General features: G+C 36.1%; 2 protein-coding genes across 2 annotated transcripts; both read left to right on the forward strand.

Annotated features, from left to right (window-relative positions):
• The first annotated feature begins 9,554 nt into the window (after positions 1–9,554).
• Positions 9,555–21,249, forward strand: LOC149848957 (adagio protein 1-like). The gene is made up of 2 exons (XM_089998269.1): positions 9,555–9,824; positions 19,302–21,249. The coding sequence occupies exons 1-2, from the start codon at positions 9,604–9,606 to the stop codon at positions 20,896–20,898; spliced, it is 1,818 nt and encodes a 605-aa protein (XP_089854395.1). The 5' UTR covers positions 9,555–9,603; the 3' UTR covers positions 20,899–21,249.
• A 9,138-nt stretch (positions 21,250–30,387) lies between these two features.
• Positions 30,388–33,065, forward strand: LOC149848958 (uncharacterized). Its single transcript, XM_090012938.1, has one exon. It carries the CDS (start codon positions 31,232–31,234, stop codon positions 32,939–32,941), a length of 1,710 nt encoding a protein of 569 aa, XP_089869064.1. The 5' UTR covers positions 30,388–31,231; the 3' UTR covers positions 32,942–33,065.
• Positions 33,066–72,089: the final 39,024 nt, after the last annotated feature.

Below are 72,089 nucleotides of genomic sequence, written 5' to 3' on the forward strand. Positions count from 1 at the left end.
TTATGTTTTTATTTTTTCTAAAAATTCCAAAAAAATCATATTACGTGCTCATAGCTGTCTCAAATAACCTACAAAAAAATAGGAATCATTTCAGTTCATTTCCTTCATTCAAAATTCAAAATGCCAAGTTGGGTTTTATGACCCGGAAAACGTTTAGAAAATTGAGTTTTAAATTGTAAAATCGAGATCTCTCTCATGGAAGATCCGATTACCGATCCAAAAAATGCTTTGAAGTCAGAATTGAGTCTATTATTTAATCTGATTTTATCAGATTTTTATAATGTTTTTTGATGTCTAACAAAAATCTGAGAGTTTGGGATACATGTCAGAGCTTAATTTGAGTCTCTGAGATTCTGGATCGACTTAAGTCGACTGGTTATCTCCAAATATAGCTCAAAACTCATATCTGTAAAAAATGAACTTTATGTTCTAAATGTCCCCTGTTTGATTATGAAATTTTGCAATTTTTAGGATAGTCTTCATGCCAGTTTTGTATTTTTTATTTCAGACTCTTGTTTTGGTATTTACATCTGATCTTCTGGTTTATGTGTGTAATGTCATATTTTTGTTTCTCAGCCAGTTGATCAAATGCCAAATCCATACAAATGAAAGTTTTTTATATGCATTTCAATACTTCCCCATTTAATTTTCAGAAATTTTGGTGGTCAATGATCAGTTTTTATCCATTTTCACATCAGCAACTGTTGATTTTAGTCCTGTCAGAACCAAATCTCTGCTACCGAACTCACCGTAGGTCAAATCCCGATGCTGTAAAATCCAAAGATGTTAATTTTCATGTCCTTTAGCAGCCTGCAAAATATCAGACATTTCTATGGTGAATTATTGCATTATTGCGTTGAATGCTATGTTTGGTTCGTACCCGTAGGCAAAATTTGCTTATTTTAAGATTTTCTTTAAAATTTTGCATTTAGGTCATATCATTCCATGCATTTTATCATTTTATACTGTTCCTAAGGGTAGAGGGGTGCTCTCTACTGAATTTGGCATGATTTGAAAACTGTTTGATGATCAGTTTAGCCATATCATCAAATCGGGTTCCTGCGGGACCCTGATCCCGACAAAAACAAGCGAAATTTGTTATTTTGGCCAAATTTTAAATGTCAATTCTGAATTTTACAGTCCCATCGTATTTAACAGCATATCATCATGTCTTATCATGCATTTCATCATCATTTTATTCCATTTGCATTTCAAAATCCCCAAATTTTGTCAAAACTCCTTCAAAAACCCTGATTTTAAAGGTATAACTTCAATATTAGGGGTATTTTGGTCATTTTAACAACAATTCCGAATTTCAAACTATTTATTACCTAATTTTCATGCATTTGCATCATTCAAATATCAAGAAAGTATGAAAATCGAGTTTATATCCAACTAAGTCCAATAATCTTAGGATATTATTAGAAAATCTTGGAAAAATCCACATATTTGAGCTAACCCCATTTCCAGTTTGGCAGGGACATTCAAAGGGAGGAGCCAAAATCTGCAATTTTCTTTCTTTCATTTTATTTAGTGATGTAATAATGTAAATTTTGGAATAAGAGATTTACTTTTCTGCTTAGATTAGGATGCATATCATATAGTTTGAATTTCTGCAATATCCTGATTATGTGATTCATGCATTTTATTTCAAAATCACTATGGATGTACACAAATGGCACGTGCACCAACTCTTAGGGAGTTGATGAACTCGGTGGAGTCTATATTTACGGCCCTAGTCAGAATATGGACGAGACCCAGATGCAACATCTTTCTACTAGTCACACCGAGCCTACACTCTTAGGTTATTTTCCAAAATTCACTGCATATCTTCGATTTTACAAAATATTTTAGAATTAACTAAGTAAATTACAAGCATATTTACGGCCATAGTCGAAATATGTGGTAATATTACCTTAGTTTAATTTTAAAATTGCATATTTTCCTTAAAAGATGTTTTCATAAAAAGACATTCATTCATTCAGGATAGTTTGCATCATGAAATTACATGCATTTATTATACTTTTTCTCAAAATTTCATTCTAAGGAAATCGATAACTCAAGAGACTCTGAAAATTTTCAAAGTTGGATTTTCTCAAGTTAAGTTTTCTATGATTTTCCTGGAAAACACTCCTTTCTTAGAATTCATTTTAAATTCTTCAAAGAAAATTTTCTAGCATCTTCAAAAACTCAAAAATCGATTTATAAATATTTCAAGGCTAAGATTATCAGAATTTCAATTTTCTGAGTTTTGATTTTCCTTCTCCAAAGAGTTTTCCTATGAATTTTCAATCACTTTCCAAAGAAAACTTTCAAAGCTGGAGTTTTCTTGATAAACATTTTCCCTTCAAGTGTTTGTCTTTTCTCAAGAATTCTTTCTATTTTCCCAAGATTCTCATTCCATTCATGATTTTCCCAAAATCTCTAGAAACTTTCTTAAGATTTTCCAATCCTTTTACCAGAGTTTTCCTAAGAGATTGATTTCCATCTTTTGTCTTAGAAATATTTTCCAACTCCAAAGGATTTTCTAAGCAAACATCATGTTTTCCAACTTATATTTTACAAAGTTGCATAGCACATGCCTGAATTCTCTGTGCATTTAGGATATAACACGATTTTGTTAATTTAGCTAAGTCAAGCACACATTTGATCCTTGGTTCGATTACCCCTGGTAAAGGCGCCAAGAACGGTCGAACCTCGTACCGACAGGTCGAGTCCCATTCCACGAAATATTTCCCGCAATTTCAAAATGGAGGCGAGTATTTCAAAAAAAATTTCAAATTCTGGTCAAGTTTGACTCGCGAAAACGTTTTCCCCTCTCTCCCGCAGGGAAGAGAAAATTTTTTGCGACGTTAACACTACCACAGTATATGCCATCACATTCCACTTCATTTTTAGCATGTTCACTGTGCTGTCAGCAACACCCTACACTTCCACCATGCATTCTCACAACCCCAGCATGCTTACAATTTCCTTCATTTGCTGCCCATCATTAGCAGCATCTAGAATGATGCTTCCCACCAGACTTTCACATCACCATTACATATTTTCACCAGCTCCATAACAATACCCAGCTGTATGTTCAACACATAATAGTAGGGCCACCCCATAGATACCATTTTCAGCATGTGCATTCACATACCCCCACTATTATCAATCCTAAAAACTATGTATATCCTAACTTGTGTATTACCATAATGTCCCTTCTTTGAGATAGTATATGGCACCTTAGAGTTCATCTTTCTAGGATGTGATATATGCATTTAGCAACCATTCCCATCCCTAGCTTAGGAAGCCGTATATCTCAACATTCATTCCCTGTTACCCAATGTATATTCGAATATAGACCTCCTTATATGGTTGTTTGGGTTTTCATAGGATATCTTTCATTTCCTCATGTGTCTGTCAGAGTTTGCTTTATACTAACCCTGTTTTGCAGAAAATATGCAGAAAATGCTATTCCTTTTCTTGGTTTGAAAATTGTAATATCAAATCCAACTCAATGGTGTAATAGCTAGACCATAATGAGAATTTTTCATTCCTTGCACTAGATTAGAATGTATGAGCATACATATCTTAGAAATTGCTTATTTTTATATCATTTTTCTCTTTCTTTACAAAATTTCACCAATGGGAACACGAATGACACATGCACCATTCTAATAAAAGGTGATTAAATTCTAAGTTGATGATTTGCATCAATGGCCATAGTCAAGGTGTTAACAAAACTTATAATTTTCATCTTTTATGGAATAAAATTAGATCCACACTGGATACAACAACAACAACTACGCCTTCATCCCAAAACAATTGGGGTCGGCAATATGAACCAACAAAGAAAATCATTCTGTGTCTTCCACATGAATCCTTCTCTTTCAATCATTTCTATCGAGTGCCATGTCCTCGGTGAGGTTCAAAGCATTCATATCATTTCCTATCATCTCCATCCAAGTCTTCCTAGGCCTACCCCGACCTCTTTTAACTAATATATTTCCCATTTCTCCATCATTCTAACTGGAGCATCATTAGGCCTTCACCAAATATGTCCAAACCACCGTAAACGATTCTCTCATCTTATATTCAATGGGTGCAACACTTACCTTCTTACGTATCTCTTCGTTCTGAATCTTAACTTTTATTGTATTTCCACACATCCATCTAAGCATACGCATCTCAACTACACTCATTTTTTGAATATGATGTCTCTTGGCAGCCCAACATTCTGTACCATATAGTAAAGCGAGCCTAATAGTCATCCTATAAAATTTTTCCTTCAACCACAATGGCATTCTACGATCGCACAACATTCCAGTTGCACTTTTTCATTTCATCCACCCAACCTTTATCCTATGATTTACATCTCCATCAATTTCTCCATACTTTTGAATGATAGATCCCAAATATTTGAAACTGTCATCCATCAGTATTTCTTGCTCACCAAGCTTCACTACACTTCCATCACTACTTTGTTGCTTACTAAACCGACATTTCATATATTTTGTCTTACTCTTACTCAACTTAAAACCTCTTGCTTCCAATGTCTGTCTCCATAATTCTAACTTAGCATTAACCCCAACTCTAGACTCATCAATCAAAACAATATCATCAGCAAACAACATACACCATGGCACATTTTCTTGAATTGATCTCATAAGCTCATCCATCACTATAGCAAATAGGAAAGGGCTTAAAGCAGATCCTTGATGTAACCCAACCGTTATAGGAAAATTGGTTGTCACCCCTCCACAAGTGCAGACATTGGTTACTACTCCTTCATACATATCTTTAATTATACTAATGTACTTGAGAGAAACACCTTTCTTCATCATTGTCCACCAGAGAACATCCCTAGATACTCTATCGTATGCCTTCTCCAAATCAATAAAAACCATATGCAAATCTTTGTTCCTCTCTCTATTTCTCTCAATAAGTTGTCTAAGAAGATGTATAGCTTCCATAGTTGATCTTCCAGGCATAAAACCAAATTGATTCTCCGATATCATGACAACCTTCTTCAACCTAGACTCAATCACCCTCTCCCAAAGTTTCACAGTATGACTCATGTATTTTATACCACGATAGTTTGTGTAATCTTGTATATCACCCTTGTTCTTATATAGAGGCACCAAAGTACTCTTCCTCCACTTATTAGGCATCAAGTAATTAATTAAAATAATGCAACATCACAAGTAAAAGATATTTGTTAGAAGAGTGGTAAGTTATACAAAACTTTGTAGGTCAAGTAAGTTTCAAGCACTGAATGTTGTTCCTTCCCTCCCATGATTTTATGGGAAAACCTTTGTATTAGACTGTAGCGTAGAGGACTAAGATATTCATGAGAAAATTTGATGCATCAAGATTAAATGTTTTGAAGATCTCTCTCAAATTATCGTCCCTCACCCTGTCATTGATAAAAGGTGTCTGGCCAGGTCAAAGCCACCCTTGTTTATGAAAATACTTCTGCGCCATGACCCTGATCTAGTTTTTAAGTCCGTGTTGTACCAGCAGGGCTAAGAAGTGATAACTTGAAGATGTATGTACATTAGTTAGGCATTGCATTCATCATTTAAGAAAGACCATTTAATTAAAGATAAAAATTTGAGCATGCATTCAATGGTTTCTGCATATAGTAAGTTCATACATTTTATATGTTCATGCATTGTATTTGATTTGAGTTAAAAATGAATAATGCATATTTGTTTAAATTTGTTAGTTTCTATACTTAATGCTTAAATTAAAATGCATGATTAGTTACCTATATTTAATTTACTATGAAAAATTAGATAAAGTTTCTGTTTTATATTTCTGTTTTACAAGTTTAGTATAATCTATCCTACTAAGACAAATTGTGTCTGACCCCTCTGATTTTAAACTTTTTTAGGAAGTGAGTAGGTACTTATGAGCGAAGGCAGGAGGTTGCGACGAGGATCGAGCCTATATTTTCTTTGCCTTCACAAGAATTTTGGACTCTGATTTTATTTTAATTCAATTCAAGGATAATTATAATTAATTTTGAATATTGTGAACATTTGATTTTATTGTATGCATGGTTAATTAGTTGTTAAATTTTAAATTCTACAATTGTATGTTTGCAAGGGTTCATGTGAAGTAGCATGCCAAACTTTAGATCCGATGTATTTTTTCGATGTTATTTGTTAAATAGTTAAAAGTATTTAAAAAAAATGACCGCTTTTTGGGTTATAAAAATTGAGGTGTTATATGGTATGCCCAAAATCTTTGCAGAGTAAGAATCAATTTTGTGCAAGACCACTGGGAGTTTCTCTCGATTACAGACCGTTTCAGTGGAACCTCGGTGTGAGGTTGTAGATTATTCAGTTTAATGAGGCTAATAAAATACATGACATAATATACCCTTCATTGGATTGGTTGAATCGAAGTTAGGAACCCGAGAGTGTACCTTCGAGCATGAAGAAAAGTAGAACATAAGAAATCAAAATTAAATTATTTAAATATTTTAATTTATGCATAAATTATTATTTCATTGGCATGATGCATTGTAGCTTGTTTAATTCTGTAATATAAATGCAAGTATGATTAGTTGTATAAATATGATTTATGCTTAATTTTGATATTGTGATGTTACATGATTTATATGTTATCTGAAAAATGTGTCAATGTTCATTTCTGTGATTGAAATATTTGTATACACGGGTTTTGGTGATTACCTACTGAGATAGTAGACATATGCCTCTACTTATAATATTTCAGGTATTGAGTAGGCTGGAGGGTGACAATAGTAAGCTCGGGGTGGTGTCAAGAGGGTCATAATTTTTTAAGGCTTTTGAGAGGACTTGATACCCTATAAACTCTGATAAGGTTGAGACTAATATTTAATTTATTTTAAATACAAACAATGGTTTGATTTAGTTATTCTACTCTTACTTATGTGTGTGTTGTATCTATAACTCGCCCAAGGCTTGAACTGTATTTAAAAGAGTTTCTACTGTATTTCTTGAAAATCGTGTAAAGGAGTTAAAAAAAAATCTGCGTAAAATTTTTGTTTCAAAAATTGGGACATTACACTAAGGAGGTTGTACTTTCAAAACCATGATTTGGGAACGTGCTCTTGTAGGTTTTTTTTTTGTGCACCCACTTAAGTTGGATGCTGTACTTAGGGATGAGAGTGAGTTGGGGGGAAACGGGGCCCCACCCTGCTTGGACAGGGGATGAAGGACATGAAACAAGGATGAAGGTTAAAATCAAAACCCATGCCGGGATGGAGGTGGGGATGGACTTACACTTTCCCCTACCCTATCCCTTTCCTCGATTCCCGCCTTGCCCCTCCCCACCCCATCCCGATCCTTCTTTAGAGATGGCAGTGGACTGAGGGAAAGCAGGGCCCCACCCTGCCTCGCCTCGCCCTTTTGGACTAGGGATGGAGGACATGAAACGGGAATGAAGATGAAGACAGTGATGAAGGTTAAAATCAAAACCCATGTGGGGATGAAGAGTAGGATTTTGAGACAGGGCAGGGGTGGAGACCTTGTCCCCCGCCCCGGTCCACTGCCATCCCTAGCTGTACTATAAAGCACAGTGCAAAATCATTCCTTTTTTTTCAAATAAAATAGTTATTCTTGTTATTAATATTAATATTATTATTATTATTTGAAAAAAAATGCAACATCATAAACCCATCCCACTTTTCTGAATAAGCTGATCATATTTCTTAAATTTGCTTAGTTTATTATAAAAGAGCGAATACACCTTATATTAGAAAAACCCCCATATTTTTATCTTATGACAACTTTGTCACCTCAAGTTAGGTGGTGGGTCAGCAATCTCCATTAGAGCTGCATTTGAGCCCAGCCTGAGCTGTTCAAGATTGAATCAAGCTGAAGGGGTTCGTGTAGGCTCAGGTTGCCTTGAGTTATTGCCTTATGACTGAAAAAGTAAATACTATTAGAACAGCTTTGAAATGAAGGGTTGTTGAAATTTGACCTACATCACTTTGCAAGAACATATATATATATATATATATAGATAGATATTATATGCATAAGCATCTGAATCCAACCATATAGGCTCTAGCTTATTTGTATTATGAGAAAAATGCAATACCAAATTTATATACAATTAGCTAATAACAATATTATATGTAATCAGGTTTGATTGTTTATCAGATTCTGATTCGGTTCAGATTTATGTTTGCATTGAATCCAAATCCAAATGTAACCATTAATGGGCTTCTACTTGCTTTACCAAATCCGTCTACTTAGATTCAGATTGTGTTGATTACTAGGACTAAACTCAATCGGTTATCATCTCTCTATACAAATATATACATTTGAAAATTTTAGATAAGCCCAAATGAAACATATCAGACTTTGATGAACCTAAGATCAAGCTCTATTGGGTTAAAAATTTGGGGTTCAATCAATGGATCAAACTCGACTTAAGCTCTGTTTGGGAGGGGCGATGAAGTTTGTGAATTTGGCGCAGACATTGTTGAAATCAAACGATTTTGTACACCATTGCCCCTCCCAACTCCACTCCGATCTCAGTTGATCCATGCAAAATCGGGAAACCAAAGATGAGAAGGGTGATGGAAGTGGAGATGAAAATGGAGATGAGGATGACAACATCCTATCTATATCTCTGTGAGGATGTAGTTGAAAATGACCCATCTTCACTCTCAACACCAGCCTCGTCTCTCAAAATGGGGTTCCCAAACATGTTTTTTATGAAAATTTCACGAAAACATCTCAAGAAATTACCTAAAAGTTAAAAACGGCAATTTATTTTCGTCAAAAATATAAATATCATGTTTTAAACAAGATATTTATGTTTTTTATTGGCTATTTATCGCAAAAAACATGTTTTTTATTTTTAAATTTTTTTATAAAAATATATTTTTTATTACAGAGATTTTGCCAAAAAAATGCAAGATTAAAAAAGAAGAAGAAATTCTCACGAGTTTTGGCTGTGTATATTTTGCCGTTTTTAACTGTTGTCATTACGTTCAATGCTACAAAACCTTAAATTGATAGAGCAGATAAAGTGATCTGTCAAATTACTTTTCAAAAGTGATTTGACATCCTCACCGTCCACAATGTACACAGGCCATGAGGTCCATGTGGGATGAAGCAATGGGACGGTGAAGATGTCAAATCACTTTAAAGTGATCTGTGTCTTAAACTGATGAGGGTCTTTGAACTTTTTTACTCCTTTAGCTTGAGCTTACTACAGTGACACGTTCAAACGTACCAACATGACGAGACACTTATAAATTTTTTATTTAATATTATGAACTAAAATTTAAAATATTTAATAAAAATTACATTAAAAATAAAGTTTCATTAATTTGAAATTTAAAAATCAGTGGTCGAATTCACGAATTCGTGTCAATGCCGTCGTGTGGTGGTACCCCATCGCTCCAACCCATGGTCGTCCAAAAAACAAACAAACGAAAAAGCCAAAGCCAGGGGCCCGATCTTTTTTTGGTCCCAAAAAGCGACCCGGAAAATTAGCGACAAAGTCGGTGGAAGGCATAAACAGAAAATTAGCATCCGTGGATGTTGGGGTTGATTCTGGGGTTGAAGGGAGGAGTCCTTTTGGGGGTTTTTGGGAGAAGGAGAAGGAGGTATGGAGTGGGACAGCGATTCGGAGATGAGCGCCGATGAGGAAGGGTTCCTGATGAACGACGGAGGGCCGCTCCCGATCTCGTTCGGGAGCATGGTCCAGTCGGCGCCGTGCGGGTTCGTGGTTACCGACGCTTTGGAGCCCGACCATCCCATCATTTACGTGAATTCTGTGTTCGAGCTCGTTACTGGGTACAAGGCGGACGAGGTTATCGGCAGGAACTGGTGATTCCCTCATCTTGGTGCCTACTTTTTCTACTTGGTGATATTTTAATTTGCACTTTTTGACCCTTTCTTCTTAAACTGATTATGAAACGTCTGATTAAGTTGGGTATTGCTTGTAATTACAGCTCTTTTCTGTCAGGATCTGTTGAGGCCTATATATTCTTTGAAGACGTTTATTCGCTACGAGATCGACACTTTCATCGATTTTGGTGTTGTCTCACGTATCAATCATGCCATTAACTTAGGGAGACCACATCTACTTCCCCTTTTTTCAGATTGGAATAACTTATCATAGAATTCCTTAGATCATCTAGTAAGGATCATCAGATTCAGAGTTTTTTTTTTTTTTTTATTCTTTAGAATTGAATCCTGAAAGAAATTACTTGCCCTTCTTTTGTATACTACAGGCTATCTGTCCTCTGCTCTTTCGCAATAGCTAAATTTGTTAGGTGTGCTATTTAAGTCACTGCAAAATTGTGTCTTGTTTACTGCTTTATAATTATGGAAAGTATTAGCTTAATTAAAGAGAACATAATAAAATCATAGCCACACTTAAAAGCCGAGTACTCTACCGTTGAGTTACCAACCCAGATAAGGAAAAATATGAAGTGTAGATACGATCGGAATAAAAATCAAGATAGCATCAACTACCACTTTTCCAGATAACATAACCTAGCAAAGAACTCCTTGGATCATCTTGTAAGGACCATCGGATTCAGGATTAATTCTTTTTTTCTTTGGAATTGAATTCTAAAAGAAATTACTTGGCTTTCTTTTGTATATGCACATGTTATCTCTACTCTTTCAGAATCGTTAAATTGGTTAGTTGTAGTATTTAAGTCAATACAAAATTCTATCCTGATGCTGTTTATAACTATGGAAATTATTAGCTTAACTAAAGAGAGCCTGTCAATTAGAAAACTTACAATTAAGTTGTTAATGTTGGATTGTTTCAGCTTTATCAAAATAAAAACAAATAAGTGGTGGAGTGAGGGAGTAGAATGGGAGTGCTATTTGTACCTACATATGTGTATTATATATATAATATGTGATGATGACTTCATGGATTTACATCCACATGAATAATGCTTTGCTGTAAAAGAAGAACTGTAGAGCAGCGCCTATATGATGTCTTTTCAGTGCACTAAAAAATACTTGGACTGGAGTCCTTGTCATAAAGAAAGAATGGTTCATGCAACTTGGTTTGATCCTCGAACAAGAAAACTTACTCCACAAGTTACCTTCTAACTTGTGGCATCATGATTTTAAACAGACGGATCTTGATCTAGCTTGTTTTATATCTTGTGTGTGTTCATATTTGAATGGAACCTCAATGTCATGGAGTCCAACAAAGGGAGGAAGATGAATGGAAAAACTCTCTTTGAATCTCCAATAACCGCTAAAGTTCACCAACATTGATCTAGTACTCTTATTTGAACCTTAGCTTGAGTTTGTAGAACCACCATTAAAGTTCCTGATCTTTTTTATCGAATTTTAAGTAAATTAATGGTGACACTTTTACTAAGAGTAGGATGTGTCTATAACCTAGAGTTGCCAGTCAAGGAAGCGGGAGCGAGAAGCGATTCATGAAGCGGGAAGTGAGACACTTCTAAAATTTTAGGAAGCGGGAAGCGCGGGACGACTTAGAAGCGAGTCGGGAATCGTCTCGGAAGCGAGAAGGAAAGTGAACCGGAAGCAAACCAGGATTCAAAGGGAGGATGAAGAAGGAAGCGACCTAGGATTCGAGTGGGAAGCGAATGGGAATTGAAAGGGAAGTGAAAATATATTTATACTTTTCCTAATTTACTAAAATATAAGGTTTATGTTATCATTGACAAAATAAAACATGAATATCTAAAAACTGAATCATATATATAAAGTGCAAGCATTTAACAAATACATCTGTTGCAAGCATTTAAACTCCGCCTGTGTATAACTGTTTAGTTATACACTGCCGGTCCCAAGCCCGGATAAAGGAGGAGGGTTGCGGTAGGCCTGTGACAGCCAGCATAAAAACTTAGTCATACTCTATGAAAATGAACCAATATGAGAATTTTGTTGGGGCGTTCCTTACTGAGCGACGCGCTGTACTCTCTAGGCCCGGAGGCAGTGATAAATGGGCAAGGGTTGCTAGGTCGTCGCCCAGAAGCGACGCGTCACACCGGCGCCCGGGTGTGGTGTCAAATAGGCAAGGGTTTCCTCACTTTGTTGGACGGGTGGGGGTAAAGAAGTTAGTCCAAGACCATAAAATTAGGTTAGCCACTTGGAACATAAGGTCTTTAACTGGTAAGTTGGTAGAGTTAGTAGATGTTATGTGTAGGAGAAAGATTGATATTTTATGTCTACAAGAGACCAAATGGGTAGGTGAGAAAGCAAAAGTGATAAAACCTTGGGGATATAAGATTTGGTATACAGGAATAAATAGGAATAGGAATGGAGTAGGGATTGTTATGAGTCGTCAGTTTATAGATAATGTAGTTGAGGTTCGTAGGAAGGGTGATAGAATTTTACTTATTAAATTAGTATTAGGTACGGATATTATTAATATTATTAGTGTTTACGCACCTCAAGTAGGTTTAGATGATTCCATTAAGCATCAATTTTGGGAAGATTTAGATGGAGTAGTACAAGGGATATCTTAAGGAGAAAAGCTTTTCATCGGCGGTGACCTTAATGGACATGTAGGCATTAGTAGGGATGGATTTGAGAGTATCCATGGAGGCTATGGTATAGGAGAAAGAAATGAAAAGTGGAGAAAGGATTTTAGATTTTTGTTTGTCCTATGATATGATCTTAGCAAACACTTGGTTTAGGAAGAGGGAGTCTCACCTAGTAATATTTAAAAGTGGGGTTAATACGAGTCAGATAGATTTTTTCCTACTTAGAAAGAGAGATAGGGGTTGTTGCATCGATTGTAAGGTTATACCGGGAGAAAGTGTAGCTACACAACATAGAGTCTTAATTTTAGATCTTAGAATTAGACAATGCCGCAAAAGGGATAGACATAGGATAGATCCTAGAATTAAGTGGTGGGCACTGAAAGGAGCTAAACAAGGAATGTTTGTAGAGTAGGTAGTTAAGGAAGTTGATTGTTGTCTCGAGAAGGATTCAGAATCAATGTGGAATAAGATAGCGGGTGGCATGAGAAAAGTGGCTAAGGAGGTATTGGGTGAGTCTAAAGGCGGTGCACCACTAGGTAAGGATACATCATGGTGGAACGAGGATGTCAAATTAGCTATTAAGGTTAAAAGAGAGTGTTATAAAAATCTAAGAGTCGGGATAATGAGAATTTGGAGAAGTATATGATAGCAAAGAAGGAAGCTAAAAAAGTAGTTCGAAACGCGAGGGCTAAGGTATATAAGGAGGTTTATGACAAGTTGGATACCAAAGAAGGCGAGAAGGATATTTATAGGCTTGCAAAGATGAGAGATAGGAAATCGAGGGATTTGGGTATGGTTAGATGTATCAAAGATGAAACGCAAAGGGTTTTAGTCAAAGATGAGGAGATTAAGGAGAGATGGAAAGATTATTTTGATAAGCTATTTAATGATAGTCATGCTCAAGATCTTGGAGACTTCTCCATTCCTTTTCATGAGATCAATCGTGACTTCATGCGCAAGATTCAAAAGAAAGAAATTGCAGAGGCTTTGAAGAAAATGAAATCAAGAAGGGCAGTTGGCCCAGATGGTATACCTATCGAGGCTTGGAAATGCTTGGGAGAGAAAGGTTTAGAATGGTTGACAAATCTTTTTAACTTGATTTGGCGAACAAATAAGATGCCTAATGAGTGGAGGAAGAGTACTTTGGTGCCTTTATATAAGAATAAGGGTGATATACAAGATTGCACAAACTATCGTGGTATAAAACTCATGAGTCATACTATGAAACTTTGGGAGAGGGTGATTGAGTCTAGGTTGAGGAAGGTTGTCATGATATCGGAGAATCAATTTGGTTTTATGCCTGAAAGATCAACTATGGAAGCTATACATCTTCTTAGACAACTTATTGAAAGATATAGAGAGAGGAACAAAGATTTGCATATGGTTTTTATTGATTTAGAGAAGGCATATGATAGAGTACCTAGGGACGTTCTCTGGTGGACAATGATGAAGAAAGGTGTTTCTCTCAAGTACATTAGTATAATTAAAGATATGTATGAAGGAGTAGTAACCAATGTCCGTACTTGTGGAGGGGTGACAACCAATGTTCCGATAACGGTTGGGTTACATCAAGGATCTGCTTTAAGCCCTTTCCTATTTGCGATAGTGATGGATGAGCTTACGAGATCAATTCAAGAAAATGTACCGTGGTGTATGTTGTTTGCTGATGATATTGTTTTGATTGATGAGTCTAGAGCTGGGGTTAATGCTAAGTTAGAATTATGGAGACAGACATTGGAAGCTAGAGGTTTTAAGTTGAGTAAGAGTAAGACTGAATATATGGAATGTCGGTTTAGTAAGCAACGAAGTAGTGATGGGAGTGTAGTGAAGCTTGGTGAGCAAGAAATACCGGTGAATGATTATTTCAAATATTTGGGATCCATCATTCAAAAGTATGAAGAAATTGATGGAGATGTAAATCATAGGATAAAGGTTGGGTGGATGAAATGGAAAAGTGCAACTGGAGTGTTGTGCGATCGTAGAATGCCATTGCGGTTGAAGGGAAAGTTTTATAGGACGACTATTAGACCCGCTTTACTATATGGTACGGAATGTTGGGCTGCCAAGAGACATCATATTCAAAAAATGAGTGTAGCTGAGATGCGGATGCTTAGATGGATGTGTGGAAATACAATGAAAGATAAGATTCGGAACGAGGAGATACGTAAGAAGGTAGGTGTTGCACCCATTGAAAATAAGATGCGAGAGAATCGTTTACGGTGGTTTGGACATATTCGGCGAAGGCCTAATGATGCTCCAGTTAGAAGGTTGGAGAAATGAGAAAATATATTAGTTAAAAGAGGTCGGGGTAGGCCTAGGAAGACTTGGATGGAGATGATAGGAAAGGATATGATTGCTTTGAACCTCACCGAGGACATGGCATTGGATAGAAATGATTGGAGGAAAAGGATTCATGTGGAAGACCCAAAATGAATTTCTTTTTTGGTTCATATCGCTGACCCCAATTGTTTTGGGATGAAAGCATAGTTGTTGTTGTTGTTGTATCTGTTGCAAGCATTTAATAAATAATATATGAAGCAAAATTTAGAATTCCTATTCATGTTGCAACTATTTAAAAAATGCATCATGTTACAAGCATTTAATAAATAATATATCAAAAAGATACATAATTCATATTTCAGTTGCAACTATTTAACAAATGCATCTTGTTGCAACTTGCAAGCATTTAATAAATATTACATCAAGAAAAAACATAATTCACATTTCTGTTGCAACCATTTAGCAAATGTATGCAAACATTTAATAAATAATGCATTAAGAAATCTAATAAATTTGATTAAGAAGCGTACCTTTTTCAAGAAAAGAATCAAATGACTTGTTATTTGATGTTATGATCTCTGCAAGATAGAAAATGAGAAATCAATAAACTAAAAGATTACATGGAGACATGGTTTTACTTTTCACTTTCAATAGCTATAGCGTTTATGCTAGCTTCACTAGTGCTTGCTACCTGGAAAAGCTTCATCTCTTTAAGCATATTTTTATGTATCCATCACCAATACATTTTATTGACACTGAGTTCTCACACAATAAAGACTTTAAAGTTTTTTTTTTGTGGAATTTGGTAATGTATTACTCAATGAATTGCTTAGTGTTTTAAAAAATATTGCCACTTCATCCAACATTTTTTTTCTTCTCTTTCAAGTCAATGAATGAAACCACTTCTTTATCAAAGTTTTAGAGGAGAATTCCACCATGTCAAAGCATGATGAGAGAGCTTCAAACAAGGGCAAAAAAAACAGAGGAAAAATGAATACCCAAATCATGACCATCATCCTCTGAGATCACATTAAGAATAGAGGATGATGATCTACCCCACTCGTAATTTTCTTCTTTTAATTTTAGTGCCTTTTCACGTTTTTAACCAACAAATAGCCTAGTGAATCATGACTTTACAAATAAAGAAAATAAAAAAGTAGTACATAGAATGTGACCCGAGTGAGAGTTTGAGAGACAGAGAGCCCGAGAGAAGAGAGATGGAGAGACAAAGAATGAGAGTCAGAGAGAGTGAGATAGCAAGAGACCCAAATGCATGCGCTCATTACCTTTAAAAAGAACCAATCTGATCAAAATCATAAAAAATCTCAAATTTGAACAAGAAACTATTTATACCTCAGAAAATATTCAAAACCATAAAATATCTATGAAAGCCTTATCTCAATCGGACCAAAGCTGATGGGATGTGAAGTGGGAGTGAGAGACAGAGAGAGTGAGAGAGTATAAGAGACAGAGAGATGGGGAGAGCAAGAGTGAGAGTGAGTGAGAGATGGAGAGTGAGTGAGTGAGAGAGAGCGAGAGAAAAGAGAGAGCGAGTGAGAGTTCGAGAGACACAAAGAGCGAGAGAAGAGAGATAGAGACAGAGAGTGATAGTGAGAGATAGAGATAGTGAGGAGAGACAGAGCGAGCGAGAGAGAGGAATAGGGAGAGTTAGAGAGAGACACAAAGAGATAGAGCGCGAGAGAGGATGTAGTGATGTACATACTTGAAGACACCCATCGCCAGAGGTTAGAGGTCGGTGGAGGTCGTCGGAGGTTGGTGGAGGTCGCTAGAGGTCGGTGGAGCACTTGCGAACACCGAGAACTCGAGAGAGTTGCAAAAGTGAGTGTGAAACAGAAACCCTATCGATTTGTGTTTTTTTTTTCCCAAACTTTCAAAAATAACCATTTTGCCCTTTCTAAAAAAATGTTTTCTTTTTTTTGGTAAAAACAACTGAAGAAAAGGGTAAAACTGTCCACCGACCTTAAAATAAAGGTAACCCGTTCTTTTAATGGGAAGCGTGCTTCCCATTAAAGGGAAGCAAGTTTCCTATTAAAGGGAAGCACACTTCCCATTAACGAGGAAGCGCTCTTCCCCAAGCCTATGGGCACTTTTGGTAACCCTGTTATAACTAAGGTTGTAAGCATCGTATCATTACCCGTATCGGTCGGGCCCAAATTAAGATACGTATCGTATCGTAAAAAATCATAATTTTTAATAAAAATTTTCAAAATTTTCAGAAAATAATGAAAAATCAGAAAAAACTAGAAAAAATTCTAAAAAATCATAACACATGAAACAATGATGAATTGCACAACCATAAAATCACATATGAAGCATTTATGTCTATGAGCTGTATCAAACATCATCAAACATCGACTATCTTACAAGAACAATGCAAAATATTAAATATCTTGCAATTAAGAACATGCCACAAGACTCATACTTTCATATTAAATAAACAAAATTATTATGGCAATAGTTGCACTTGATTTTCATTCATTACTTGAGTGCTCCATTGCCATGCCAGATCATCTAATCCTATCTTTGTTGGAGTGTGGAGCCTGATTTTTACTTTAGCAAACCACAAAAGTCATCTTCCTTGCACAAAGATTGGCCCCCAAATTACTCTCACGAGTCCTAGAATGTGTGGATACCTCTCTAATGATTTCTACACAAATGAGGGAGTCATTCCTCAAAAAGGTCTTTAAAACCCAAAAATTGAAAAATTATAATTTGACTCTTTTTTAAATGTGCTGACCTTGTATCGTACGTTACAGGCCTGGATTGTACGATACAACTATAATACGCACTCGTATCGCGATACGAGTACATACCATATTGATATTCCTTGTAGTAAGGATACATACAACATTGCTTTTGATCTATGTCACATGGGTGCGGGGATGCGGCACTTCCAAAAAAACCCGGGTGCGGGGTGCTGCAAAAAAAAAAAAAAACTAAATATATATATATATATAGGACTTATAACCAGTTTTTTTTTTGCTGGTGTGTTTGTTTGAAGACTTGTTACCCACGTTCTGCTTGTTGTGTACTTTGGCGTAACGGGACAAAATTGATGAACCGGAAGGATTGGCAATCTGATCGACCCAACCTGCTGCGTTCTGCTGACTGTTATGATTCAATCATGTCTGAAACTCCCCGGTCTTCACGAAAAAAAATATAAGCGAAAGGTTTGATGTGGTTTGTTGGAGAGAGAGTCTTCACGAGGCCTACGACGCCACTGCTACGCCACTGCCTAGGGTTCTTCAAATTTAATTTTATATACAGTTGCACACAGATCTCCAGTCTGGACTCTGGATGACAGTTAAAAGAAATTTATTGGATTTGACATGTGGAAAAGAGAGGTCTACACCAGGCTACGACTAGAGCACCCATCTCGTCAGGAGAAAAGTGAATACTAATAGCCACCAAGGCTACCACCACCATTATCATTTATTATGGAGAGAGAAAATCCTTGATGAAGAGAGATCTGGATGGTTGAAGGATAAAGACTTCAAAAGGCTCTTGAATTTTGGTTTTAATTTTTGAGGAAGATGGATCATCATTTCCAAGTTAACAGTATGTTTTCCAACGCTGCGAATTCATTGTTTGGAGGCAGGAATAGCATGGGATGCCAACAAAGCTCGTCTGCCCCCTTTATAAAACAAGAGCAGCAGCAGCAAGCAGGCATCGGCTGTTTCGTCCTTTCATTCTCTCATCACTACCTGCAGGGATCCAGCAAGGGGTGGGGAGAGGTGAAGAATCTGGAAGTCCTCGTCAGGGAATAGGCAACTCTGAAGAGACCGAAGCTATCAAGGCCAAAATCAAAATCAAAATCCAGCAAGGGGTGGGTCCCGCTGCGCGGTCAGCTGTCAGCTGTCAGCTGTCAGCAGAAATTTTTTTTTAAATTCCGCAGCCCATTTCACAGGGCAAAATTTAAAAAAAAAAATCAAAAAATTGGACCAAAATGACCCTGGGTGTGGTCAACGCACTCAGGGTCAGGTTGACTGCACCCAGTGCCGCACCCGCATCGCGTCGACGTGGGTGCGGCACCTGTCTGGCCGAATCCCTGTGACAGCTTTTGATTATAAATCTGGTATCTAGGTTGCTTTCATTGACACAATCAAATGTATTGGACATTGTCAATTTGGATCCATGAATTCTACGGAATTTTTTGGAGTCTATTGTTGTTTCTAGCTCTCTCTCTCTCTCTCCAATGATGTTGTTATTGGTCATGACAAGACCAGTTCTCTAATTCATGTTGCATGTTACAAACTAAAGTGGATTTCTTTTGTGTATCCACTGAAAAAAATTCAATTCTTAGTTCACCTCTTTTGATGATCTGGACTATCTGCCCTTTTTGAGCAGCAGATGTTAACATGTCAAGCAAAAACATGCACTTTTTTAGGCTAAAGAGCATCAATCCTTTTTTTTTTTATGATTGTCTTAGTTTTACATTGCTTTTAATATGTTATTCAATGGTTAAATTTTCGTTCAATGAGGCAAGACTTGATTTAGCTCCAAGTTCTGGTGTCAGTCGGTTCTTGCAATACAGAGGGCCATTTGCTCAGAGGAGGCATCCACTGGTGGACTCCACAATTATTTCGGAAATCCAGAGATGCCTTCAGGAGGGCATTCCTTTCCAAGGGGATCTGCTGAATTTCAGGAAGGATGGCTCACCCCTGATGAACAGATTGCGTTTGCAACCGATATATGGGGACGATGATGTGATAACTCATGTATTAGCCATACAATTCTTTACTGAAGCTAACATTGATTTGGGTCCTTTGCCTGGTTCGGTGGCAAGGGCTTGTGGAAGAACATCAGATTGTAACACATCCGATCCTTCTCATAGATCTGTTTCTGTAGGACATGGGACTATTTGCCGTGAGCTTTGCGGCATTCTGCAGCTGAGTGATGAGGTGATATCCCACAAGATCCTAGCAAGGCTGTCTCCAAGAGATATTGCTTCTGTTGGTTCAGTTTGCAAGCGCTTTTATCAGTTGACAAAGACTGAGGACCTCTGGAGAATGGTTTGTCAGAATGCATGGGGCAGTGAGACAACACGCTTAATAGAAACAGTTCCTGGGGAAAAAAGTTTGGGGTGGGTCCGCCTTGCAAGAGAGCTAACTACGCTTGAGGCAGCCACATGGAGGAAGTTAACAGTTGGTGGTGCAGTTGAGCCTTCCCGTTGCAACTTCAGTGCATGTGCAGTTGGCAACCGGCTTGTTCTCTTTGGGGGTGAAGGGGTGAATATGCAGCCTATGAATGACACATTTGTGTTGGACTTGAACTCGAGCAATCCCGAGTGGCTACATGTGAAAGTAAGCTCTCCACCACCTGGTCGCTGGGGTCACACAATCTCTTGCTTGAATGGGTCTTGGTTGGTCATTTTTGGAGGCTGTGGACGACAGGGCTTGCTCAATGATGTATTTATCTTGGATTTGGATGCTCAGCATCCTGCTTGGCGGGAAGTGTCAGGTTCTGGCCCTCCCCTTCCTCGATCATGGCACAGTTCTTGCACTCTTGATGGCACCAAACTTGTAGTCTCTGGTGGTTGTGCTGATTCAGGGGTCCTACTTAGTGATACCTTTCTCTTGGATCTGACCATGGAAAAACCCATCTGGAGGGAGATACCAGCAACGTGGGCCCCACCCTCTAGGTTAGGTCACAGTCTTTCTGTATACGATGGTCGGAAGATTTTGATGTTTGGTGGATTGGCAAAGAGCGGGCCACTTCGTTTGCGTTCAAGTGATGTATACACCATGGATCTTAGCGAAGAGGAACCATGTTGGAAGTGTATAACGGGGAGTTTGCTGCCTGGTTCTGGAAATCCTGCTGGTGTTTCTCCACCACCTAGGCTTGATCATGTATCTGTGAGCCTTCCTGGTGGGAGGATTCTTATCTTTGGAGGATCTGTGGCCGGTCTTCATTCTGCTTCTCAGCTTTACCTCTTGGATCCAACAGAAGAGAATCCTACATGGAGGATACTAAACGTGCCTGGCAGGCCGCCGAGGTTTGCGTGGGGTCATAGCACCTGTGTGGTTGGAGGAACTAGAGCTATAGTTCTTGGTGGACATACAGGAGAAGAATGGATGCTGAGCGAATTGCACGAATTGTTGCTAACCAGCTAATAGAAAAACAGGGATTACGTGATGCTATCTCTATTTAATGTGGTTTTTTTGAGTAGATAAGTAGGTTTATGATGGATCCTGTGACATTTGTGATCTGTAACGTGACATGTATTGGCGGTGGTCATGGACTTTCAATGCAGTAGCATGTTACTGTTTTCGTCGCGATATTTTTCCCCGTCTTCCCTTCCTTGCGGAAGAGAAAGAGGGAGAAACGATTTCGCGCTTCAAACTTGACCGGATTTTGGAAAAATTGTTTTGAAATACTCGCCTCCGTTTTGAAAATTGCGGGAAAATCCATGGGATGGGGCTCGACCTGTCGGTACGAGGTTCGACCGTTCCTGCCGCCTTTAACAGGGGTAATCGAACCAAGGACCAAAACTATGCTTGACTTAGTTAAATTATCGAAGTTATGTTCTATCCTAAATGCACAGAGAATTCAGGCATGTGCTATGAGGTTTTGGGAAAATGCAGCTTGGGAAAACATGATGTATGCTTGGAAAATATTTGGAGTTGAAAAGATTCTCTCAGGAAAAAGATGAAAGTCAATTTCTCAGGAAACTCGGATGAAAAGGGTTTGAAATCTGGAGAAAACTTATGAAATTTTGGGAAAATCATGAATAGATGAAAATCCTGGGAAAATAGAAGTGATTCTTGAGAAAAAGGTGAACATTTGAAAAGGGAAACACTTCTCAGGAAAACTCGGACTTTGAAAATTTTCTTAGGAAAATGGTGGAAAATTTATAGGAAAACTCATTGGAGAAGGAAATTCAAAACTTGGGAAATTGAGATCCTGGGAATTTTACCCTTGAAATACTTGGAAATCGATTTTGATCTTTGAGAAAGATTGGAAAACTCTTTTGAATCTCTTAAGAAAATATCATTTTCCAGGGAAAAACGAAGGAAACTTGGATTTTGGAAATCCAACTTCAGAAATTTTAGAAGTCTCTTGAGAAACTGGTTTCCATGGAAAACTATGAAAACTTGACTTGGGAAAACTGATTTTGGAAAATACTCAGAGTTTCTTGAGAAATCGATTTCTTGAGAACGAAGTTTTCTTAAGAAAATCATGGGAAAACCAATAATTTCATGATGCAAATGATATGAATGTATGAATGCACTTTGAAAGATTTTCTAAGAAATTTGTTGGAAAATGTGCATTAAGTCCAAATAAATCCTTCACATATTCTGACTGTGGCCATGAATATGTTCAGAGTTTAATTGATTTAATGCACAATACTTTGAAAATATTGGAAATATGATGTGCATTTTAAGATAGCCTAAGAGTGTAGGCTCAATGTGACTAGTAGAAAGATGATAGATCTGGGTCTCGTCCATATTCCGACTAGGGCCGTAAATATGGATCCCACCGAGTCCATCAACTCCCTAAGAGTTGGTGCACGTGCCATTCGTGAACATCCATAGTGCTTTTGAAATAAAATGCATGAATCATAGAAACATGATATTGCATAAAATCAAACTATATGATATGCATCCTAGTCTAAGCAGGAAATTAAATCACTTATTCCAAAATTTACATTATTACATCACTAAATAAAGAAAATAAAAGAAATTTGCAGACTTCAGCTCCTTCTTTGGAATGTCCCTGCCAAGCTTGAAATAAAGTTAGCTCAAATATGTGGGTTTTTCCAAGATTTTCCAATAATATTATGAAATTATTGGATTTAATTGGATATAAACCCTATGATCATGCTTCCTTGATATTTGAAATGATGTAAATGCAGGGAATTCAGTGGAAAACAGTTTGAAATTCGGAATTGGGGTCAAAATAACCAAAATACCCCTAAAATTAAAGTTACACCTTTAAAATCAGGGTTTTTTGAAGGAAAACTTAGTAAAATTGGGATTTCGAAATTCAAATTGAATTCAATGATGATGAAATGCAGTATGACATGCTGCTAAACACATTAGGACTGTAAAATCAGAATTTGGCATTTTGCAATTTACTCAAAATAACGAATTTCGCTTGTTTTTCGCTTGGATCTGGGTCCTGCGGGACCCTGTTTTGGTATTATGGATGATCCGAACCTAAAATGGATTTCAAATTGCACCAAATTCGGTATGAAGCATCTACTTACTCTGATAAACATCCTAGAATGCTAAAAATCACGAAATGATATGATTTAAATGCTACAATTCAAGGAAAGTCCTAAAATGATGGATTTTGCCTATGGATCCGAACCAAATACAATGTTTAATATGATAACGCAAGATTTACACCATGGAAATTTCTGATATTTTGCAGACTGCTAAAAGACCTGAAATGAAACATTTTTGGTTTTTATAGCCTCGGGATTTGAGCCATGGTGAGTTTAATAACAGAGATTTAGTTCGGACAGAGGTAAAAATCACACTAATCTGATGAAAAATGCTAAAGAAATACAAAACGGACATGGAAATTTATGAAATTAATCAGAGTTATGCACGACATCTACATAAACAACTTTCATGTTTATGAATTCGGCATTTGATCAACGGAAACACAGATAAAAATATAACTATTCCTGCCTAAACTAACAGAACAGACAAATGTAGCAAAACAGGGGGCTGACAAGAAAAATCCGAAGTAGGGGTCAACACTGTTCTAAAAATTACAGGCTTTCAGATTCAAACAGAGGACATCTCGGACACCACTTTCATTTTTTACAGTTTCGGATTTGGAGCTACACACAAAGAGAAACCATAGCCCTAAGTCGATCCAAGATCTCAGAGGCTCAAATTAGGCTCTGACACGTGTCCCGAACTCTCGGATTTTTGTCAGAAATAAAAAAAATCATAAAAATATGATAAAATCATATTAAAAACTAGACATTCTCCCGAGTTCAAAACATCTTTCGGATCGAAAATCGGATCTTCCATGAGGGATATCTCGATTTTACAAGTCGGAAAATGATTTTCAAAACGTATCCCGGGTAACAAAACCCGACTTGCGATTTTGAATGTTTACCGCAGTAAACAAATTCAAATACCTCCGAATTTTTGGCAAAATTTCAGGGACACCTAAGGGCGCATTCCGTGATTTTTTTGGGATTTTTAATAAAAAATAAATGCATGAAATTACGTGTGGACTGACTGACAAAAACAGAGAACTACTGAAAATGAGCAGAATTGAAATAAATCCTAAATTAATCCTAATTAATTCATGAAATGTGCTAAATAAACGAAATAAAATGCAAATTAAATCTAGATAAATGCATGAATGATAAAAATCATCAAGGAAGCATAATTGAATATTTTTATGTATGTCATTTTATGAGAATAGCTCAATCCATCTCTCGGATGAGCTCTTTCTTCAAACGACTCCCGAATCGAATTATGAAATCAAATCAAGAGGAAAAGAGGTGCACCTTGCTTCGTTAGGCAGCGTAGGAGCTTGCGAAAGGGGCGGCTATCACGAGCTTCATTCGTCCTTCGCTCCGGGCTTCGGATGGTTCACCAAAATCGAGCTCTGTTGGAATCGAATTCGCCACAGCACGAGCTTTACTCGACCTTCTTCAATGCGCCAAAGAGGGCACGATTTCCAAGGCTCCAAATCAGATGTTAGAAAGGCTAGGTCGGATTTTCCAAGTTCACAAGAGTTAAAAAAAAATGATCTCCCTTTAGGCTGGGCGTGAACCCTTGTTTTTATAACTTTTCTGAAAATTTTTGAAATTCAAACAGGTTCAATCTGAGCCCTCCATGTGGCGCCATCTCAGGGGGTGTCATCTGAGGGGTTTGAAATTCGAATTTGTCTTTTGCAGGGAGCCCTCAGGTGGCGCCACCTCAAAAGGTGTTTTAATTTTTGAGAAAAATAAAAAAAATGGAAATTTTGTGGGTGAGACACCTCAGCAGGGGGAATTTGGAATTTTTCAAAAGTTTGCTTGATTCTCTCTGCAGGGAACTCCCAGAAGACGCCACCTCAGAGGGTGCTCTCTTGGAGTTTGAATTTCAAATTCACTTTTTGTAGGGAGTCTTCAGGTGGCGCCACCTCATGGTGGGCTACCTTTATTAAAAATAAAATAAAAAATAAAAATGGAGCCAAGTGGAGTCCTGGAATGGTGCCACCTCAAAAGGTGTTTGACACATGTCAGAAGGTCAGAGCAGTGGGCTCAGAAGGCGTCACCTCAGAGGAATTTGAATTCTACCTTTTCTGGAGAAAGGAGATCTGGACATGTGGCGGACAAGTGTCAGATGTCTGGAGAGGCTTTCTCAAATGGCGCCACCTCAGGGGGAAGTTTGAAATTCAAATGGAGGTTGGCCCTGGAGGAATGGAGGATGGACATGTGGCGCCACCTCAGGGTGGCTCCTACAATGCCATGTGGCAAGAGGGAGGAAAAAGAGGGAAGGGACATGTGGCGCTCTCATAGGCCATCTGGGAAATCAGAGCTCTGGATTTTCGCCACCTAGTGCCCTGTTTGAATTTTAAATGGTTTACTTTTTCTGAAGAAGGCCAGGAGTGACATGTGTCTCCTACTTTTCTGAAAGAGGTAGGGAGAAGACATGTGTCCTCTACTTTTTCTGAAAGAAGCAGAGAATGACACGTGGTAGAGGGGAGAGAAGGTGGGCCAAGCCATGTGGCGCCATCTCAGACAGGATGAAAAAGGTAGGAGTTCTTGATTTTCGCCACCTATGGGAATTTTTGAATATTTGAATTCTAGCTTTTCTGAAGAAAGCAGAAAATGACACATGGCACTTGCTTTTTCTGAGGAAATGAGAGCTTGCCATGTGTCCTCTGCAGGAGACACTCCAGATGGCGCCACCTCAGAGGAGACAAGCCTACTTTTTCTGTAGGAATTTATGAGTGACACATGTCTCCTACTTTTTTGAGAAAAGTAGGGAGAGACATGTGTCAGGCTACTTTTCTAGAAGGAGGGAGAGGTTGACACGTGTCCCCTGCAGGAGACACACTTCAAGTGGCGCCACCTCAGAGGAGACAAGCTCCACTTTTTCTAGACAGGACAACCTATGACACTTGGCATCTCTTGGTAGTCATGGAATGACACATGGCGCAGGATGGATAGGGTGACACATGGCAGATAAAATGGGATGACATGTGGCGGCTTCTTAAGGTAGCCCCGCACTGACACTTGGCATGGAAATGGGAGGAGAGAGAAAAGACAAGTGGCACCAATCCAGGGGACAAGGCTCCTATATTTTTGGGTTTTTTCAAAATTCAAAATTTTTAAAAGGAAAGCTTGTGTGACACCACCTCAGTGTGGGTCCCACATTGCTTCTTTATTGAAATAAGGATAAAACAACAAAACCTCTTTTTGGAATTTTTATAAAATCTGGACTAATTGGTAAAACAGGAATTTTTGGAAAGAGTTGGCCCTTGTAGGGCGATTTTGTAAAAGGAGGATATTTGAAATTGTAAAAAGGGGCAAAATCTGAGGTGAAGTGACTGAAATCCATATTGAAAACTATCCAGATGGTTTTCCTGAGGAAATATTTTGAAATTCAGAGTCCTGGGGGTAAAATGGGAAAAAATGATAATTTTGAAGACCCAGGGTTTTGAAATCAATTTTGAAAAGAGTTAAAATTCTAATCTGGATTGAAGATTTTGAAATCGAGAGTTCTGGACCTCGAAATGACATGCTGTGCCGTGCAGTGATTTGAAATGCTCATGCAATGATATGCAATGTCATGTCTTATGAAATGCAATCTTGAATCAAGACTTTGGAGATGTCTGTCTCCTGTCAGGAGTAAAATCTTGAACATCTGAGATAAAAATAGAGAAAATTTGAGAGTTGCAGATGAAATTTGGACTTTTGCAAGGTCCGAGCTCAGAAAATGACCATTTTGCCCTCCAGCGATTTCAGAGGCTGGATGTTGATGCTTGGTGGAAATGTTGGGGAGGTGAGTGAAAATTTGGGGTGTTTACAGTTACCAGGGCTCAAATTGAAATCAGGTAAGTGATGTTGTAGGTTAAAGGACTAATGGATTTTGCTATTGTCCGTTTCTGTCGTTTCGGTCACGGCTGTGTTATTTAGAATCATATTTAAGGAGACCTTCCTACCTCCTCCCTATTACACACCCTCCCTAGTTTCCTATTATCTCTACCTCTCATGCCCCTACCTCTCTATCTCTCTCTCCCCTTCTCTCTTTCTTTTTCCTTCCACATGCCCCAACTTGGACAACGTGCTGGTTTGGTATGGATGCTCCATTGGTGGTGCACAACATTGGAAGTTCGTTGGTGCATCCGATTCAGGAGAGCTTTTTTGGTAGATTTTTTGATTTTGAGGCAGATACACTGTAACTTTGTACGCATGTATAGTTCTAGGATACATGAGCATGTTGTGGGATGATGTCCGGATCCGTATCAACCTAGATTTATGTAGAAACTGGTATTGTGCTATGTATGATGGTTTTAAAAACTTGATTTTTTTTTTGAAAATCGATTTTGAAAAAACATATTTTTTTTATAAAATAGTTGATTTCGATTATAGATTCATGATATGTATTGTATTTCTGTATTTACAGCATGATTAAAAATCTGTATGCATGAATCTTATGTATTCTTGATGGATTAAAATCGTTGGATATATTTTTTTTATGTTTTTGTTAAAAAGAATGAAGTGCTTAGTTGATTCTTGAAAATTCGTATTCTGTTTTGTGTGTTTTAATCTGACCAGTCATAAATATAAATTTGGTTCTCTTAAACTTTGAACCCATAAATCCTTTAAAAATGTGAGAATCTTCTATACATGTAATATCCATAAAAGATAAAAACAAAATACTTAAAATTTTATCGATAAATAACTCTAGTTAAATTTTAAGGACGAATTTTTTTTGAGGGAAGGATGTAAAACTCATGAATTTTTTATATTTTATAAGAAATAAAGGAGAATCTTAAAATATTATTTAAAATTTAGATGACATTTAAATTATAATTCGAGCTTTAATTTAGATTTAGAATAAAATTTAAATTGAAAATTTATTCTAAATTGAGGTTTTTGATTTTTAATTAGATTTAATCTGGATTTAAATTGGACTTTATTGTAATTTAATTTGAGTTTCAATTTAGTCAGAATTTGAATTGAGTGTGCATTTGAATTTAGAGTTTTATCGAATTTGGGAATTTGAATTTGGATCAGATTTGAATTTAATTTAGATTTAATAAATATGTATCAAATATTATAATTGAATTTGGGTTTGATTCAAACCTAAATTAGGATTTAATTAGATATCAATTCAAGTTTGAATTATACAATAATTTGAATCTTTGATGAAATTGAACTTGAAATTTAAATTGAATTTGAATGTAATATTTATGATTTCTTGATAATTAATAAATAATTAAAAATATGATTTTATATTCTAGATTGAGTAAAATTTAGAAATTTTGTAACTTGAGAGTTAATTTACATGTCAAAAAGAAACAAAATTTAATCAAGGGATGAAATCAAATTTAAATTCAAAGTTAAATTAGATTTTAAAATACATGTAGAATTTAGTTTTAATTTGAGTGAAATTTAATATGAAGTGAGATTTTTAAAGTGGATTTGGATTTTAGTAATAGGACATGGATTTGATTTGGATTTCTTATAGGTTTGAATCCTAATTGGATTTGAAATCCAAAAGAGGAACCTAGATTAGAAAAATAGCTTTTATGTTATGAAATGAAAATTCTAAATAAACTAAATCTTAAATTGTTTAGGAGTCCAATGGGCTGGACTTCTCCCCCATGTGAGCCAGCCTAATGAGTATTCTACATTTCCTAAAGTGATGTTAAAGTATGGAATTTTAGTATTAGGAAACTTCTTTTAAACCCAAGCCAAAAACTTTAAAACTTTCTTTTTAAAACATAGGGAAAACTAGCCTTTTTCTTGCACTTAGATATCCAACCCCCCCCCCCCCCCCAAAAAAAAAAAAATAAAAAATAAAAAAAATTGGAAAGGTATCTCCCTAGGGTGGGACGTCCCACCCTAGTGGACCCTCTTTGTTATTTCTGGAACCTTTTAAGAGGTCAGCCATTATATATATACTTATTATATACTATAAAAAAAAGGAATAATGTAAAAGCTTACGTAGTTGGAATTGGAAATAACAAAGAAACAAATAAATAACATGAGTTGGTTTTGGGGAAAAAAGAATTTTGGAAAGCTTTGAGGCTGAAAAGTTTTATGAAAATAGTAGGTGTTGAGTTGGCAAGAGCCTCGAAAAAAAAAATCTATAAAATGGGAGAGAGCTCACAGCCCCCCTTATTTGGCTTTCTTATTCTTTTCTTTCTATTATTCTATTTGATTCAACCTATATCTATATATGTCGTCTACGCTAACAGTATCCAATCCAATCTGATATACTTTTATCAATCTGATTCCACCCATGAGATCCGAATCAAGATATGGTTAACCCATCATTCTGGTTTTATCCATATCAAAATCTACTGGGTCCGGACATGATACCCTCCAAAACGAGCATTTCAAAGGAGTTAAAGCAAGAACCCGTTGAATACAAATGAAACCAACCACTGGCAGATTTATATAAGATCAACTAAGCCAATTTCTGATCCATGTTCCATACTAATGTTAGAGACCATTGGTGATGTTTGTCCGGCTATGTCAAATGTAGGGGTGCATATGGGCTGGATACAGGCTGTCTCATGCTTGATCCAAATCTGATCCAAATTTTGTGTAGTAGTTCCAGTGTTGTTAAATTCCAAGCAGATCGGAAATCAAAGGAGTGATGAGTAAGTGCATACAGATTAGGTGTAAACTACAATAAACGAATCAGTTTTAGGGTTTTCTTTTCTTCTTTATGTTTTTGAAAAATCTGACCGTATAGATGTTATGTATAAAACGGCTTTTGGGCCGACTGATTATGACATGGGAGCAGTTATTTTTTCTTTTTTTGGGGTGGGGGAGGCTTTAAAATCAACAGCCCATATTTATCATAAATATTCAAGATTAAAAGTCTGTGAATAAATCTAGATTAAGTCTCTGTAATTTCCGCATATAAAGATTAAATATTCAAGATTAAGTATTTAATTTTAGATCATTCCAAATATATCTGCAGTGTCAGGTTTGTGAATAAAGCACTGGAAATGTGCCATCTGTATATTGTATGCACCGGCCCTGGTCTCTCTCTCTCAGAAAAACAAACAATATCTGATTAACAATCAGATTGGGATTCGATGTATGGTTTCAATTTTTTTAACCCAAACCATACATTGAATACGGATCACAAAACAGGTTTTGCTTTTATAAACGGATAGGATTTGAAACATGTAGGGCACGTTTGGTTGGATCATTCTGATTTACTATTTCATTTGAATGAGAAAGTGAATCTGATTTGTATAAGCAGCCCAACATAAAAAGTTAAGCTGTGAGAAAGTGAATCTCATTTGCCTTTGCAAATGAGTCACTTTTTAATTTTCTTTTGATTCAAAATCACATGAGATCCCATGTTAAAAAGTGATTGTGAATCATATCTTTTTTAAAGGAGCAGCAATGCCTGGTCCAGTGTGATCCAGGTGGGAATGGGATAAACAAATAAGGCCGGAACCAGACTCAGAATTCAGATTCATATTCAGATTCAGTACCAGTTCAGCACAGATCCCATCTTTCAATCATGATCACATATCGGCCGAATACGACCCTAATCGTGTCCCTGACCAAATGTGACGGTCAAATACCCTAATTTTAGTACGTGTGGATGCATGTCATGGCACCTGTGGGTGTCTCCACGAGTTACTCCAAGGCCCGACAGAGGTTGTACACTTGTAGTGTAGAAATAGGGTGCAGAGAGAACGATCCCAATAAACATCGGCTTCAACTTCACCTCGGTCTCTGATGCTCGATTGCGTTTTCTTTTTAACTTCAGATTGGCCACCATTGTGTGATAAAAGAATGGGTACGTTGAATTCCTTCTGAAACTGACGCTACATCTCTGAATGCACTCTTTAGTACCGTTCATTTAAGAGTTTCCCTGAATTTCTAGGTGCTTATTGGTGGTTTTGGTTGGTGCCCTTGTTGTAAAATCACGAAAGATGCCAGGATCTCGATCACCAACGGTCGTGGTTTTGCTGCTTTAGTTAATGGCTCTGCTGTTCCCGTGCTTAAATCGTGGTTTGCTTGTTGATTCCGGTGTTTTCATGATTTGGGTTTTTCTTTTTTTATTTTTGGATCGTCTTCGGTCGTAGTGGTGCCTAGAGAAACCATAGAACAGAAGATCTGTAGTCTCATTTGTGAAGTCCTGAGTTTCCTTTTTTCTTTGGTTTAGTTATAAGTTCTCAACTTGAGAATTTTCTGAAGTCTTGAAAAAACCCAAGAACCAAAAACCCTTGATTTTTTACTATCTTTGTGGAACCCTAGTGTTTGGGGTTCTGTTTGGCAGCATGAACGGATTGAGTGGTTATTCAGGCATTCCCAGATCGGGAAATTTCAGACCGGAAAACCTTGGCCAGAATGTCCTGGCCATGATTGGTAACCTTTGCTTCGCACTCTTTGTTCTTGGTGTCCTGATCTTCACCGTTATTGCTGCTACATACCAACCTGAGGATCCCCTCTTCCACCCTACTACAAAGATCACAAGTTTCCTCACTTCAATCTCCAATGCAACTTTCAGAACCGACGAATCCGTTCTCAGGACCGGAGAAGATTTCATGCCCTCGAACCAGACTGCCTTTGAGGCATTCATCAATATCACAGACGTCTTGGTGCGTGCTGCCAATTTGACGTCTGAAACCGATTGCGAAGACAGTTCGGCGCCGATTGATTGCACAGATCGGGAAATCTTCCACTTCTTGATGCGGGTGGCGATAGAACATTTCAAGGATGTCCATTTCTACAAGTTCGGTAAGCCTGTTCGGGGATCAAATGACAGCTCATGTGATATGGCCTGGAGATTCAGGCCTAAAGAAGGCAAGAGGGCTGCATTTTATAAGGATTATCGCAGATTCGTAATTTCGCAGAGGAACTGCAGCTATACTGTAATTGGTATGGGCGAGTATCACTCTGGTGTGAACGCTAGGAAGAAGAAAAAGTTTGGAACACGGGCTTCAGATGCTGGGTTTGGGCCAAAGGCAATGGGTTTAACTCCTCTGGAAGGGACCTTGCCTGTTGTTGGCGATGTCGTGAACGACACAGTTCCAGTGGTGGGATCTGAAAGTAAATTCAGCACCGGAAAGTATTTGATTTACAGTGGCGGTGGTGACCGGTGTAAGAGCATGAAACATTTTCTATGGAGCTTCTTGTGCTCTTTGGGTGAGGCTCAGTTTTTGAATCGGACACTTATACTGGATTTGAGTATGTGCTTGTCATCAATGTACACTTCTTCGCATCAGGATGAGGAGGGGAAGGATTTTAGGTTCTACTTTGATTTTGAGCATTTGAGAGATTCAGCTTCAGTGTTGGAACAGAGTCAGTTCTGGAGTGAGTGGGAAAAGTGGCAGAAGCAGGACAGTTTGAGTCTTCACTTGGTGGAGGATTTGAGGGTGACACCAATGCAGCTTGCAGATGTCAAGGATACACTGATCATGAGGAAATTTGGGTCGGTAGAGCCCGATAACTACTGGTACAGGGTGTGTGAAGGCGAGACTGAGTCTGTGATTCAGAGGCCATGGAACCTTGTCTGGAAATCGAGACGCTTGCTCGAAATTGTCTCAGCAATCAGTGCAAAACTGAACTGGGATTTTGATTCAGTTCATGTGGTTAGAGGAGAGAAAGCAAAGAACACTGAGCTATGGCCTAATCTCGCGAAAGATACGATGCCTGAGGCGATTATCTCCTCTCTGCACGACAAGATAGATGATGGTAGGGACCTGTACATTGCCACAGATGAACCTGACACTTCCTTCTTTAATCCATTGACGGACAAGTATAGGATCCACTTTCTTGATGATTACAGTGATCTTTGGAGTGAAGGGAGTGAATGGGATTCTGAGATGAAGGCACTCAACAATGGAAACCCCACTGAGTTTGACGGGTATATGAGAGTGGAGGTTGACACCGAAGTGTTTCTGAGGGGGAAAAAACAGATCGAGACGTTCAACGATCTCACTAAGGATTGCAAGGATGGGACCAACACATGCACTGCTGCCTCATGATCAAGATTTGTGGTTAAGCTACTGTTGTGCTGAGGTTTGCTCAGTCCATTCTAATAGCATTTTAACTTGTATGATTTGTTGTTATTCATGTGTCTCTCAGGAAACCATAAACATTTTCTTGTAGTTTAACAGCATTAGTAGTAAATATTGTTAATTCTTCATCAATCGCAATACCTTTCTTGTAGCTAACAGTTTGATGTCATCTGAATTTTTCCCATGTGCTTGTACTCTAATGTTTTGGGCTCTTGTGAAGGTGGAGGGGCTGGATTATGCTTCACTCCTTTTTTCCTTTTTTTATCTTTTATGTCGGATTATGTAGCTGTACTTTCTCAAGAATGTACATATGCATTGGTTGAGGAAGTGAAATTTTCTGATGGCTGCAATTTTTTTTTTGTTTCTTAAAAGATATTTTAGAATGCAAGCTAGGTTAAAATAGCATCTCTAGTTCCAGAAAAGCATAATTTATGTGGTGCTTTGTAATAATTTCCGTTGGGTTGAGGAAGTATGTAATGATAGTGCCTCTTATTCTTGGTCTGTGTACTTATAGTAGTAATGTCTAGCTTCCAGACCATTTATCTCCTATACCGTCCATGACCTCTTTGAAAAAGGTACTTGTTTTTTGCTTAATCCAAACCTGTAGATGTGTTTATCATTACTTATTCACTAAAAACTATGCTTTGGAACAAATCATTTTAACAAGAATTCTTGATTCACTACTTATGGTTACTAATGTATATTGTCAAGCAACGACACGGTTCTTAGAACCATTGTTAAAGCTCTTGAATTTTGGCAACTGGGTTGCATGAACACCCTAGGTGGTAACAAATTGCATTGACACACAAATGGTTAGCAGTCGGTAAAGATCGTTCTTACTGACTTCTTTTAGTGTTTATCTAGGATCTTGTAGCATTCCTCTATGGTTCAACAAAGTTGTGATAAATTTGTGAAGTTGGTTGCCTGTGTTTATTCCAAGCGCCTCAAAACTTGAGAGGTGTTTATTAGCACCGTCTTACTGCACGTATCAAGCTGCCAATCATTTGTTTGTTGATCGTCAGTGGGCTGCCATCTCTTTGTCTTCTCTTGGATTGTGTAAAAGGAACATAGGGATGTATATTTCCAAAAGAATACTCAAGAAGAATAGAGGACATTTAGGTTTTGCTTTTGTTTTTGTTTTTTTAATTTATTCCCCGAAGAAACAGCATCTGGACTCGAAGACCTAGTTGCAGTAGCTCAGCCTGCCATACCTACGATCGTCGGCCCAGAGGGGTAAAACTCCGAGGCTAGGACCCTCACTCTCAGGGTATATGTTGGGCGTCGGCTTGCACAACGGAGTGACGCTTGCAAGAATCGAACCTCAACCACCTGTCTGACAGCTTAGGCCCCACCCTACTACACCAAACCTTTTCCGGGTACATTTAGGCTTCATTTGTTTCACCCATTTTACACATGAAAATAGGGGTTTACTTATGAAACCCCTCATTTTCTTATGGTGAAACAACATGCCAACCCCATTTTCCCGTGCAACCCACAATCAACAAGGGTTTCTTTTCACGTTGACATTGCATTTTACACATCCATTCACACTACCAAACCATACCCCCACCCCATGGAACTTTTTACACATGGGATGACCTCATCATGGGATGCCTTTCCAATTGAGGTCTTTTTCTTATTTGTGGGAATGAAATAAACGAGACCTTAGAGATGGCTCTTGCAGGATAGTTGCTAGGATTTGTTCAACATCCTTGTATCAAATTCTCTATCATGGGATTATGATGCATCATCAGATGGTTCTCTTAAAAAGTACAAGAAAATTAAAATACTAGTAGTACGTTCACATATACAAAAAATGGGCTCGGTGACTACTCAGATCATGGCCCCAATAGCGGTTTTGGCTATATCTTAAGCAAACTCTCATGATATTACGGATTTAACAATAAAAATGGAGAAAATCTTGGAATATAAAAAAATTTAATTTCTTTTATGGCTTCTCATGGTATCTTTTCCCACCTAAACAACTTAACATAGGAAAGTATAAAATTGAGCCCGTGATTCAGAAACACAAGTTGATATTAGGCAATAAAGTGGGCATTAACATTTTGACAGCCAATGGCATAGCATCATCCAACATAAAAATGACGACTGCACATTGTTATGAGAAATGTAGTGTAGAATATGCAGGTACTAAGTTTTATTCACATGTTTGAAATAGTTAGAATAAGTTATTAAACTAATCTACAAATCAGGTAACCTATAACTAAAGTTTATGTCCTGATAACACACATTTACATGTTCAAGAAGCTGTGAAAGAGATATGGAGCAAAAACTCTCACCATGTTTTTCTTGCACTATTAGATAGTAAATTAACATATATATATATAGGGTTAATCTTTGATGCCTTTGAATGCACCAAATTATATTGAATTATTGAGCTAAAAGTCATAGGTTTAAGTTTCATCAACTCTATCTGACCACCACAGATGTGTTTAGCAAGGTTTGTTTGCTAAGGTTCAAGTCTTGCATAGTGTTATTTCGAACCAAAAATATGATTTTTCATTACACCAAAATAATCTTATAGTGACGGCTGCAAGCTATCACTTAACAGACTGGAGCCGTCAGCGGCTTGGCTTGTCACTAATTCCTTGTTTGGCCATAACTATAGGTTCGCATATGCGACGTCTTCATGGGTATTAGTGACGGATCAGCCATCAGAAATGTCTTATTGGTGACAGCTTGATCCGTCACTAGTTTTCAAAGTAACATAAAATGACTATTGGTGATAGATAAGACTGTCACCAATCCTCGTTCAAATTAAGAAAGAAAAGCAAAATATTCTCACAGTTTATAACACATTACAACAATATTGGTTTCAATGTTGGAGGCAATACTATAATCACTCATAGCTCCCTCCACACCATTTCCCTAGAGAGATATCTTGGTTCTACCATTGCATTGAGAAAGCAATAAAAATGTGGAGAAAATAAAGAAAAAATCACTCTTCAAATGGATGTAAGAGTTTTCTGTAAGCTATCATTAGTCATTATACTACGTTACTACAACCATTCAAATAAAATTTGGAGTGTTTAAAAGTATGCTAAGCTCTTTACCCCAAGGGGGTTGGCGTAGTGGGGTGGGGCCTTGGCTGCTAGACAGGCGGTCAAGGTTCGATTCTCATGGGTGTTGCCCCTCTGCGCAAGCCAACACAAAGCATAGGCCCCGGGGGCGAGGGTCCTAGCCTCAAAGTTTTACACTGCCGACATGTTGACCTTAGGTATGGCAGGCTGAGCCAACATGATCAGGTCTTCGCGTTGGGTGCAGTTTCTTCAGGTAATAAATCAAAAAATAAAGTATGTGAATCTCAAACACAGTTACCTTGGTTTTAGGTCACCCAAGTGCTCACTTGCTCACAACTCATGGACTTTACAAGCAAATAAATATACCTTCCAGTAGACGTCAAAACATGTGTCAATTAAGTGAAATTGAATGGGAACCATGAAAACTATCATACACGGCAAGAATCCACATGCCTAACAAAATACCTCCTAACCTGAAGGATAGGCAACACATTAAATTCAACATGCTGCATATGAACAAAATGCACATATTGTCAGTTTTTACAGTAATGCGATGCCCAAAGGAAGCACTCTATTAATCAAACTTGACATTAGTGATGAAAAGGTCATAGGCTGAGCTGGATCTTATGGATGAGAAAATGCTCCTAGCATATGAGCATGCAAAGGAATATAGAAGGAGAATTGGGTGATATTATGCTAAGCACGTGATTGAGCAAGTCTTTTTGGATCAACAATTTGATCCTACGTCATATCCAACATACAGTGTTACATCATTTGGGAAAGTGGTGTCCAAATTAGAAAGGACCATTCAGTGTCAAGCAAGTCTTGTTTAGGAACTCTTATAAGCTAATTAAGGGCGACAAAGTTGAGTCACCCGACCCGATCAATGCTTCTCATTTGAAAAAATATTATTTCTAAACCAGGTCTGTTTTTTAAAATTGAGTAGGAATAAAGTCATAGAGATTGAAATTCAAATGGATGGTCACCCCACAAAAATGAGAAAGGCTGTGAAGACCGAATTGTCCGACACATTGTGTCCTAATCAGAACCCTTAAGAGGGTGAATCATGGAGGCTAGGTGTGTCAACGGGTCGGGTTTGGTTTGGACCCAGGTGAAACCAGACCTGGCCCTAATTTTTGGGTATGGTATTGGGTTCAGACCCATGTCTAAACAGACCTACCATAAGAGAAACCATACTCGTACCCGATAAGAACTACATGAACCATACTTGGTAAAACCATATTTTTTTATCATTTTTATATTAAAAATTTGTGAGTTTTAATCGAAACTCGGGTCAAGCTCGGGTCTGGTATAAAATTTCATAAACTATACTTGGATCCATATATTAATCAGACCTTTGGGTCCAGACCCAAGTCTTAATCAGGTCTTCTTATTTATCACCATACCTGAACCCTATAGGGTTTGGTTCGGGTCGGGTCCAAGTAAGCCTGATCCATTGACACCCCTAATGGAGACCCTTAGGTAGATGTCATGAGTCAATGAGTATACCAACCATATAGAACATTCTTAAGTAAACTCCATAATTTTAAAATCTAGCTAAAGTCACCCTCAGTTTGGCCATGCTTCTTAAATTCTTTTGGTCGGCCCTAGGGAATCCCTAGTGTAATATTCAACATTTTTCTTGGTTTTTTATAATATCTAAAAATTAACAATATAGATAGTTTTTTTGGATAATTGACATATTTAGTTTCATTCTTACACATTTTTAAAGAACGGTCTTTATTTCATCGAAATCAGAGTTATATTGAGTTTTGTATGTGCTTGTCAAGTTTCAAGAGCATAGTGGGTAATACAGGTTTGTTCCAAGGGAAATTTCATCTCAGGGGACACAAACATCATTTCTGAATTATTCAGCAACATTCCTACACATGAGAGACATATTTGGCATTATTTAAATTATCTATGTAACATTATTTAAATCATAAGAGTCTCAAGTACCTCTTCTCCCAGAAGAAGCTGAAATTGAGACAAAGGTGATGACTACAATTTTTAAAGGACTACAACTTTACTATTTTATACCATTTAGAAAAGCTCAATATTGTTGCAGATACTTTAAGCAAGAAGGCGTCAATATCTTGCTTGATCGGTTAAGATTGAAACTTATTATAGAATTTTATCGATTGATAGTTGTTTGTGGAGGGTTTAGGATATATTCTATGCTCGAATTTGGTCACCAGGCCAAAGATTTTGGACAAGATTTCCTCTATCAAGAAAGCAAGTCCCGATTATGGCATCTTTTTGGCTGAATCTAAGTTAGAATCCCATTTTTTGTGTGACAGTGATAAGTTATCAGAATTCTTGGTGATTCCACCAAGAATGAAGATATTTTAGCAGAAGTTCATAGATTGAGGTACTCTATTCATCCTGGGAGTATCAAGATATTCAAGGATCTTTAGAGGAGTTTTTGGTGGAACAAAATAAAGAAGTGACAGATTTCGTTTTGAGATGTCTCACCTGTCAACAGGTGAAAATAGAGCATGAGAGACCAAGTGGAGTTTTGAGACAATTGAAGATCCCAGAATAAAAGTGGGATGATATTACCATGGATTTTGTCATTGGTCTGCCTAGAATTCACATAAAAAACAACACAATTTGGGTAATTCTAGATTTACTCACAAAGTCAATGCATTTCTTACCAATCAATAAGAACAACTCTCTAGAGAGCATGGTCAATTTGTACATTAATGAGATTGTTCACTTTTATAGAATTCCTAGATGCATTGTATCTGATCATAATTCACGTTTTACTTTGCGATTTTGGAAACAATTGCAGAGTACACTTAGTACAAAGCTAAAGTTCGGTATCAGTTTTCATTCGCAGACAAACAATCTAAAAGGACCATCCAGACCTTGTAGTGAAGCTTAGTGGAATAAGAAGAGAAATAAAGATACACAACCTAGGACTCTAAATGAGGATCCTATGATGCTCAAATGCAATATGGACAGATCGGGTAACCTAGTTGGGAATGCCCGACTCACCAAAGAGAAACACAATATGGCTTTGGAGTCATGCACAATCTAAAAGGACCATCCAGACCTTGTAGTGCAGCTTAGTGGAATAAAAAGAGAAATAAAGATACACAACCTAGGACTCTAAATGAGGATCCTATGATGCTCAAATGCAATATGAACAGATCGGGTAACCTAGTTGGGAATGCCCGACTCACCAAAGAGAAACACAATATGGCTTTGAAGTCTTGCACAATCTTGGATTATCACAATTATTCAGATGAAAATCAGTCCTAAACAGATTGCAAACAATTCATAATCAGTTGAATCAATGAAAACCAAACATGCATTCATCAAAATCACCTGAGCTATATTTGATGTAATCAAGCAAGGACATCTCACAAACAAGTTTCGTCTGATGTGACACAAACTTAGATCAGATTCAAGCAATAAACATGCCACAATAATCAGTCACAACTCATATCACAAAACTCACTATATTCAATTCTGGAATCAAGGAAACTGAAACATGCATTTATAGGAAATCGCCTATTTTGATTTGAAGCATTCAAAGCATGAAATAATCCACCAACACTCAATTGATGACACGAGATCAAATTAGACCAGATTTCAGATATTTAAAGGTCTGAGGTATGCTCACAAATATCACACCAAACAGCAAATAAGCTCAGCCCAATCTATGGAACTCGATTCAAGCATGAAATGGAAGCGGATTTAAAAACTTGATACAAACCGCATACATGATTCAATCACAAGTTTTCAAACCCATATAGAATCAGACCTAGAACACACGTCTAGTGGACTGTTAACCACACTCAAACAGCATACACAATGATTCTTAAACAGTTTATCTCAAAGAGAACTGTTTAAGCAACTATCAATTTGGTTTTGACTAGTTCTTGCAAAAGTGCATACAGACATCTATTCAATCAAGATTCAACACCAAATCTGAACTAGGTTCAGATCTGAAACGACGTGAAGAGGAATGGGGTCACCTCTTAAACACGCCCAAACATAATATAAGTTCAGTTCCCTTAAATGGTTCAAGATAAGCAAGCAATATCCAAGGAAATCCCAAGTCAATAAGAAACAAATTTTTTTCAAGGCAATATGAATCAAAAAGTGCCCACAAGATGAATTCAACGCTCAATATGGTTCGGTTTAGACCTGAACCAATGTCTAAAGGTCTCAATCTAACCCTCACACACGCCTTTGTAAGGTTGTAAAAATCAGAGAAACAAATCCACAATTTGTTTTAGAACTAAAATCCACAATTCAAACATACACGAGCAACACAAGAGTAGAACAAAAACTATACTATGCAAAATGTACCAAATAAATGCTAAAATCTAAATTGAAGCAAAGGAAGATAATGCAATGACAAGTTTGAATGAAAATGATTTCTAAAGGCTAAATGACAAGTAATAAAATGTTAAACATATAATGCTAATGTATGTAACTAACTCCTAACTACTAATGTAAATGCTTCCAAAGTAATACTACTAAACACCTAAGTAACACACTATTAACTATTTTGAATAACTGCTAGGTAACACTACTAACTATTTTAAACCTAATGACAAATCACTAAGTAAACCTAAGCACTAAGTAAACACATGCTACTGCTAATTGCAAAATGACCTAGTAAATGAATGTTAAGTATGCTAAGTATGTTAATTACATAGCTAAGTATGCTATTACTAAGTATGCTAATTATGCTACAACAACTGCGAATGCTATTGCTAAATGATAATGACAGCTAATGATCATCTGCTAAATGAAATGCACAAGTGCTAAACAGGTAAACACAAATGCAAGTAATCAACAAATGCTTAATTGCTAAACACACACACCTATTCGCTAAATGCAAGATTTATGAAAAGAGAAAAAAAACTAATGCAATGCCTAAAATACAAATACCTAAAATGCAATGTTTAAATTGAAATTACTAAACCTAAAATACAATGATATGCATGCAAAAATGATGAAATAAAAGTCAAAACAAAAATGCCTAAAATGCAGTGCCTAAACTAATAATGCCTAAAATGTAATGCAGCTGTGAAAATCAAATGGAGATAAGGCTGCAGTGAAGAATGCTTTAAAAAATTGTTGTGAAGTGAAAAACCACTGCCGTGAACAAAGTTTTAAAAACAAGCAACTGTGAAAAGGGGCTTCACGACAGAAATTTCATTTGCCGTGAAGGAGTTCACAACAAATAAAATGATGTTGCCGTGAACAAGCTTTAAAAACAAGCAGCCATGAAAACCTGATTTTCACGGCTGAACAAAAGAAGGTTGCTGTGAGATGAAGTTCACAGTTGAAATTCCGGTCAAGGCATCCGATTCTAGCCGATGAAAAGAAGTTCCATCCGATCAAATAACCCTCAGCTACTGCAAAAAACCTCTGACAGATGTAATGGGTGATTCTGGCCATAGGATGATGACCAGAACTCATGGTGAATAGTAGACCAAATTTTGCTTTCACGACAGAATGAATCTGATGGAGGCAAATATCATTTTCATTGGATGCAAAGATGCCGGCAGGAGAGGGATCCGATAGATTGTTCTGCCGTTAAACTAGTTTCACAGTGGACAGAAATTCACCATGAACTCAACTTCGATCTTGATTCACGACAGAGCATCAGATTCTGGCAGGTGCTCAAGAATCCAATTGATCAGGCATTCCGACAACTATTTCACTGTGAATGATGGATGTTGTGTGATGCAAATGTAATTGATGCTGATGAATTGGATGAATAGGAATGATGCGGTAAAATGCAAATGATGCAGATGCTGAACTAAATCAAATGCAGAAAACAGAGAATATGAAATGCAGGTACAAAAATTTCAGAGGAAGAGGAAATACACATGGTTGCGATGAACATAAATTAATGAAAAAGGATGCAATGCAAATTTGAAATCTACTGAATGAAAATTGTAAGATAAACCGATGTTACGAAAATGCAATTAAAACTGTAGATTGAAGAGAGAGAGGGAAAGAAGGAAGAAGAAGAAGAATAAGAAGAAGAAGAAGAAGAAGAGAAATTACTTACAGTGGACTAGGTTGAGGAGAGAGCGGCCTCTCCCTTGCTGCTGCGCCATCCCTTGAGAAGAAGAGGATCTCCGGTGAGGAAAGAGAAGAAGAAGAAAAAAAGAGGGAAGAAGAAGAAGAAGACCAGAGAGGAGAAGAGAGGGGTTGAGAAGAGATGGGATTTACGTATAGCAATGGAGGACAAAATTTTTATTCACTTACGTGAGGTTTTTAAAAGGTTTGAGAGAAAAATTTCCATAACTCCTAATATTTTTGAAATTTTCATTTTACTACTTTTCTAAAAAACTATTTATTAAACACCTCAATTTTCCTACATTTTGTAAAAACTTCTACTAAACCTATTCTAACTATATTATTTTTCATTATTTTACAAACTCAACCTACAATATTAATGACAAATACTAATCTATGCACTAAATTGCAAAGTAAAACTAATTTTCAAGCATTTTCTCTTTTTTATCCTTTTTGCACATTTACTCAAAACTAACACAAATTTGGGTTTTTAAACATTTTTTTATGAAATCATGCATAATTTAATATGAATTAAACCTTAAAATATATGCATGATCAAATACCCCCATGCTTATCTTTTGTTAGTCCTTGAGCAAACTGAAAAATGCGAGAATTATAAACTATCAACTAACTCACTTTCGTTGGAATCACGGTTGCATTTAGCACATGCAACAAGCCCTTTCAACCCCTGGGTTACCCCAGTGGATGAGTAAGATCTCGTGAGGGTTTGCAGTGATGCTACCCACAAATACCCATGTCATGTATGCATAAAAGTACTCATCTTCACAAGCAGTAGGTAATTAAAGACTTTGTTTTTGCAAATATTTCCTGTTATTCGATAATCAAAACATACTTAGAGTCTTTTATATACCACCAGAGAAAAAAAAATTTCTTTCACTTTTCTAAATATCACAATTATTTATGTTTTATTCTTAAAAAATCAAATAAAAATAAGTTATTATTTACTTATCCTCACTCCTATGTTTTCTACACATGTTTTCTTAATTACACTTCTAAGCAGTGAACTTTTTCTTTTTAGGCTCTTTTTTTTCTTGATTTTTAAATTTTCACATTTTTTTTGCACACTTATTTTATTTTATGGCTTGCGTATAGTCTACTTTTATGCCCTGTGCAATGCCAATATCTTTTATACTTTTTCAATGTATACCAAAAGATATCGACTAAGACACAAAAGTGACTTCCTTCATTTACCTTTTCGACATGAGACTCAAACACTTCAACTTGTGTCTGTTCTCAGCTACTAAGGATCACAGAGATTTCCACTCTCCATTTCAAAATGGAACTCAAATGCTTCAACTTGCGTTTAAGCCCCAACTACTAAGGATTGTGAAATTATCCAAACAACCTAACACATGCTCCTTTTCACTTTTGAGTTCATTTTTATGCTTTTGTTCATTTGCTTAGTTTTTCAAAAAGAAAACTATGCATATTCATATTTGTGATTGAAAATAAACTCTAACATGTATCTATCATCATTTCTTCGAAATCCACATAAACAACCATAATTTCTAAATCCATGTCAATTTTTTTTTGTGGGGCTTCAAAATCCTCTAAAAATATTAGATTTGAAATAACATTCATATAAGTTCAAATTCTTTCTTTAAAAACCTACTTTTCGTGAAAAATATGTAATCATGTGTAAGAACGTAAACAGAAATATCAAGGTGTGCAAACTACACCCTCTCTCATGCTTGAATGATACTGTCCCAGTAGCACTCCCCCATGCTTATATGAAACTAAGTGAATGCACATGAAACACAATAAATGAGGGAAAATAATAGAGTGAACCTGATATGAAATATAAATGCACATTCTATGAATACAATGGATGCAATGTATACATGACATGACATAAAAACTCATGAATGAAGAACTAAGGAAATCTAAACATCTTAAGGGTAGATTTAATACTATACAATATATGGGTTGCCTCCCATAAAGCGCTATGTTTCACGTCCTCAGCCAGACGGATCCCTGAAAAAACCCTTCATCATCCATGAGATCAATGGACATGAAGTCAGGCTCAATCGGGCGCTCTGAGAAAAAGAATGTCATTTGTAATACTGCTCACTGTGTTCCCGCCCACTCGACCCCTAAACGTGATATCATGATTCTCGCTAGAGGAATGACGGAGGTTATTTTCCTCTGGGAAACTACTCTCAAAAGGAGAGTTTAGGACCGATCAACTATCACTGAATGTAAACTCAAACAAAGGATGGATATGATCTTCCTTGACTAGGTCAAGTATCTTTTGCATTCGCATCTCTTGCTTGATGTAAGCAATCAATGGTCCTAATGCCAGGGAGACTGAAGCTTGGTGACTAAATGATGACTGTATAGGCTATGGGCCTTGCCCCTTCTCCTGAGGCATAATGGAGAAGATCGACTCGTCAGTGGGTATGACATTGGGGTCATGAGTCAATTCCTGAATGGGGTGACACGCCTTTCCATTCTGAAGGGATGTAACAGAATTGACCTGCTTACATTGTGAATCTGTGGGGTGCAGGTCAAATGACATGGAATCCTCTCCCTTTGGTATGACAACAGGCTGACTAGATAGGTTCCCCTCACTTTGCCTGCTAAAGGTCTCAACCAACTATCTCATTTGAGTCTCTAGCTTGGCTATTGACTGCGTATGAGAACAAAGAGTGACCTTAATATCAGAAAAAAACTCTAACATCTTCTCCTGAAATGATGTGCTTGATGTAGGCTCTTGAGGAGAAGGCAAACTATATTGGGGGTGGACCTGTGAAACTATGGGACACGAGCAACTTTGTGAAAAGTTACTCTGTCTATGCTATGTTTGGGCGGGTTGATGTGATGGAGTGATGGGGTGGTTTTGCCATCCCAGGTTATAAGTGGGTGCAAATGAATCGTGCACGGGCCTAGCGAAACCTTGGGCAACATTCACTTGCTCCTGAATGAATTCAGGATATAGCGGTGCTGCCAGACACTAAAAAACATAGTGTGCAGGGCTAGTACATAGCTCGCACACTCTTCCTACTGGACTTCGCGAAGAATTGACTAGAAATTGATCTAATTTCCTAGTCAATAGGTCGACCTTGGTTTGCAAATCTCGCTCGGACCCTACTTCAGAAATCTCACATTTTGTAGGACCACTTGGCACATATATGGTCCTATCGAGCCATGAAGACAAGATATGATGCATCGTGTTTTCACTCAAGGTCTCAAATAAAGACTAAGCTTCGTCCTCACTCTTGAGCATAAAAGTGCCCCCACATGACGAGTCAACCATTTGATGGTTCTTTTCAGTAAGACTGTCATAAAAATATTGCACCAGTTGCAAGCGAGGCACCTAGTGGTGGGGACACTTGCGGAGAAGATCTTTCATCCTCTCTTAAGTTTCATGAAACATTTTTCCCTCTATTTGCGAAAAGCTGGTGATGTCCTTTTGATACTGGTTCATCTTATCAATTGAAAAAATTTCTTTAAGAACTCCATTTGCATATGTTTCCAAGTGGTACTTTGAACTGTATCTATCTTCAGCCAATGCTTGGCTTTAATTTATCCTTCAAAGAGAAGGAGAATAAGGTCAACCTCATAGCACCGTCTCTAAAACTGTTGATTCACACTGTCGAACAAATCTCAAGAAATTCGTCGAGATGACGATATGAGTATTCATTATTAAGGCCATAAAACAAAGGTAGCATCTGGATCACACTGGCCTTAATCTCAAAGTGGTTTGCTCCTATATCAGGTCTCGTGATGCAGGAGGCAACAGTATAGGTATTGGGCACGAAATATTCTCTAAGGGGACGAATCATCTGCTATTCCTCAGCCATGGTTGCAGATCTATGGGCTTTCCTGATAAAGGACTCGGGGTCCCCAATTGGTTCGACAAGCTCGGGGTCAAGCGAGCATCATCATTGCATACACCACGAAGTAGACTGATGTAGCACACATCCTAATTAGGGTTTTTTCTACCTAACTAACGTGTTAGCGGCCAAACCACGCAAACCACAAAGCGAGTAAACAGAAAACAAAGCAAAAAAATGAGAAATAAACAAACACCACGCAGTTGCATACAACAGGGATTATGTAAAAAATGAAATCTACGTGCACGGTACCAATCGTACACAGTCCTCTCTAAGGAGATCTTAGTGGGTAGTCTGTGCAGAAAAGTAAGTTGTTTTCTACATTGTGCAAACACGTGGTTTTAATCCTAAGTATGAAAAGCAAACTAAATAATCCTAATTAATCAACTAAACAATCTTAATTAAAGAATTGAATTAAACTAACAACCTAAAATACAAAAACAAACACAAGGCAATAAAGTGAATAATCGTATTTCCCCGTTCCCCGGCAACAGCGTAAAAAATTTGATGTCTATTTTTGTTTTATGAAATATTTTTGAAAAGTCTTTTATGCAAAAAGTAATGTGAGAGTCAGACACCAAAAATAAAACTGGCTCGCACGAGTGGTGGAGTCCGGGTCGATCTTAGGGAATAGGAGATACTTATATTCAAAACACGCAACTAAACTACGCTTTATTGCCAAAATAAAAAGTACGAGAAAATAAACCTCCTAACTATTACATCCAATGAATACCATATGCAAAGGGTTTAAAATAGTTTTATTACAAACCAAAAAATTGAATTAAATTCCTAAATTCTAAAAGAAAAGCAAAATATGTCTTCTGCACTCGTGCCTTGTGTCGCGTAATTCAAACGCACACGAGCAACACAAGAGAAGAACAAAAACTATACTATGCAAAATGTACCAAATAAATGTAGGTAACACTACTAACTATTTTAAACCTAATGACAAATCACTAAGTAAACCTAAGCACTAAGTAAACTGTCAAAGCAACTAACAACAACTAATAGTAAACCTAAGCACTAAGTAAACACATGCTACTGCTAATTGCAAAATGACCCAGCAAATGAATGTTAAGTATGCTAAGTATGTTAATTACACAACTAAGTCTGCTATTACTAAGCATGCTAATTATGCTACAACAACTGCGAATGCTATTGCTAAATGATAATGACAGCTAATGAAATGCACAACTAATGATCAACTGCTAAATGAAATGCACAAGTGCTAAACAGGTAAACACAAATGCAAGTAATCAACAAATGCTTAATTGCTAAACACACACACACACCTATTCGCTAAATGCAAGATTTATGAAAAGGGAAAAATAAAAACTAATGCAATGCCTAAAATACAAATACCTAAAATGTAATGTTTAAAATGGAATTACTAAACCTAAAATACAATGATATGCATGCAAAAATGATGAAATAAAAGTAAAAAAAAAATGCCGAAAATGCGATGCCTAAACTAATAATGCCTAAAATGTAATGCAGTTGTGAAAATCAAATGGAGATAAGGCTGTCGTGAAGAATGCTTCAAAAAATTGTTGTGAAGTGAAAAACCACTGCCATAAACAAACTTTTAAAAACAAGCAACTGTGAAAAGGGGCTTCACGGCAGAAATTTCATTTGCCGTGAAGGAGTTCACAACAAATGAAATGATGTTGCTGTGAACAAGCTTTAAAAACAAGCAACCATGAAAACCTAATTTTCACGGCTAAACAAAAGAAGGCTGTCGTGAGATGAAGTTCACGGTTGAAATTCTGGTCAAGGCATCCAATTCTAGCTGATGAAAAGAAGTTCCATTTGATCAAATAACCCTCAGCAACTGTAGAGAATCTTCGACAGATGTAATGGGTGATTCCGGCTAGAGGATGATGACCAAAATTCACGGTGAACAACAGATCAGATTCTGCTTTCACGGCAGAATGAATCTGACGGAGGCAAATATCATTTTCATTGGATGCAGAGATGCCAGTAGGAGAGGGATCTGACAGATTGTTCTGCCGTTAAACTAGTTTCACGGTGGACAAAAATTCATCGTGAACTCAACTTCGATCTTGATTCATGGCATAGCATCGAATTCTGGCAGGTGCTCGAGAATCCGATTGATCAGTCATTCTAGCAACTATTTCACTGTGAATGATGGATGTTGTGTGATGCAAATGCAATTGATGCTGATGAATTGAATGAACATGCATGATGCGGTAAAATGCAAATGATGCAGATGCTGAACTAAATCAAATGCAGAAAACTGAGAATATGAAATGCAGGTACAAAAATTTCAGAGGAAGAGGAAATACACAGGGTTGCGATGAACAAAAATTAATGAAAAAGGATGCAATGCAAATTTGAAATCTAGTGAATGAAAATTGTAAGATGAATCGATGTTACAAAAATGCAATTAAAACTGTAGATTGAAGAGAGAGAGGGGGAAAGAAGGAAGAAGGAGAGAAAGAGGAAAAGAGGGAGAAGAAGTAGAAGAAGAAGAGAAATTGCCAACAATGGACTGGGTTGAGGAGAGAGCGACCTCTCCCTTGTTGTTGCGCCATCCCTTGAGAAGAAGAGGATCTCCGGTGAGGAAGGAGAAGAAGAAGAAAGAAAGAGGGAAGAAGAAGATGAAGAAGAAGAGGAGAAGAAGACCGGAGATGAGAAGAGAGGGGTTGAGAAGAGATGGGATTTACATATAGCAATGAAGGACAAAATTTTTATTCACTCACGTGAGGTTTTTAAAAGGTTTGAGAGAAAAATTTCCATAACTCCTAATATTTTTGAAATTTTATTTTACTACTTTTCTAAAAAACTATTTACTAAACACCTCAATTTCCCTACATTTTGTAAAAAATTCTACTAAACCTATTTTAACTATATTATTTTTCATTATTTTACAAACTCAACCTACTATATTAATGACAAATACTAATCTATGCGCTAAATTGCAAAGTAAAACTAATTTTCAAGCATTTTCTCTTTTTTTATCCTTTTTGCACATCTACTCAAAACTAACACAAATTTGGGTTTTTAAAACATTTTTCTATGAAATCATGCATAGTTTAATATGAATTAAACCCTAAAATGTATGCATGATCAAACACGAATAGGTCGCTAGCACAAAACCAAACTTCAACTAAGTCAGTGGCTCAACACGAGTCCAAACTCTCGACTCCCACCGGGATAGATTCATTTCAACCTCTAACTAAGATAATGAAAACCCACCCACATGTCTTAAATGCATTAACTTATTTTATTGATCTTTCATTTATCTTATTTTATTGCTCTCTATATGATACATTAAATTTATTGTTTCTCTTTCTTATAATCTTCTCCATAGGGGCACCACTACCTAAGCCGCTCTAGGCTCACCGGTCTACTTGGGAGTGTATTTTAAAACACTTATAGCTTTAACATATTTTATTATTATCCTCCAAGAGAATTCAGGATTTCCAGTACCAAGAGTCCAGAATCCTTTGTTAAGGCATTCCTTTTCTTGGAAAGTTATAATGCACTGCTGCTAGAGTACATAGCCAGGACCACCAACAAAAAGTAGTCCTCGTCCCCTAAATTGTCATGGTTGGGGACTAATCTACCTTTAGTGACTAGGACAAAGCCTAATAGAAACCACCACAGACTCCAACACATTCCACGGGGTTGGTGCTAACTCGCTTAACGAGTTGAGTTCATTTAGAGATCACACCTCTTTCAGGGCGTGATTTTCAAATTCTGTATAACTTGTTTCATATTTAATTATCATGCATTATGAATTTAATTCTCATAGTACCCTTTAGGTACACAGGGCCTTGCCCCAATAAGTTACCTTAGTTCTTAACTTATAAAAAAAATTATTTAATGTGTCAACTCACAGTTGCATACTTGGGTTCATTATCGTGCCCTAGCCTTATTGTGTTACAATAAGCTCACACATGGGCAGATCTCATCTCCTAATGTCAAATCTGATTACAAGGGGTAAATTTATAAAACCAACCTTCCCCAAAATTAATATGTAGTCTCCATAGACCTACGTATCTCAAATCATCCCAACTAGTGAACTTAATTGCCCTGACTAGTGCTAAAACATAATTTAGCACACTTTACAAAGCCATATACATATATCATTATCACTTCCTAGTAACTACATGTATGCATGTTGATCTAACTAAATCATATATATATATATATATATATATATATATATATATATATATATATATATATATATATATATATATATATATATATATATATATATATATATATATATATATATATATATAATGTGTGTGTGTTTTCACTAAAATATGTTTACAATACAACTGAATATCAACTCTACCATACAAAAAATATACAACATGCTCAATCAAAAGGAAATTCATGCATTCAGGCATAAGAATCATATCTTAAGGTGAGTTGGGTTTCTCTTTAGATAACTAAAGTCAAACTGATGCAACAAACCCAAAATCACATCACACATGGGTTACTCAACCTGTTCCAGGTTGAATCCATGCATTACCCAGGCTAAACAGCCTCCCACTAGGTTTAAAACACCAAAAACATGAAATATGTTACAAAATAGTTGACTCTGTCAACGTAGGTGTTGACTCACCCTAACCAAGGGTTGACTCCTTCTGAAACAAAAACATATTTTGTTCTGAAGAGTCGACACCCTCAGTTCTAGGGTCGATTCTTTCTGAAACAAAATGTCATTCTGTTCAGAAGAGTCGACACCTCTAACTCAGGTGTTGACCCAACACGACATGGGTCAGCATTGTTCAGAAGAGTCGACCCTAGAACTGCAGGTGTCGACCCCTTCTGAACAACAACCTAACATGCTTATCCCACTCAGCTATTATTAAAAGCAAACTCTGTCAGCCTAACATGCTTATCCCACTCACCTGATCACTCCAAAACACATTGCATGAAACATATCCTCCAAGGTCTGAATAGTCCTCTCTGACTGACCATTTGTTTGGGGATAAAATGCAGTACTGAACCTCAACTTTGTACTAAGCACACTCTGCAATTGCTTCCAAAAATCGAGAAGTGAAATGTGGATCTCAATATGACACAATGAATTGTGAAACACCATGAAAATGAACAATCTCATCTATATACAGATCTGTCATGCTCTCCAAAGATCTACTCCTATTAATCAGTAAGAAATGTGCAGACTTCGTCAAACTATCTAAAATCACCCAAATTGTGTCATTATTCCTATGAGTCTTTGGCAAACTAATGACAAAATGTATAATGATATCATCCCACTTCCACTCCAAGATAGCCAATGGTTGCAAAAGACCTTCCGATCTCTGATGCTCGATCTTAATTTGTTGCCAAATGAGACATCTAGCAACAAACTTGGTGACATCCTTCTTCATATTGTTTTACCAAAAACTTCTTTGCAGATCCTTAAACATCTTGGTACTCTCAAGATGAATAGAGTACCTTGATCTATGAGCATTTGTAAGAATCTCTACTCTCAAGATGGAATCCTTTGAAACCCACATTCTCTGTCTGAAGTGAATGACTCCATCATTGCTGCATAAATAATGAGAATTGGCCTTACTGGCCTCGACCATGAACTTGCTATACTCAAGACTTGCTTTTTCAACAAGAGTGATCATATCCAAAATCTCAAGCCATACACCAGATTCAAGCATAAAACACAACCTAGACGCTCTATGAATGGCTGCCAATCGATAAAGCTCTGCAACAAATCCCAATCTTGATTGAGCAAACAAGAAATCAAAGCCTTCCAGAATAACGCATCTGCAACTACATTGGCCTTTTCTAGATGGTATGATATAGAGAAATCATAATCTTCCAGGAACTCTTGCCACTTTCTCTGTCACAAATTCAGCACCTTCTGTAAAAAGATATACTTAAGACTCTTATGGTCAGAGAAGACTTTAAAAGTCTCATTGTACAGATAATGCCTTCACATCTTTAATGCAAAGACAACTGCTGCTAGTTCTAGATCGTGTGTCAGATAATTATGCTCATGAGTCCTTAACTATTTCAAGGCATAAGTGATTACTCGACCAAGCTACATCAATACACAACCTAAGCCAATACTCGAGGCATTGGTATAAACAATGAAACCTCTAGAACCACTGGGTAAAGCTAACACCAAGGCTAAAGTCAACTTCTCTCTAAGAATCCTAAAACACTCATCACACTGTGGTTTCCACATGTACTTCACTCCCTTATGCAACAACTTCGTCATCGGGGCTGCAATCCTGGTGAATTTCTGAATAAATTGCCTATAATAGCCAGCCAATCCCAAGAAGCTACAAACTTCTGTAACACTCCTTGGTGGTTCCCTTGCCATAATTGCTTCCACCTTTGTTGGGTCTACCTCAATAAAATTACTAGAAATAATGTGACCCAAAAACATCATGTGGTCTAACAAAAACTCGCAATTGGAGAACTTAGCATGAAGCCTATGTTATTGAAGTGTCTCTAACACGATATGAAGATGATCTCGGTGTTGCTCTGCATCATTAGAATACACCAAGACATCATCAATAAAGACGATCATGAACTGATCCAGATACTAATGAAACACTTTTTTTATCAGATCCATAAAATGATGGGAGCATTCGTAAACCTAAACAACATCACCAAGAACTTGTAATGCCCATATCGAGCATAAAATGTTGTCTTCGGTATATCCTATTCTTTAATCCTCAACCGGTGATAACCGATCTTCAAATCTATCTTAGAAAATACCTTGGCTATTTTGAGCGGATCGAACAAATCTTCAATCATCGACAGTTGATACTTGTTTTTAATCATCACTTGATTGAGCATCCTATAGTCGATGCATAATCTCCAAGAACTGTTCTTCTTCTTGACGAACAACACAGGAGCTCTTCATGGCAAAACACTCGATCAAATAAAACCTTGCTCCAACAACTCTTTCAATTGCTTCTTCAGTTCTACCAACTCTGTTAGTGCCTTACGATACAGTGCTTTTGACATAGGTGTTGTACCAAGTACTAAATCAATAAAAAACCCTAGGTCTCTAGGCGTGGTAAACCAGGCAAAACTTTAAGAAATACATCCATGAACTCTTGAACAACCTCTACTTCAAAGATTGATACATCCTTGTGGTTCAGAGAAACCACGTTAGCTAGAAATGATTAACCTCTGCATTGCTTGAACGTTGAAGCTTTTAGCAATGAAATCACCTTCCCATCACTAGAAGGTCTAATGGCAAAAATTGCTTTTAGCTGATCAGGTCTCTCCAATAAGATCCTACCCACAACACTCCAAACTGGCAATGTATTCGCTAAGCCAATCCAGCTCATGAATGACATCAAAACACGTCATATCGAGAAGGATGAGGTTAGCATGAAATACTAACCCTCTGATCAAAATGGCAACTCGTTGAAGATGAAACACATAATATGTCTTCGATCTCAAAGGTGTGGTTATCACCACACAACTATCCATCTTGACAAATAGAACCTCCAAAAGTTGAGCAAACTTTTCTAACAAAAGAATGTGTCGAGTTGGAATCAAATAAAACACGTGCAGAGAAATCGACAATATCTAAAGTACCTTCCATAACATGATGGCCGATACCTGCCTCAGCAATTGTAGCTGCGTACGCTCAACCTGTTGTCCTCCTCTGTTGCTACTGAACTGGCTGGGGCTTATGCTGCTGTTGAGTCTATGGTGGTATTGGCCTCTGCTGCAATGGTTGAGGTTGAGCCAACCTTTGCGAACAATACATGATGAAATGGCCCTTCTAGCCACACTGAATACATGCTCCAATCTCATAGAGACAAGGCTGACCCCCATGGTCTCTTTGACAATGCTTACACTGACTAGCAGACTGCCTCTACTGCTACTGTTGTCGCTGTCGTCTGTGTTAGGAAAACCACGAGCAAGAAACAACCAAAAGGAAACAAATAATAAGAACGATCAAACAAAACACAAGAACATAGATTTACATGGAAAAACCTCTCCTCAAATCCGAGAGAGTAAAAAAAACCACGACCGCCCAGAGAGAAATCTTATTACCCTTTTCAACAGTTACAAGATGGGGAAAGAAAAGCGAGAATATAAATGAGGCAAGGGCAACAACCCTAACCGTAACCAAATCGGGTCTGATCCACTGAAAACCGGGTCCCAAACATAAGTCCAAAAAAAAAAAAAAATCTTCTGGGGGAGGGGGGGGGCCGCTGCCCCCCTATAACCCCTCGCTAGGGGCGGGGCGGCCCCCCCGGACCCCCCTCCCTCCCTGCAAGGGCAAAAACAATGAATCAGGCTCCACAACTCATCAGTCGGCCCTTGGACTTCTGCTACTTCTGATATGGGGTTGGCCTCTGATCTTGCTTTTGCTGGTTCTTCCTATAAAATGGCTTCTTGAATGATTTTTGGAAATCCTTCTTAGATCCTTGATGAAGACTGTTAATCTCCCTTGGTCTGATACTTCTTAGAGGACCTGCAATCCTCATCCAAGATGCTCACTGACTTAATCACCTCTAACAATGTCTGAAGTCCTCCTAGAATTTGTCTGTGAAGCCCATCTATGAGCCCTCTTGCAAATCTCAATGCTCGTGCCTTCTCGATTGGGAAGGTATTTGAGCAATACCATGTCCCATATTTTGGGTTAAAGAAGTGACAATAACAGATCAGATAAAACTCCACTGGCTGCTTTTCAAGACAAATGTTGCTTCTTGTCTTGTGTTTTACAAAATATGAATAGTATAAAACGGTAGGTAACATTAGCAATGTCATCCACCAACCCCAGCCCTCTTCTATTCAAGTGGACTCAAGGGCGGGATAAGTGGTTGTGGTTAGTGGGTAACATTGCTAATGTCACCCACCATTTTATTCTGTTAGCAGGATTGAGAAACAAGACAAGCCGCTCATGGCTCAGCTTGTGTTCATCTTTTAAAGAGTTCATTCCTCATAAATAAAATTACTGCTCAGCAAGCCAAACACATGAATAATGAGTGTTCGTCTGGGTTAGGCTCATATAGAGTCATTAACTAGCAGCAAATATATTTTACATGTACAATTTTTATATCATAGATTCGAGATGGCTGAAGTGTTTAATTTGATTGCAATCAGTAAGTTTAGAGTTTAAATTCTAATGTTAACAATTTTAAAACAATGTATGCATTTTGTAAATGAGTTAGTAGTAGGTTTAGAGTTCAAATTCTATTAATTTTAATTTTGGTTTGTTTTTTTTAAACAAGCCAGCTCGATCTCAGCTCCGCTCGCCACAAGAACAACCTAATCTTGAACACCCTCTGTTTGATTCCCTTGGGTCGTTTACCAGCCCTACAAATTAGTGTGGGACCATGCCTGGCCACATTTGAATTCACAATTACTAACAGGCCACAGGACCCCAGCTGTAGTCAGATCTGTAGGCAAGTCCACCAACTGAACTTTGGACCCCACTGCTCTAATGGGACTGTGGTTAATCTATGGTTGTGGTTAACTGTCTATTGCAACCACTTCTCTCTCTCTCTCTCTCTCTCTCTCTCTCTATATATATATATATATATATATATATATATATATATATATATATATATAAAATATATTAAAGGAGACCATCTAACAACAAAAGGAAGGTTCAAAATCTACAACCAACGAAGATCGGATGGCTCCACTTCTCCAATGCTTGAGCATCTTATTGATCCTACCTTATATTTTTCTTTATAACTAATTATTTATTAAGAAATATACTTTACACGAAGACTTTACGATATACAAACATGTTTTTTCGAAACATGAAAAATCAACTGCTCATAATGCATTTAAAACTTTACAATACAAGGTATTGTGGGCAGTTGATTTATAGCACTTTAAAAAATGCATCTAAACATTGAAAATTCATAATCCAAAACATGTCACTTATTAAATGAATGATAAAAATTCAATATATAAAGTTTGATAGATAAAAACCTCGATAGTTAGAAAAGAAACACCATCGATTATCATAGGTTGCAGATTTTTTACCTTCATTTGGTTGGACGGTCTCCCTTTATATATATATATATATATATATATATATATATATATATATATATATATATATATATATATATATATAGAGAGAGAGAGAGAGAGAGAGAGAGAGAGAGAGAGAGAGAGAGAGAGATGTCCACTTTTTTGTTCTGCCCTCAAAATTATATTTTTTGGTATATATATAGAGAGAGATAAATGTGCTTGTTCTGTCCACCTTTTTGTTTTGCCCCTCAAATTTACATTTTTTGGTATTTTTCTCACATTTAACACCATAGATGTGATCTATAGGTTTTGTTTAGTGGTAACCGACTTTTGGATCACCGAAATCTGACCTGTATAAAGGTTTTTCCAGTGATTGAAAATCAATGGCTATGAAGGTACCAATTTTTCTCAACTCATAAAAACATGTTTTTGTCAAAAAAACATGATTCAAGAGTCTACTCTCACTAAATCGATCATGTTAAACACATCTAATGGTTCAGATCTATCATAAAACACTTCAAAACTATAAGGCAGAATGAGAAATAGGGCCTAATATGTTCAGTTATATATATATATATATATATCACTAGAACATGAGAATTGAAAACATGAAAACTAATGTGTTAACTGCAATTTTCATGAATTTTTTGTTCTATTGAATCTAACCGTATAGATATGATATGCATGCTTGGTTTTATAAGAACCCGCTCTTGAATCATGAGATTTTTAAGCCTTTAAATCAATAGCTCATAATCTTCATAAATATTCAAGCATTCAAAAATCACATTTTTCAGCGAAAATACACGATCCAATAGTTGATTCCAAGCAAATTCACCATTCCAAGCAAATTCACCATGCCAAGTACATCCACACGGTTAGATTTGCATAAGAAGGGTTGAAAATGCCAATATTTCTAGTTCTCATATTCTAGTGATTATACATAAATAGAGAGAGAAAACTCTACACTATCTTATTATTTCTTTCTTTTCTTTATTTCTCTTACAATGGCTTCATTCCCCAATCCTTCGGCGTCGGCAACTGCTTACTCGTCTTCTACCTCTCTCTCATGCTTCATTCACAAACATTACCAGATTTGTCTTCATAAAACTCGATGGGGCAAACTATCACAAGTGGCGCAATCAGATAGTACCCTTCCTTATCTCTCAAGACCTAATGGACTATGTAGATGGGTCGCTCTCAGCCCCTGCACAGATCATCTCAGCAGCAATCAGTGGCTCGACTACCTCCTTTCTGTCCGAGCTGATCCTGAACCCTGCTTATGTTATTCGGCAACAAACTGATCAATACATCGTCAGTCTCATTCATTCAACTCTTCATTCATCTGTTCTCTCTGATGTAATTGGTTTCAACACCTCAAAGGCAATTTGGGATGCTCTGGCAGAGATGTTGGATAGCCAATCTGAGGCCCCTTCACTTCAACTGTTTGCCAGGCTCAGAATATGAAAAATGGTAACCTCTCGAACTCCAGATACATATCCAAGATCAAGTCCATTGATGAATCCCCCTCTACCAATCACTTGCCAGTGTGCAACCAGGATCTAATCCTTTTTCCTCTGAATGGACTGGGCCTATGAGGCCTTTTTTTTTCTTCTGTTTTGAGATATTTTTGGATCCACTAGAAGGAAATGTACTTTCTTGTTTCTCATGTTGGTAATGCTCTCATGGGTAGCTTTTCCACCACTTTGTAATTGAAAGATGTGGTCTTAAAAAGTTTGGTTCTAATTATAATCACCAATTTGCAGAGAGAAAAAAGTGCTTTATATTTTATCCATGGAACTTTGTGGTTAAGTATTTGTAATTTTGAAGTCCAATTCTCGAAACTGCAGAAAGAGTGATTCTGATAGTTTCAGATTTGTGGTAGAAAACGTACTGTATGTAAAGAACAGGCATGGATCCGAATCCGACCAGGTTTCCAGTGAAAATTTGGCTCACATTCTTATTGGTGCGGATTCAGATCTGAATGCTTAGACTGATCCAATATTTCAAAACATTTGTCTGGCCTGTTTTCTGCCCTTACTAGCTATTCTGCTCGGCAAGTTCCTTCTTTTTCAAAAATTTGCAAAAAGCTCAATTCAGTTATCAGTTATTTACAGAAAGCCTCATGGACTTTTTCTGTTATTACATTTTGCTTCCTGCTTCAATTTATTGCGTTAGACAGACGGGGTGATGAAAAATGCCCTTATGGTCCATTCATTTGATAGGAGAGCATAAGATGGCATGATTTGTTTTATGAGGCAGGTATGTGAAGTAGGGCTGGTAAAAAAAGCAGAGAAAAACAAACAGAGGGTGTTCAAGCTCGGCTTGTTTTCTGTGGCTAATGACCCGAGCTCGAGATCATGGTGTGGCCGAGTTAAATGAGATGAGCTCGAGCTAGTTCATTTAAAGATAAATTATATTTTTTTAATTAAAAATAATAAAATTTCCACTCTAAAGCTATTGACCGAAGCTCAAACTGGCTCATTTACAAAATAATTGCATTATTTCAAAGTTGTAACAAACAGGAATTAAATTCGAAGCTTATTGCTTGCAAGCCAATTACACTTCAACCATCTACACTTTATGGTATAAAATATATAAATAATATATTTATTACTACTCAACGAGCTATACAAGCTGAATGCCTGTTTGTTCATGTTTTGGCTTGCCGAGCCAATTTCATGAGTTCAAACAAGGTCTCTATGAACCAAACACAAGCCAAACCATTAGCAGCTTGTCTCGTTTCCCTGTAAGGTAAACAGTTGAATGCGATAACTCAAATGTTGAGCAGCTTCTCATAAATAGATGATAATATAAGGGCTTTTTTGGTAAATTATTCTTTATCCTGACAAAGTGAAACGAAAGAAACTTCATCTTCTGCAGGCGTTTGGCTGATAGATGCTTGTCTTAGAGTTGATTGAGCCATACAAACCTAGCATGAGGGTTAATCCGTGGAGGATTGTGGATGAAAGTTAATGCAGAATGGGCTACAACTGGACCAATCACCAAGCAACCAATATGGGGGCAGCTAATAATTAAATGGACCCCATCACTATAAGAAAAATGTGGATTGGCGACGAACGATATCCGACGCTAATCCGTCGCCAAACATTTTAGCGATGGATTGGCGATGAATTAGTGTCGGATATTGTCCGTCGCAATTTCCTGGTTACTAATGAGTGACAGAACTTATCTTTCGCTACTTTCGTTGTTAATTTGCGACGGATTAACGAATGTCATATTCCGTCGCGAGTCTGTCGCTAAATAAGCACTGATTTGGTTTTGCGATGGATTATATTCTATTGTTAATTCCGTCGCTAAAATTAACAACGAAATATAATCCGTCGCAAAACATCAAAAATCTATCACTGAATATTAGCGACAGATAATATCCGCCCCAAAATTTTAAAAAAAATTAAAAAAAAGCCCTGAGGCATGCGCCTCATATGCCTTGAGGCGCACACCTCAAGCTGAGGCGTAGATGATCATCTATGTGAAATGACTTGAAAATTTTTAAAGAAAATCATGATGTATGCCTTTAAAATTGGTTTGATTTGCAAAAGAAATCCCTTTGAAAATATTTCAAGATTGAATTTTAAGTGTTTTTTGAAATTTGGAAAATAGCTTGAAAATTCCTTGAAATGATTTAGAACTTGATCATAATTTATTTTTAAAATGTTTTAGAAATTGTGCCTTGAAATGATTTTGAAAATAATTCGAAAATGTTGGCAAAAATACTTTGAAATTGAATAAGAAATGATTTTTGAAATTTCTTGGAAAATGTTTAAAAAAATGTTTGGAAACTAGATGAAAATGATTTCAAAACTCCTTGGAAAATATTGAAAATATGCTTTGAAATTACTTTGAAAATGTTTGAAAATTCATTTAGAATAATCTCAAAAATGACTTCAAAATTATTTTAAAAATATTTAGAAAAATGATTTGAAATTATTTCAAAAATAACTTGGAAAATGCTTTAAAATAATTTCAAAAATAACTTGGAAATTGCTTTGAAAATATTTAGAAAATGATTTAAAATAATCTTTTAAAAATGTTTCAAAAATATTTCAAAATAACTTCAAAAATATTTGGAAATATTCTTTTGAAAATATTTCGAAAATATTTGGAAAATAATCTTTGAAAATATTTCAAAATAACTTTGAAAATATTTCAAAATAACTTTGAAAATATTTCAAAAATGACTTGAAATAAAATTGAAAATGATTTGAAATAAACTTGAAAATGATTTAAAAATAAATTGAAATAAACTGTAAAATGTTTTGAAAATAAATTGAAATAATCGTAAAAAAGAAAAATATTTCAAAAATCACTTTGATATTCATCTTGAAATAGAAAATATTTTGAAAATTCATATTTTTGAAAAATAAAATGATGCAATTCTATCCTAAATAATGAATGCATTATTTTGTAAAAGTTTTGAAGGAATTTTATTGAAAATTCATTTTTTATTTAAAATTTTATTTTGAAAGAGAGAATTTTGTGCCTTTATAGAATTTAAATAAGATTAAATTTTTTATATATTCATGACTATGGCCACAAATATACTTTTAATTAATCTTTATTAGAATTATAGTAAAGGAAGAAAATGAATGAATTTTGAAATATGATGATTTTTGAAAATGACCTAAGAGCGTAGGTCAATTTTTTTTAATAAAGAATAATAATTCTAAGTATTATTCATATTCTAACTATGGCCACAAATATGAATTTTACTTAGTTTTATTATTCTCTATTAAAGCAGTGCACATGTCATTCGTGTTTCACCATGGTGTAATTGAAATAAAAATAAAATAAACCAATTAATCATGAAAACTGAAATTAAACTATTTGCTCATTCATTCCTAAACTAAGCATAAAGTAAAATTCTCATTAATCAATTAATTACAATCCTTTGAATTAATATATCAATTGATAAAATAGCAAAATAAAAATTTCCTGCAAAATTATCAAACTTGTTAGAAATAAATGTAAGCTTTTATGGATTTTCTTTCAATTATTGAAAATTTAAAGAAAATTAGCCTTTTATGCCCTAAAAATAAAGAAAAATTAAACAAAATAAATGCAAATGATGCATGTCTTTACAAAATCATTTGAAAATATATTTTGGAGTTTTAATTTTTAGAATTTAGCTTGAAAATGCCAAAGTTTATTTTAAATTTTGAATTTAAAGCTAATATAACTTTGAAATTCAAGATTTTATGAAAAGAATATTGATTTTTTTTTTAAATAAAGATCAAATGAACTCCAAAATTTGCTAAAATGAAGATAAGGCACTCTAAGATGATAAAAATCCTTTTCAAACTATCAAATGATATGAATTATATTGAAAATTTGAGTTTTAAAATGCTAAAATGCCCAATTTATCTTTATTTTAACATAAATATGTTTTTTTTTATAAACCAGTTTTAAAAAATATAATGAATGGAAGGTCAAATGACCATAGAAATTTATAAAAATTGATATGGATACCCCTAACAACCTTAGAAACAATTTAAAATTAAAAAATTCAAGAAAACATTGAATAAAGACCCGAATTAGGATTCTTTATTAAATTAAAATAGGAATTTGCAGAATCAGGATTTACAAGAAAACCTATCAGAGCATTTCGAGTGAATGAAGGTCCAAAACAATTTAAATCAAGCTCAAAATGAATCCATGGATTCAAAACACATCAAAGAAGCATTTCCCATTTACATAACATCAAAATCATTTCTGAATCTTGAGATATGAATGAAACATTGGAGAATTAATTCTAGAAGCAAGAGATTGAATTTTAACAGATAGGCTTCTGTAATTTGGGTATTTCAGAGACTAAACTGATTCAATTTCTCTCAAATTTATGGGAGACGTTGCTCAACACAATCAGAAAATTACTCTAATTTACAGAAATGGAAAATCAATCTTGGTTTGGAAATGGTGACTTCAAGAAGTCACTGTTCTATCTCAGAGAATGAACCTGTTACAGAACATGAAGTTCTGTAACCAGTCTCGATTTTTAGAAAAATTGAAATAACAAATGAGCATAAAAATTTATAAAAAATGATAGAGATAATTTAAGAAAACACTTTTTACAGATCTTGAAAACCATTTTTGGTTAGAGAGATCTGATCTAGACTAGATGAGATAAGATCTAAGCAATGCTCAATGATGCAAAATAACAGGGTTTTGATTTTTTATCAGAATCAAATATGAAATATTCATGGAAATTGCTAAAAATTTTCAGAAGTAAACTAGACATATAGAGGAAGAAGATCCATTTTACAAATCTTAAAAATGATCTCCTATTAGGGAGATATGATTCAAACAATATGGCTCAAAGTCTGAGTAAAGCCTGATACTGCAAAACAATAGGGTTCTAATTTTTGATCAAAATGAAATATGAAATGATAATGGAAATTTATGAAAATTGGCATGCATAAACTAAACATTCTAAGTAAAAAATTTCTTTTTACAGATCTAGAAAATGATCTCCCATTGGGGAGATATGACTACAACAAGTCGATCCTAGGTCTGAGCAATGCTTGAGATTGCATACAGACAGGGTTTCGGTTTTAAATACAAATGAAATCAAAATCGACCATATAAATTGCTGAAAATTTACATGGATGAATTAGACATGAAGATGAGGAAAACCCTTTTTACAGATCTAGAAAATAATCTTCCATTAGAGAGATAGACTCTAATAAAATGGACTAAAACCTGAGCAATTAAAATGATACAGAGTGATAGGGTTGTGGTTTCTGATCAAAATCAGGTATGAAATGACCATAGAAATTGCTAAACATTAGCATGAACAAACTATATTCAATCCTGGAGACACAAATTTTTACGGATAGGAAAGATCATCTCCGGCAAGTTGGTCCTGATTCTGCTAAAATCCTGACAATGCAGAATGATAGTGTCTGAATCCTGATTTTTAAAGTAGGTTCACAGATCCCCAAAATTTATAAAAAAATCATAGATTCATGTAGATACCATCATGAATCACTCATAAAAAATTCACATAAAAAATGCAAGGAAAAATATCCAAAATTAATATGCTAACATAAGACCAGAATCAAAATGCATGTAAAATAGAAAAGAGAATGAATGCATTTAATCTATCAAAGCATAACATGAAAAATGAAACATAGATGATATACTTTTGAATTTTAGAAGAAAGAAAATAGTAAAATATCATTAAATATAAAATTAATAAAGTAAAAATTAAAAAAAAACAAGGCATGGATTGATTTGATATTGCCAATTGAAGAGGAATTTGTTCTATCCATCTTCTTGATGACTTTTGATAGAAATGAAAATTACAAAATATAAATCAACTAAAGCAAAGGAGAAAATGAAATTAGAAGAAGAAAAATACCTTGAGGAGGAGGAGGAGAGGGCTGGACCTCCTTGGCTTTGGCACCAACTTCAAGAGAGCAAGAGAGAGAGAGGGAGAGAGATCTCTAAGATGGATTTTTTTGAGATATGAAATTCGACCCCCTTAGGAGGTCTATTTATAGCACAAAAGTGAGAGAAATTTGGGCATTGAGAGCTTGAAAATTGGTTAGGGTAGGGTTGATGTGGCAAGGTCTCTAGAAGGCTCTTGCCACATGGCATTCAAAAGGGATGGGGGAGGGGGGGGGGGGGGGGGCATATGAGTATTTTTTTAATTTTCAAAGAGAGCAAAGTGGAATTTTGAAAATACCTTGACACATGGCATCACTTTGCAAGTGATGCCCATGTGGGTTTTTAAAAAGGGGATTTTAAAAGTGGGTTTTAAAATCAATGGTTTTTGAGTTAAAAAGGGATTTTTAAAATAGACTTTATTTAAAACTTGAAAAATGCCAAGTGGTGCCCCCTTTAGAAAATATATTTTCTTCTTCTTTTGATTTAAAAAGCTTAATAAAGGAAAAGATTTTAAAAGAGAAAGTGAAAATGAAGGAAATAAAAAGAGAATTTTGATTTTTTTTAAATTTAATAGATCTTGACTGGATCTCAAATCTATTTTGATTTTTTTTATTTTTCTTCAAACTCCAAATCGAGTTATAAATTGGATCCAAACTAATTTTCAAAAGATTTTGTAAAAATGATGAATTTGGATTTAAAATTCAAGAATTGATTTTGAAAATTGAATAAAAATTAGATTTTAAATTTGAATCTGGATTCAAATTTTTGAATAAAATGGATCTGGATCTCGATTGAAGATAAAAATGAAAGAAATTGGTTTGAAATGGTAATCGAACTCTGAATATGGATTTATAAAATAAATTGAGGTGAAAAATCCAGGCTCTTGATGAAATTTGGATATTGGATATTGGATATTGGATCAAGCCCCAAAATGGAATTGGATCTTGGATTTGAATCAAAATCTAAGAAGTGAAATTGTGTCTCAGATATCAGATGAATCTGAGTTAAAATTCAAAAATTGGTTCAATTATCCTTTTGAATGGATCAGAAGGTGAATCCAGATGAAAATAGATCTGTGAGTGATTGATTGGATCCTCGATATCCAATGGGACATTCTCGGTTCAAAAAGTAATTTGGACTCTGAGTATAGATAATAGAACAAATTTGATGTAAGATCCAGGTCCAGGGTAGAAAATGGATATAAGATCCAACATTGGATCCAATATCTAAATTAAAATATGGATTGAATCTCGGATATTGATAATGTATCAGATGAAGGAATTGATCTGAGTCCAAATTGAGACTTGTCCCAGTTTGAAAATTTGATAGAAATGAGGTTCTAATGAAATAATTATTTTTTTTTGCCCTACAGGGGTAGCGAAACACGGTACTAGACTGGTTTGAACTGACTTGAACTGGATAGAATTGGAATAAACTGAATTAGAAGTCATTTATACTAAGATGAACTAAATTCAGAGCTAAAACACTAGCTCAATCGATTGGGGTTAGCTCAAATTAGACTGAATTGAGCTCAAACAAGCTAAAATGAGCTAAAATGAAGGTCCGAGAATGCGAAAAGTGACTTAGAACTGAAACTAAACCATTCAAACTCCTGATGAGCTCAAATTAAACTCATGGGGATAGGATCTACTGGGTTTAACTGACTTGGGGATGGTTTGGCTAAAATTCAAGCTAAAATTGAGCTCATTTCGCCTAAAATGAACTAAATTTAGCCAGAATAAACTGACACAGCTCATCATGAGCTCAGTGGAGCTAGAAATGACCAAACTCTAACTTTTCTGAACTTAAGATGAGTTTGGCTAAGTATGACTGACGAAGAGCTAAGGGTGACTTAGGGGTAAAATGACAATTTTATTATTTAAATAGGGGTAGACTGACCTCTAGACTGGGGTAAACCTAGGGGTGTGACTCTACATCGCCCTGCAGGGGATTGAAATCTGTAAAATGAAGATATTCAGAATGGACCTGAAAAATTTGGGGTATTTACAGTTGGAAATCTAACACAATTTCCTATCTACTATGAAATTTTGAGCTCCCTTCATGGTCTGAGTCCGATTGGGCAACAATTGAAACTCAGTCTAACATGTCTATAGTAAAATGTTCATAACTTCCTTCTACGAAAGAATTTTTACAAACGGTTTGCACCTACAGACAACTGATAAAATTTCCTACATTCTGTGAAAATCTGAGCTCTGTCCTCTGAATGAGAAATTTGCTGTGAGCTCTATAACAGTCAGACAGAGTTAAGAGTTTCGCAATTTGGGGTTGGTCTAAGGGTCCAACTCCGATTCATGCGCAGTTAATTATGTTTCATGATTTTTCACGTATGATTTGAATGCATAAGGCATTTACATATTCATGTCTGATATATATAGTGTATGATGTACCCTTCTTATGACATGAATGTAAAGAGTCATAACTGATTATGTTGCTCAATGGGAGCTAAGTGTAAATTGATGGACCGAAGGGTCCAATATACAAAGTGCACTGTTAACTTTCAAGTATTAGATGTAACTGCAAATTCGAACATGCTGTGATGACATTGATGTTTCAATAGTATGGATGCTCAAGTTTATGTTCTTTATTGCATTGACCATGTACATGCATATATGTTAATCTAAGCATGAAACAAATGAGATTTTCATATTCGCATATGCCCAAGTATGTTAAAAGCATGATTTAATAAAAATTTCAATGCTTTATAAGAAAGCATCCATTGACCATAAAGTGGCCAAGAATTTAGATGCATAAAAAATATAAGTTAAATCAAGTAAATATGTGACAGTTAAATTTCAAAATACTTGCTAGGAGAGTGACAAGTGATACAAAATTTTCATGGGGCAAGCAAGTCTCGAGCACCGAAGGTTGCTCCTTCTCTCCCATGATTTTATGGAGAAACCTCAACATTAGACTGTAGTGCAGAGGGCAAGATACTCAAAGAAAAACTGATGCATCAGGTTGAAAAGTGTTAGAAAACTCTCTTATACTATCGTCCCTCACCCCGTCTTGGTGAAAGGGCCCGTCCAGGCTAAAGCCACCTCTGTATGTAAAACATCATCTGAGCCATGGTCTTGATTTGGGAGTCATTCCTGTGTCATATCAACAGGGTTAAGAAGTGATAACTTAATGTGTATTAGTTAGGCAGTGTATGCATCATTTCAAAACTAAAATAAAATTTAAGATAAGAATTTACACATATATTCAGTTGCTTCTGCATATGATAAGTCATACATATTAACTGTTCATACATTTGAATTTCTCTGACTAAATGATGTAAGCAATTTATTTAATTTTAGATGTTAAATTATGAAAATCTGATGAAATTCCTGCTTCGTATTCTATTTTATAAGTTTAGTGTATTTCACTGTATTGAAACATGTGTGTCTGACCCTATTTAATTTAATCTTTTTCAAGTGATGAGTAGCTGCTTACATGTGATGGCGAAAAGTTGCAAAGGGGACCGTTGTGAACACCCCAAATTTTTTAAAATTTTGTAAATATTCTCCTTTTGCCCTTGGCCTCCTAATTGAGTCAATTTTGATTTAAATTCCAGTTATTTCTCAGATTTACTAGAATCATAATCCATTTTCTATATCTGACTCGATTTTGGATTCGGATCCAGTGTCAAAATTTAAATCTGAGCTTCATTACCCAATTTTTAAATTAAATTTACAAAAATACCAAAAATAATTTCTGAAAGGCTTAGACAGTCCATCCAGTATCCATTTGGATCCACTGCTCTGTATTTCTCGATTCAAGGTTCAAAACTCGACTATTTTTAAAATCCAGATCAAAACCCGTTTTCTGAAGAAATTTCCAAATGATAACCCTGAATTCTCAGAAAACCCTTCTTTTGTAAATATTTTTAAAATTTTGCAAAATTAGTTTGAAATTCCATAGTTTTAAAGTTTTTTTTATTAAAAAAAAATCGAAACAGAAAAGAAAATACAAAAAGAAGAGAAAAAATGGCTTTTAAGCCCCCTTTGGAAACTTGTTTTTGTTGAAAATCACATTTTAACAAAAATTTGTGAAAACGACACTGTTTTGAAAATTTTCAAATTTGGAGGGGCCAAAACCGCAAATAGCCTAACAGCCTCCCATTGCAGAGGAGAGACCGAAGTAGAAGGCTTTATCCACCCTCCGATCATCTTCCCTCTTCCTCGCTCGTTGATCCCAAACCACCTTCTCCCCCTTCTCAATGGTTCTTCTTTTTCTATATAAACATGCATCGAGAAGAGGGGAGATCATCAATTACATCCACGAGCCACCCAATCACGCCAACGTCCATCATCCACGCATCACTCCCCCTTTTCCTCCTCACTTCATCCGGTTTCTCATCCGACTCGATTGAAGGAAGTCGGCCCCTGCAGCAGGATCACGAATTCTAGTGGAAGCACGAGAGTTTTCACTTCCAAAGCATCAACCACGAATCGGGTCTGTCTTCTGTCTCTCCACCCGAATCTCTTTTTCTTGATCCCTCTCCCATCTGGTGCTCTCCCACTACGGAAGAAGATCCCTCCTTCCTCCTTCAGAATTCCTCCAGAACCAAGGTGCAAGTGTAGACAAGGAGCTGGTCCTTTCATGCTTTTGTAGATGGTACCATTCTCAGTTAATTATCTTGTGCCAAGAAAAGAAAACCAGTCTCCCATCCATCTCTCATTTTTTTTTAAGAAATAGATTCATCGATAGGTTTTGTTTATCTTCCTCTGCTTGTGTCTCTTCCTCATGTTTTGATTTAGTTCACACCAGGGTCATTTCAAGGTAGCTGTGGTTCAGTTAATGTTCTCTTTTTAGCCCATACGGAAGAATGAAAGGACACCTATGACACATGCATGACACCTACATTCATTTACAGCCCCTTTTCAATATATACCCATTCCCGGTAACACTATTACACTCTCAACATTCATCCCACTCATTGCATTAGGCATTATACTTATTTCATTTTCAGCATACTTCCTATTTACATAGCATCCATTTCTATTGGAATTTTGTTTCTGTATTAAACATATAGATGCATTAAAATCATCCGATCAATTTCATGATACAAATTTGCTGAACTAGCTGATATTGATCCATACTTTGAAAAGAGATGTTGACCTTAGAAGTTAGTATTGATAACATGAGATGGAAAGGACGTTTCGTCAATAAGTTCGGAAAGGGGTAAGTTTGATAGTTTATTCTTGACAGATTCAAGCTTAGGCAAAGATGTAATTAATGATTGTTTGGGTCAGTCCTTTCTAACAGTCATGCATCACTTATACCGATTCCATGAATTCCTTTTGTGATGCCTTAATTTTAAGCTGAATGTCATAATGTAATAGTCTTTTCTGCCTTCTTACGATTGACCATGTCATCATGTATGCCTTTTATATATACATCTTGTTCCCACGGATATGTATAACCCCTTTGATATTATTTTTTTTTCATTATCTTCTATGTTCTTCATCGTTGCCTTGTACTAACTTTGTTTTGCAGGAAGTAAGTTGAAAATGTCATTTTAACTTAGGAATGTTAAATTCAATTTCAAATTCAGTCTAAAGGTTGTAATAACTAGATATTAATGAAAAATTTTACTTTCTAGTTTAGATTAGAATGTATGAGCATGCAAATATTGTTTGTTTCACATCATCTTCTCTTTTCTTTCAAAATTTCATAAATGGGAACACGAATGGCACGTGCACCATTCTAATAAAAGGTGATTAAATCCTAAGTTGACGATTTGCATCAATGGCCATAGTCAAGGTGTGAACAAAACTTAAGATTTTCATCTTTTATGGAATAATATTGGATCCACACTGGATCTCTTTTAAAAAATCATCATATTTTTCCAAATATTTTCTTCCTTTATCAGAGTTTAACTTAAAATTAACTCAAAATATATATCAATGGCCATAGTCAGAATATATCGAGAGTTAATTTCATTTCAAACTCTATTAAGGCAAAAAAATGTATTTTATTCATCTGAACTTAAATATGATTATTATGTAATACTTTTTATGACCATAGTAAAAAACATATTATATCTTCAATCTTATTTCAATTCATTTAAATAATGAAATATGCTTTTCAATATCCAATTTTCAAAATTCTTTAATTCATTCATCATGTAGGATAGAATTACATCATATTTTCAAATTATTTCAAATTTTCTTCAAAATCCAAGTGATTTTGAGATAATTATTCAAATATCTTCTTCATTTCTCAAATCAATCTCCAATTCTTCTCAAATTCATTCTATCTCATTTCAAAATTCAAACTTCAATTTTAAAGTCCAATTTGACTTTGAAATTTTGAATTCACTTCTATATTCAAAATCCAGTTTCCAATTCAAATCCAATTTCAAAGTTCAAATTCAACTTTGAAAACTCAAAGCCCATTTCCTTTTTTAGGCTTCGATTTTAAATTCAATTCAATATTCCAGATTGAATTTCAAAGTTCAATTTAAACTTTGAAATTTCCAGATTCATCTCCTGATTTCAAAATTCAAGTTTAAAATCAAGTTTTATTCCAAATCTTTAAAGTTCTATCTAAAGATTGAGTCTTGATTCTCAATTCAATTCATTTTCAAGGTTTTGAGATTGATTCTAAATCTCAAATTTCAATTTTTTCTAAAATTCAAGCCCACTTTCAAATTCAATCTGGATTTCCAAAATCCAGATCCATCTTCAAAATCCCATTTGGATTTTCAAATCCAATTCCATATTGGATTCCAGATTTAAAACCCAATTCCATCTTGGATTCCAGATTTCGGATCTAATCCCATCTAGGATTCCAGATTTCAAAACCAATTCCATTTAGGATTCCAGATTTCAAATCCAATTCCATCTAGGATTCTATATTTTAAATCCAATTCCATCTAAGATTCTATATTTCAAAAAAACCAATTCCATCTTGGATTCTAGATTTCGGATCCAATTCCATCTAGGATTCCAGATTTCAAATCCGGATTCCAACTCTAGCTCCATTTTCAAAATTCACTTTTTCCCAAGTCTAAATTTAACTTCCAAATTCAGTTCCTGTTTCAGGCTCTGAATTTAAAAACTCAAGATCAAAGACCCCTTTTCAAAATCGATTTTTGAAAATCAAATTCAAATTCAAAGTCCATTTTAAACTTAGAAATCTCATTCTTACTTCGAAATTCTGAATTCCAATTCTCCCTTTCTCTTTATCCAAAGACTTATTTTCCAAACTCTGATTATTCTGAGACTTAGAATTTCAAAGTCTCTTCTTCCAGATCCATTGCTCAAAGTTCTAAGTTAGATTCAAAGTCTAAACTTTTTCAAATCAATCTCAATCCTTTGAAATATTTCTTCAGGTATCTTCAAATTTATTTCAAAATCACTTAGAAAATTTCTAAAATTTCTGAATTATTCTTCTCAAAAGAGCATACATCTTTGCATTTGCACAAGCATGATTCTTAATGCATTCTTAGACTTAAAATAAATTCTTGGACAATATTTAGGCAAAGCAAAAGGTATAAGTTTGATCCTTGGTTAGATTACCCCTGGAAAAGGCTCCAGAAACTGTCGAACCTCGTACCGACGAGCGAATCCCGTCTCTCTATTTTCCCACGAATTTTCAAAACGGAGGTGAGTAATTTCAAAGCATTTTCAAAATTAAGGTCAAGTGAGACCTTTGCAAAAGAGTTCTACTCTCTTCTTTCTTTTCTTTTCTCTCTTCTTTTCTATCTTTTTATTCTCCTTCAAAATGGAAAAAGAGGCTAGAAAAGAAAAGAGAAGGAAAAGAGGGAAACCAATTTTTTTTTTTTGCAATGATCACAGATAGTGGCGACCATGATGGGACTCGTCTTCGGTCGATCGAATTTGTGCCTTTTTGCTTTGCTTTGATATTGTCTAAGTCTTTATTCTTCAAATATCAACCCCATTTTCATGCAAACCTTAGGAGCCTAGACTCTATCTTAGCTAACATTAATGCATATAGGATCTAAGTATGGTTTGGTAGGACCATATTGAGGAGAATTTCTTCATGCTCACTTAGACTTAGGTCTAAAATACAACTCTCTTCAATTCTAGGGATTGAATATAAACAATGTATGCAAGTGTATGCTTCTCTTCATTTAAATACTATCTCTTTAGGACTTGCATTAGAGCCATCTGATTTATTGCATGTTGAACATGTTTTTGAAAACATCCCTACCTATACTGTCCCAGTCTTCACGTTGCTGAGTTGTTTCATTGAACCATAGTTTGAGAGAGAGCCTCACAACTGGACCACTAATTTAGGTTAACAGCCCCCTACCACGTACTTAAGGGCCATAGTCCGAAGCATATCGGTAGGTGCTCAAGGATGTTGGGGAGCCATTACCTTAGAACCAGAGAAATATTTCTATGCTACGTACTTCGAGCTTTGGCTTGAGTATATTGACGTACCTTGATTGGAATCAGATGATCTGAACCATAGAGTTAGGATTAGGGTCCTATGAGCCATTTCAAATATTGCATTTAGAGTCAGCTTTTAGGGAGTATTGTGTGCGCATCCTTGTTTGTGTAGCTGTGATTATGTGATGTTTTCTTGTATTTTCCTATATATTAACTTTTTCAAAACCCCTAGGTACATTATTCAAAATTTCCCTTTATTTTTACTACCCAGATGTATATCTTCTCTATCTATATTCTTTTTCTCTTTTAGATCAATTTTTCAAAACCCTGGAAATTCTTTTTCTAAATTTCCTTGATCTTTTAAAATTTTCCAGGTTTGTATTTATTCTCATTTTTTCAAGAGTCTATCTGTAAATCCTGC

Source organism: Nuphar pumila, chromosome 1 (assembly GCF_984573655.1).
Source record: "Nuphar pumila chromosome 1, dmNupPumi1.hap1.1, whole genome shotgun sequence".
Classification (NCBI taxonomy): Eukaryota; Viridiplantae; Streptophyta; class Magnoliopsida; order Nymphaeales; family Nymphaeaceae; genus Nuphar; species Nuphar pumila.

Coding starts and splice junctions, on each gene's coding strand:
- LOC149848958 (XM_090012938.1), top strand. CDS start 31,232: ATGAACGGATTGAGTGGTTATTCAGGCATTCCCAGATCGGGAAATTTC.
- LOC149848957 (XM_089998269.1), top strand. CDS start 9,604: ATGGAGTGGGACAGCGATTCGGAGATGAGCGCCGATGAGGAAGGGTTC. Junction 9,825..19,301: donor GAGGTTATCGGCAGGAACTG/GTGATTCCCTCA, acceptor TTCTGGTGTCAG/TCGGTTCTTGCAATACAGAG.